The sequence below is a fragment of the Anopheles nili genome, chromosome X (genome assembly GCF_943737925.1).
Source record: "Anopheles nili chromosome X, idAnoNiliSN_F5_01, whole genome shotgun sequence".
In the NCBI taxonomy this organism is placed as follows: Eukaryota; Metazoa; Arthropoda; class Insecta; order Diptera; family Culicidae; genus Anopheles; species Anopheles nili.
In genome coordinates, this window is record NC_071293.1 from 9,123,696 (window position 1) to 9,195,784 (window position 72,089).

The 72,089-nt window shown below is 45.9% G+C and overlaps 2 protein-coding genes across 2 annotated transcripts in view; both read right to left on the bottom strand.

The window, feature by feature from the left end:
• LOC128728910 (nose resistant to fluoxetine protein 6-like) overlaps nucleotides 1–665 on the bottom strand; it is a 3,985-nt gene extending 3,320 nt beyond the window's left edge. Inside the window, exon 1 of the mRNA XM_053822559.1 lies at nucleotides 1–665. This exon is cut by the window's left edge and continues 862 nt beyond it. Coding sequence (XP_053678534.1) covers nucleotides 1–665 — 665 coding nt within the window.
• A 22,600-nt stretch (nucleotides 666–23,265) lies between these two features.
• LOC128729148 (eye-specific diacylglycerol kinase) lies at nucleotides 23,266–47,318 on the bottom strand. The gene is made up of 15 exons (XM_053822800.1): nucleotides 47,229–47,318; nucleotides 45,371–47,140; nucleotides 38,309–38,367; nucleotides 32,626–32,755; nucleotides 31,259–31,462; nucleotides 27,595–27,724; nucleotides 27,226–27,529; nucleotides 26,979–27,153; nucleotides 26,698–26,908; nucleotides 26,420–26,612; nucleotides 26,046–26,339; nucleotides 25,744–25,967; nucleotides 25,384–25,659; nucleotides 25,151–25,280; nucleotides 23,266–23,805 (listed from the first exon to the last, which is right to left on the bottom strand). Exons 1-15 carry the CDS (start codon nucleotides 47,316–47,318, stop codon nucleotides 23,754–23,756), a joined length of 4,242 nt encoding a protein of 1,413 aa, XP_053678775.1. The 3' UTR covers nucleotides 23,266–23,753.
• Between the last annotated feature and the right edge of the window lie 24,771 nt (nucleotides 47,319–72,089).

Below are 72,089 nucleotides of genomic sequence, written 5' to 3' on the forward strand. Positions count from 1 at the left end.
TCCGCCTCGTGCTTGGAGGAACCTTTCCCACCTTGGCGCTTCTTTCCACCCAGCTTTCGAGGTGCTCTACCTCCGTCATCTCTGTCGTCATCGTTCGTTGTCGTCATCGTTGCGCGCTCGTCAATGGCCGCCCGTTTTGCGCTAAGCAAACCGAACAGGTTAAAAATAGAGCTCGGTTCGGTTTGCTGCTCTTCAGCGTCGTCACCGCTCACCTCCTGCTGGGGGATGCGTACCCCGCGCCCACCCTTTACCGGACCCTCCATTGACCTTATCCGGCCTTTCACACCTCCACGTGCCCTCAGCAACCGCTCCTGTGTGGCCTTCCGAATGGCGGCTTGCTCTTGCGACTCTTCTTCACCATCATCGTCGTCATCATCATCGTCGTCGTCCTTTTCGTCTTCTTCTACCTCCTCCTCCTCCTCGTCCTCCTTATCCTCTTCTTCGTCGTCGTTGTCGCGCACTGACCACGATTTGCGGCCTGCAACCCCCCACACACCCTCAGACACCCTCGGACGTGGTCCAACGCCCCGCCGCACTACCGCCAACCGCTCGTCCTGAGCACCGTGCTCTCGCAGCCGGAATGCTTCTCCCTCACCGACCACCAGCAGCGCCACAACCAGAAGGATCCCGAGCCCGATCGCAACCGGGCGCCTCCACAGCGCCATCTTCCGCCTCACAGTCACACTAACTGACGCTCTATAGCATGACACCTTCACCCAAGCTGGACCTTCGGTAACCCGTTCGCTTCGTGCTGGTGTATTGATTGCCGCTGTGTTGATCGTTGCCTCTCGCTCGCACACTCTGTCTCACTGTCTCGTTCGTTGGCCCAGGCCCTTCGACTGACCGGGCGCGTGCGTGTCCAGCTGGGTGCGATGTATTCGTCCAACTGTGGGCCCCCATGGCGTGAATCGAGCTCGGTGAGCAGCAACTCCACCTGCCGGATTGGGTGTGTCCTAAAGGTTTCATCGGAGGTGTTGCTGAGATCGCAGAATTCGAGTGCGGTTGTTCGAAGCAACATGTGGTGAGGAAAGTTAAAAAAATTGTTTCAAATATTTCAGGTGTTTTTACGCAATCGTGAAGGACCTTCAGATATCTTTAAGGTCCATTCCTTGCAGGCAGATGTTCATTCTAGCAGCGGCTTTGTGGATCAGTACGCCAGGATGGAGATAACTCACTGGACATTCCAAAGCGCTCCCTCCGCCGGAATCGCCGGAACGATAAAACCATTCGGAGATAAAACCATTCGGTACACCCAATTCACACGGGCCGCGCATAATGGAGATATTCTTGCGTGGATCGCGCATGAAGCCGGCGCAGCGGGACAAATTTAAAACATCCTCACACACGAGCACGCGCAAATCCAACCCATGGAAGAAAGTGCCCCTGGTCACCGATATCGCTACAACACGCGGCCATGGCAGCAAGAGAGAAAAACCGAGAGAGAGAGAGAGAGACCGGCGTGTGTGAAGGTCCGGGAAAATGTGAGGAAAAACGCGCTGCGAAGGCCGGTACGGATAGTTTTGGGTGGTGATTATACAACCTCCCCCCGTTGCAGGCGGCTTGAATTTCGGACCGATTTGGTCGGCAAGAAAAAGGGTAACGCGAGCAACCCCCGAAACGTCTACGGGGGTGTTTTTTTTTTTTTTTGAAAAATGAAATTTTCCCCCTGCGTAAAAATAGACCCGCGAGCGAGTGGAAAGCGTCCGTGGCTCTCGGAGCGATCGAATATATTATTCGGTTTGGGAGCTGCTGGCGGAAAGGGCCCTCATGGGCGTAAGGGCGTGGGGGTCGTTTTTCGCGTGAAGAAGGACGAAGGGGGAGGTGTTTTGGATGGCGCCGGAGGGTGGAAGGCCGAAAGCGTAGCGGCCATAAATCCCCATTACTCGTCGGTACAAATAACGTCAATAAAATAATAATCATCAAGCCCTTAACGGTTATGAACGGTAATAGCCGATAAGGGGATAATGATGTAGCCGATCGATTCTCTGAACCGATAAGGATTTCCGGAGCGCAAGGATGTCATTGTGGAAAGATAAAGAGAGACGAGGCTGAGGGAGAGAGAGTGAGCGAGAATGAGGAAAATAGAATAGAGCTGCATTTTCTTCACGAGCATGAGAGCGGTGGAAAGTTGAATTGAGATAAAGGTGAAAAAGAGATAAAAACAAGACGAGAGAGAGAGAGAGAGAGAAAGTGAAAGAAAGAGAGAGAAAGTGAGAGAGAACGAGCAAAAGAAATAGAGAGAAAATTGAAGGAAAATTCGTGAGACATAAATGCAGCAGACATTTATTTGTAACGCTCGTATGTTTTGAACCATCAATTTGCACTCATTTGTGAACTTAGCAATAAAACGTGTAAAAATAGAAGAATACAATTTCATACATAGATACCTAAAAAACAACTGTTTTGAGAAGAAAGAGCTCCATTGTTTTTCTTCAATTTAAAATTGTTTGTGTAACTATTTAAATCGCTTGAAGGAGTCTTCCTCAACTGATGAATCTGGTAAATTATTTAGAAAAACATGATAATTTATTAAAAATAAAACCTACAAGTTGATCTCTGTCACGAAAATGATGTCTGTCAAAAATATAAAAGAGGTGAGTTGTACTTGAGGCCCCTTTAGCACTTCTGGCAAATGCTCTTTCTGTACCTCTTTAAGGAGGCAAGCAAGAAATAATGTGATCCTAAGAACTTTTCTCGCACAGCAGTTGTTCTCACGCACCATAATCGCATTCCTGATTAATGTTTCAACTGTTGCATCAGGCACGGAAGCACTAGCGAATACGAGACAGATAATAACACCCTGGAGAAATTGAATTGGGTTTGTTTCGTCCTCGGCGATCAGCTTTGCCGGCGGCACATGGCACAAGGATTTCTTAAAACTGTCAAATAAATTCATTCCAACGGTTGCTGTATGGTTCTTCGAAAGGGCATCACGAGAGGAATCATGGACCTGTAGAGGCTTGTTAGTGAGAAGTTTTTTTTTATCAAGAGAGACCGTTACTTGTTGGCTGCCATGTTGGATGTCAAACAATTACAAGTTAGCGTGAAGTTCGTGACCATTAGGGGATATTTATATCTGTATTCTAATGTGGTTGATAACTCTGTACATGTTCAAATTGCTGGGTATCTGATTTAAATACAATTCACGCCAGCTCGCCATCTTCATTTGTCACAAATTACAAATAACATTCCCTCTGGAAAACACGATAAATTTGAAGGTTTGCTGCAACACGCAATGCATACATTATACTAGCACAACTCCGAAAATATAACATTTTTTAGTGCTACAATTTCGTAAAGTTTCTGTTCAAAAATGCGAATTGAATGGCTTCGTTGAATTTGTGATGCGAATTCATACCTTCGTTTGCCGTCTACCGGGAATTTGAAGAATGCATTTGAATATTTTGAACCACTCTACAAACACGTTATATAACACATATTTTTTTTTATACAATTGATATCTGACTCTTTGAAAACATGATTAGGGCAAGGTTTCATCAATAAGACTACAGAATCCTATCGGGAATATAGTGTGCATGCTGTTTCATGGCGCAAAAGGTAGAATTCATCTTCGAGTGCACAATAGCTATGCCGTGATGAATCTGATCAGAAGTTAGGAAAACATTTTAATTGGATACCGCCCTTAATGAAGGGCGACATGGTTTTTTGCGCTTCATTCCCCGACGAACCATATTAAGTGGCCAGTCCACATGCCGACAGGAACTATTCTGTAAAAAAAACTGTAACACATCTCTAACGCGATGTGAACACTGTTGGGTTTCCGTTTTAGAAGCTTCCATTAGGGCGGCTTAACGTGCAGGTGCCGGATTTACAGATTTATGTCATTGGAAAGGCTCATGTCCGTGAAAGGGCTTTCGAATGCAAGCCAACACTTTGGCTTCACGTGGATGGAAATTTGTTGTGTCAGTAAGTCGTGCGGGTTTCGATTCCATTATTTTAAAAATCCGATTCAAAGCAATCCGATTCAAAGTATATATTCTAGAAATCACTTAAAAGCTACCAAAAATCTGTGGTGCGGTGCATTTTACCATCTGCATTAAATAAGCCTCAACAGATGCCTTTTAAAAATTCTTCCAACGAAGGGCTGTTGCATAACGTTTCTCCATTGTTCAACATTTATATTTAATGCACGGAACCCTATGAAAAAAGTATCCATTTCCAGCACGCCTCAAACAAACAGGTCAAAAGAAAAATTCGTTCATTTGAGGAGCTTATATTGGAGCGAATTGGTTTCGATAACTCAAATGTGTTGTCGCGTGATGATGGAATTTGTTATTGCAAGCTCAGAAGGGCCGACAGGGATGGCAGCTTTTACTATCGTTAAGCTTAATGATAGTTTGATAAACATTCAAAGTTTTCAATCAATATGTTTCTCTTTGAAACTTAATATGAAAAGACAAATATATCTCCTTCTCGTTCAAGTCCATAATTGCATCAAAAATTTAAACGATTCAAACGGATATTCAATTTCCAACTTGAAATAAAATAAAACATTCCACATTGCGATCAAAGGCAATTTTTTATCAAGCCACTGCCGAGCTTGCAACAGTCTAGTATTACAAATGATTGAAGCTACCCTTTGGAAAAGCAACGCGTTATGCAGACGAATATAAAAGTGGTAAAATATCGAATAACCTGTGCTAAAAAAATGAACGAGATGACATCGTGATTCGATGCATGTGCGCTCGTTGTTACGTTAAAGTAATTATCACGTACCAAAGTAATCAATTATTTGAATTTCAAAATAATTGATATTAAAAGCAAAATGGAGCATTAACAAATTAAGTTAATTTTCACTCTTGCTTTTATAGGGAAGTGCTGATATGATGCTGTAATAATCAACTGTTGAATTCTTATGTCATTTTTGGATCTTTCTTGCGTAATTGAAACAATAAAAAGGACTAATTTCACACGCTTTATTTTGTGTACACTTAGTCCCAATAATCGAACATGAAGAAAAAGTGTATTCTTGGACGAGATAAATCTACTAACCAGATGAGGTGATACCGATTAATGTGCTCTTTTGAATATTATAAGCGATTTTCTTCCAAAATACAAGAGAAAGAAAATTGATAGTCAAAATACTAACTTTACATCTACTTTGTAAGTGTTTCAACAAGCTTTGTACATCATGAATAAATCTATGTGAAAAACTAATTTATAACAATGTTATGTTAAAAAACGAATCGAGAAATTTTCTTTAATTATTAGTGAATAATTAACGCTATTAATCCGTAGAAAAAGTAAATGTGCTCGTTAAGGTTTCAAGTGGATACATACACACGAAAAATTATAAATACGAAAATTGTATGCTAAAGATGCTCTCCAAAAACAATTTGATTTGAAAAAATACAATAACATTTTAAAAACATGGTGTAAGAACTGGTCATCGGGAGTATGGTTGATATTGTTTCAATACTCTCTTTCAAGAGTCGAACTGTTCACAGAAATTCAATATGAGTATTGCAAATTGATTATTCCTTTTATAACAGAAAAGGACTCAATTTTTAAGAATTTTCAGATATGTAATTGAACCATGAGCAATGGCGCAATTTCGTTTAACCATTTCCAAGTTCTGTGGCAATGCACCAGGCAGCTGTATAACATAATTAGTCACTATACCGAATAACCATTGCTAGGAATCATCTTCTATATTATGCTTTCATCCTCATGGACTCAACCTTTTTTCTCAGCAATAAAAATCACTGGCTATAAAATGAATTCTTTTTAACAGCAAATGGATGTTCAAAATTGATGAATTAAATTATCTTCGGTCTTGCTGTTCGGATTGCAAAGGCTTCAATTGAATAATGCAACCATTTGGAAATGCATTTCAATTTTTACTATTGCACCGACAATCTCTACTTATTAACACGGTTCTCGAATGACATACTGGTTTGAATGATGAAATTGATTTTCGCATAAACGAACTTCATTGTTAATTGAGTATTAATAAATGCTTTTTTCACCATATCTCGAATAATAATTATTTCACTTGTTTTCTCTCTTGCTATTAGTCGACATGAACCGGTATCAAAAGACGTTTAGTTTAGAGAAAGTGCTGTATTTTGACAGCTGTAATTAAATAGCAATTACAACAGCAAAGATATTCATAGACACTCAAAATAGAATTAAATTATTAGGATCTTTTGCAAATGTTTTTGTTATTTTGTTGTTGTCTGGTATCATTCTTTATCGTTGTGAACAAAATGCTTCAGAACATCTACAACTGACAAAATCGTTTGTAATATGTCGTAGTGAGTTGATTACTAGCATTAGATCAAGTTAAGCAGGAATTATTATATTTTTCAGGATGAATACAACATAATAATATTTCGATTGATTGTTATCAATAAAATCTCATTGTAGCTCGACAAATCTTTTTTCTTCTTCATAGATGATCACTGATATTAAAATTTGATTTAAATTATTATTCATACTTAAACCGAAGGTATTTATAATGATTTATACTTCATTGAGAGAATAAATATTGTTGTACTATTGCTAAGTTTGTTATTAAATTTGAGAATGAAGGAAATTATATGTACTCACAAATGGAAAAATATCAATGAATACGATTTCTTGTTTAGAATATGTCGACCAACATCAATCTTTGATTCCGACAACTTCGTTTAATTTTTATGACATTCGTTTGAAATGACTAATTAATAATATCGTTTCTGAACATTTTCAATATCGTGGAAAACGTTTTTGAAACATAACCAGTTTGCTGAACATGTAAAATGAGACTGCTCGTTAGTATTTCGCAAAAGTTGATGAAATATGAATTTAATTGTTATATATTCTGACAATTGAGACCATGGATTGAACCGATGAATTCTTGTTATTCATCACTGCCTATAGCACAAAGTATAAAAAGTATTAATTACCAATCTCAAATATCTAGAAATTCTGCATTATTTTCACCATTGCACCATTCATCGCAAATCAATTAACTCTTTTATCGTAAATTTTGATTTAAGTCAATCTCCAAAATTGGATACATTTGAATGAACGAATTCTATAAACTTTTACAATTTCGGTTTACAAAAAAACCACGTGTCTTAACGCCTGGTAAAATTTAAATCTCTCTCCATCCTTACTTACCGTCTTGTTTCAACAATTTTCTCAATCATCTCGTACACCAAACGCTGTAAAACAAATTTGATTGCGTGCCCAATTTATCAGCATCATCAGTTTGCTTTATTTCTCTATTATGACATTCGGAAAACTACCAGCGGAATCAATTATCTGCAACTGTTGAGACACGGCAAGCCCGTTCGGTGCATGATTAAGGATGCTGATGAGAAAACTAACTGCACGCGTGTAACACTTGAAGTATTTTTTTTGCGTCTGTTTATCGTCTCCTGTTTTATATTCAATCAGGTGCTCCTTCTGCTGCTCCCATAAGTTTCATCCGTATCAATTGCCGTGCCGATCAGGTAGCCTACATTCGGGGTGCGGAAATGGTCCAGTGGCCTAGCCGTGGAACTTTTATTTAATTGATATGAATATGTGTACTGATAGTGGTGAAAAGAGTAAGCATTTTCACAAACGCGTATGTGCATCGATGCGTTGGACATACACATATACCTTATTTTCAATTTTTTGTAGAAAAAAAACATGGGTTATTCAAACATTCTTTCGGTAAAACATCAATTGCAATTTTAGATCTGTTTGTTGCCATACATCAACATTTTTTCCGGTGTGCTCTATTGTTTTGCTTTTATCTGCTTGTGATTAGTTTTTCAATTACTGGTATAGGTTCAAGTTTATTTTATTATTTTTATTTCCGGTACAATTACTTATTTCCGTGTGCAGCATTCGAAGTAATATTCTTAAAATTGATTCTTTTGCCCAAACGTTTTGATGCAAGTGGTTCGAAAACTTTTACAAAATATTGCAAAAACAAAACGAAAAACTGAGTACATCCCACTTATGTGTGTATGATTTCGTCGTTCACGACCGTTTCGACTGCTGAGCTAAATTTTGAATCTTTCATTAAAATGCACAGTTTTCATCTTGAATTCACAGATTGCACGTGAAATTGTCAAAGTGAGTGGACACGTTGTTCCAGTATTATTACCATTATTATTTAGTAGTAGTAGTAGTATTAGTTATTGTAGTAGTAGTAGTTGTTGTATTTTCGATAATGTGTTTGTTCATATAGTTTATCAAATGTTTTCAGTTTGTTTCATTATGCTTCTTGTTTTGCGGCGTAGGAGATGCGATGGTGCTTTGATGCAAAGAAATCTTGGCGGATCCCGCTGGCGGCTGCGTGCAGGAAGCGGTTCATTTTAGCTTGGTATAGGTCCTCGACCTCATTCCGTCCTCTAGGTCACAAAGTACGAGTTGTTGGGCGTATGCAAAAACTAAAGAAAGCAATAAAAATCGCGTCAAGGGGGAAAAAGCACGCTTAATTAAGTTCAGGATCAGCCCCTTCGCATGCGGCCAATTGAAACAGCTCTCAAGAGCGGATTAAAGGACTCAAGAAGGACGGTTTAAATAAAGAAAAACAAATGCCTGTCGCCTGTCAGTGTCAATCGAAGGCATCGCATACGTCAGTCCACGAAAATATCAAAAAAGGTAAAACGTTTGATGCAAGTGGTTAAAATTAAACCAGCTCCGGCAAGCGACACGGAACCGAGAAAATAAAAAGCCAATCAAAAGGGAGACATCGCTTTGAAATGCAATAGTCGTTGTCAAATTTGCAAACGACCCTTCACGCCAACGGTCATCCGCCCAAGCGCGCCCGCTGGTGGCGGACATTTTGTTTTACTCAACTGTTGCCGCTCCATTTCCGTTTCTCGCGTCTGGTCTGCCTATTTGCCGCATACGAGTCTGGCTTCCTGTTCCGTGTTACGTGCACAAGTCCTACTCGTTACGATTGGTTCTAAATATGTATATCATTTTTTTTTGGTTCGTTTAAATTCCATTTTATAAGAAACATCTTTACCAAATACATGTTTCGAAAGGCTTCGAGTACTTATTTTTCATTTCTTTTCAATTCTTTTTAAGGTGCTCAAAACGATGAAAAGTACGTTCGTGAGAGTGTTTCTGTTTTGTTTCGTTTCGCGAAACGGGATGAATTTCTTACAGTAAATATATCCAGTAGCAACGCACCGCCTATTAGCTGTACACCACCCGTGGTGTCTGTTCGCCATCTTGCTCTGCTGCTCCACCGAACACAATATGCCTTAAATCCTTGCCCTTTCTTATCAGCAACGTCGATTGCATGCCGACCGTTTGGTTCGAATATTCGTTTGCCTCTTTCTCGTACTCACGCGCCTTTGCTTGCCTTCCGTTTCTGCGGCGTTCGAGCAAAACGCACCCTTCGGTTCAGTCTAAACATTGTGGACCCGAACGCTACGATAAACAAAGCTGTGGGCAAGATGCCCAGCACCCTAGAGGGCTAGAACAAGCGTGAACGGAACGTTGGAGCGAGAAAAGTTAAAGGATCCTCAGGCTGGAATGTAAGCTCGCTGAAAGCTCTACGGGACGAGCACTACCCTCTTGATTCTATTTTATGTTCCATTTCTTTTTCCATTCTCTTTCTCTCTCTCTCTCTCTCTCTCTCTCTCTCTCTTCCTAACGCTCTTTATATCTTTCAGGTTAAGCTAACGATCTGGACCAAACTCTAACACACGGTGCACGGTAGTAAAATAGTTAGTGTGCTTATAACAATTTTAGACTTGCAATTATCAACAATCGTTGTATAGCGTGAAGAACGTAGGAAAATATATAAGTTCAACATGTTATTTTTTATAGATCTCTCTCTCTCTCTAGCTCTGCCTTCTATCCCATGCCCTACCTTCTCTCCCACAGTAGGCTTCCTCGCAACAATGCCTCATAGCCTAGCAGTAAGTATCACAAAAAATAATATGTATTCGGGAAGCGTAGCATGCGTTTTGCTGCACGAAAGGGCCACATATCGTTGCGGAAGGAAGTAGCGTTTTCCTTCTATTTTTTTTTTGCGATGGATATGCAACAATTGAGTAAAAATCACCATCGATCACGCAAATCGCTGTTCCTTGTTTTTCTGCTCTCTTTCCAGCGCTCTCTCTCTCTCTCTCTCTCTCGCTCTCTCTTTCTCTGTCAATTCCCGCCCAAGGATGCCATGGGTGTAAGGAAGCGCAGCGGCGCTCAAGACGAGGGTCGAAGCGTTTTAATTTTTTAGTGCGCTCTTTGGGCCAAGCCCTTTAGCAGTGACTGGGAAATGCCGAGTCACGCGCGCCCTTCGCGCTGTACGACGAGCCCTCACAAGGCTAACTTGGGCGCCGATGCCCTCCCCCCAAAGGGCAGTTACAAATACGACGATCGAGATGTGACCTGCTATAAATATATGCTACCTCTATTATTGTATCTATCCAAGTATAGAATAAAACAGTGACACAACTACAACAATTCTGCATCGACTACGAACGAAATGCTGAACGTGGGTATATGAAGAATTTTCTCTTGATTGTTTTCATATTCTTTTTTCTTTTCCTAGTAATCGGAGATGGAATTTGTTCGTCTGCCGTTTATTTTTTTTGTTGGTTGTTTTGATTTCTATTTTGTACGTGCAATATGTAGAAGTGCTCGATCATTTGCAAAAACGGGGTAAAAATTGGACACACGTACTCGTGTTAGTTGAGCCAAAGCCGGATTGTGGGTGTGGCTGTTAAGGGGGTCAATGGTATAGGTAACGCCCGCGTAGGTCATATACGTTCGCCTACACACCTTTGAGAAGCCGTTTCCTTCGCCCTCACCCCAGACACCGGCCATCCATTGGCTACCGGTGCGATGTAAAAGTGTTGATTTCTATGTTAATTTCATTATATATTTTTCATGTAAAAAATATTCAAAAAATGAACGTCATTTTCCATAAGATAAGGTTGCCAAACGTGCTGTTTGGTGCACCGTTAAAAGGGAGTGTGTGGGCGTTCATAGTTTTCCATATCCTTTCCCTTTGCGAGCCGCGGTTTTTTTTCCCCTGGGGCACTGGGCGAACAGGGTGGCGAGCTTTTCCACGCGAGCACCCAAGGCAGGAATGGTGACGCTTGTACATCCGCAAGCAGTTCGTATCAAATCCATGACAAAGTCGGTAGTAGCCAACAACGATCCCTACCCAATGGTGTAATTTTGTTTGCCGTTCAGGTTTTAGTGATGATTCCATAAGAAAGTGACACCGTTTACGCGTGTACTAACGTTTCGTAAATGGCATAGTATGCAGACACTGTCGATAGGTGTTACCGTAGCTAGTACAATCCTTGCTCTCTGCTCTTCTTCCTTCAACTGGCGCGTTTCACTCACTACTGAGCCCGATCTTCAGGGATTTAGCCCTGCACCACTGACATATCGACATAGTTATGTATTTTTTTCGTTTTAGTGTTTTTGGACCCATTACATTTAGAAACACATCAACATCCAAACCCACCAGCCGTTGGGTAGATGAGCTGTAAACATGACGAAGATTTCCTACTTCCTAGCCATCCACTCACGTTACTTCTCTTAAATCCGCTGCCTGCCGTAGTTAGTTGCTTTTTAGGTGTGATGTCTTTCGTCTTCCAAGTAATTAGCGACATCGTGAGTTTCTAGGAGTACGCGATCACTCTTGAACTCCGAAACACACCGGAAGAGATGTCTCACTATTGGCCTTTCAGCACTACGTTTTTCACTAGGACTACGGCGAGCAGAGTCCAACTCAAGTACGCTGGTGTTCGTAACGTACGCGAACCGAGCTAATATCTCCAGGGGCTTCCTTGTAAAGGTTCAACGTTCGTCAAAAGTCACGTCTGTACGCTAATTCCGGTCCCTGGGTGTTCGGGATTTTGCGGTAATAAACCACAGACCACCCTGCTCGGTTCTCTCTCTCTCTCTCTCTCTCTCATCCCTTTCGGCTTGCTGTCAATCCTAAACCTTTTGTTTCCATTAAAACATCCACTGTTAGCGCATATAGCGCGTACACACACACATAAAGCAATAGACATCTGACATGCCAGCGTGCTGGGAACATCGTTGGAAAAAAAGGGGACCTAGAAGGCTGAGCAAATCAGTTCTCCTTTACGAAACCATTGGGATCTCTTAGACCAGGAATATTTTGAAAATTATTAAAAATACAATATAGTAAGGTTCGTTTAAATTGTTTGAATCATCACATAGTTACACGTTGAAGGTTTGAAGGTTCAACCATTAGTTTGGAGTCGTTTTAACAGGTTTGCAGTCTCAGAACTTCGCAGCACATGCCGGGATGGTGAGTAAAGGTCGTTGGTGTGCATCGTGGGTGGTTTGATTTTTTTGTATTCGTGTGTGTGTCAGAGTGCCTATGTGTTCGTGTAGAAAGAGCCATGGCGACAAGCGTGCGATCGGACTAACAGGTCCGTTTCGGGACGATCCTCTAGACATCGGGAGAGGGTTTAGGACATTCAGAGATCTGTAGCCTTTGCATCAAATGGAAAATACCTAAATTTAACTGTTCCAAGAAGACAGGAAGAAAGCTTGGACTGATTATGGGTTGTAAACGCAAGGACAAAACGAGAAAAACCTGGAAAAGGACAACAGGGATGCAGATGTGTGGGGTTATGATGAGTGAGGCAATCAATCGGACCACGTCACCAGTCGCTGGAAATGGGGTGGTTCTACTGAGCGGCTTTCTATGTTGCTATTATTAAGACTAGAGAACCTCGAAACTCAGGTCCTCGGGCCGTAGAAGGCCGCTTGAGGTCCCGGTCTCTCGAGTTCTGCGTATGAGCTATCGCTTGTATTCCTCAAGTGAAGTATTCTACATATGTTCGTGGTTCCTGATGCCACCACGCCAGGTCTCGCCCGAAAGCGGTCGCTGGGTGGTGTATGCATGCTACTGTCAGGCAAGTTAGCATAAGATTTTTGTGGTAGTTTAGAATTCTTACGTCTGCTTCCATAATAAGGTGCGGCTACGATGAAAAACGGAAACCTCGCACGGTCGGCTATGTACACCAGGTGGCCGTCCCGGTCGTCCCTTGCACACTCTCATCCTCACATCCAATTCGCGTTCGTCCTGTCACCGTGCATACATGTACTCGCTTCCCTACTAAGACTAACTGGTTCAGTTTAATTAAACTTTACACATTTACGACATAAACTAGTGGACAGATACTTGGCAATCGATTGTCATTAGCGGTTCTTAGCTGTCTTCTCGCGACGTCAGTGTCCCGGGAGTGGGACGGGTTTTCTGAGACAAAAGAGGATATATCGGTAGAGGTTTTCTTTTTTTTTTCGTTTTTTGGAACGCGGGTGAGACGATCGAGAGTTTTCCGTTAAGCCCCGCGGGTACGCCGCGGGTAAAGGTACGTGGTTTAGGTCGATTTTGAGTCGCGTGCCCCAAACCCTAAGGGGGAGGTTCCGCGTGGCACGTCTGTTAGGCATTATTTGTATCGACTTGGTGTTATCGTTTACCGCATCATTGGCACGCGCGCGCACGCACACGCACGCGGGAGCGAGTGGGGAAGTGGGCGAAGGAGTATGGGAGGGGGTGGAGATCAAGGATCTTTCCCATTTTTTCCCCACCATCATTGGTGATCCTTGTTTTTTTTTTGGTTAGGACGGGAAAGGCGATATGCCACGCGCGCAACCGGATGCTTCTTACACGCTAAGACACTCAAAAACAGCGAAGGCACCAGGGGAAAAAGGGATGGGAGGCAAGAGAGAACGTGTTATATACATCCACACACACACACACACACACACACACACACACGCGCGCTCTCTCACACACGCATTCACATACACAATCATGGAGGCGGGCGCTGGGAATGGGCGGGTTGCAACACGTACTACTACCAACGCGATGGGAAGAAAGTGTACGAGCCGACGGTCGAGTCCTGTGCTCCCGTGTGGCCCCCCTTTTTGGTCCGACTAAGGCTAACAAAAGGGCACTAAGGGCAACGCATACGGGAGGCTGACGGCGAAACCAAGTCCATCTTTGGGTTGGGTCTGCAACATGGTTCGCTGGTTTGAGATAATTTTGGGATGGTCCGAATTGAGCCTGATCAGGGTCATGTCAGGGAGCTTGGGCTGCCGGATGGTGGGCCGGAGGTGCGAGAGGGCTAGGAGGGATGCGCCAATTCAGTTAGGGCAGCGAAGATCGAACCAAACAAACCCCGGAAATACAATGGCTAGTTTTATTTCAAACCATGCGCACGTGCTCGAAACTGGCCGCTGGACGTGTATTGCGTGAACGTGTTGTTGTGTGTGAATGTGCGTGCGTGTACATGGGTGTCAGTATTCCCTTGTTCGCCGAGTTTCGATTCTCCTGCTGCCGTTTTTTTTTTGCTTCGATTTTAAATTTAGTTGTAAAAAACATGCTATAAAATTTAGAATACCGCTAGAAGTCTCGCAATCGTGGATCACTTGGGGCAGGGAAGGTTCGATTTTTGCTTCATTTTGTTACTCGATTTAATTTGTCTCTCTCTCTCTCTCGCTCTCGCTCTCGCTCTCGTGATGACTGACGGTGTTTTCTTCTCCTTTTTTGTTTAGGAAAAATTTTGATACAATTTTGAATGCCGAAAATACGTTTGCATAAAAAGTCCAGGGGCACACAGACTTTCTATCAAATTATTTCCCATAATGCGTTCTCCCACACATACACCACTCACACACACACACGCTACTAGCCTTAGATCTAAGTGTGAATTCTAACTACTCGCAGTGACACGGAGAATGCGTACCGATTTTTTGTTTGTTGTTGCCGTAACCATCCACAGGATCGGAGGATTCGCTTTCCGCATCCTTAGCCCAGCGCGATCGGTGAATGAGCCATCGGTCGCCATTTTGTCGCAATATGGCGTCGAACACGCGATCGGACACTTTGGCGGCATAATCATACAGTCGGTGGCGTACGGTTCGAGATTTAATTCGTTCGATTGCTCGCTAAAACACATCGTGTGCCACCAGCTATCAAACAGCTGGTCCAGCTGGTGCGGCACGTGCACGAAGGATTGGCACGAAAACGGCACCATGCATTCACTCTCGCTCTCACGCTCTCTTTCGTGCTTGCTCGCTCGCACTCGTGCACTTTTGCGCTGCAACACATCAGACGCAACAGCGCGCATTTTCCCAAACACAGCCACGTCGGTGTGGAGACACACCACATTTAGACAACCTAACGAAGTGTGCGGATTCGGCGTTCGCTCGAACGTCCGCACAGCTAGCTACGCATGTACAGTCCACGTCCACTAACACACGTACAAACACACACACACACACACACACTTACGCACATGTAGATACGTCGACAAGAACACGACAGCCATCACTAGCCGGGTGTGAAATGCTGCATGCGGTATGTACATCCCTCCCAAGGGCAGCTCGAGCGCGTCCTTTTCGTTCGTCCTTTGGGGGACGTCCTGTAGAAGATCGCGCGCGTGATCGGCAGTTGGGGCAACCTTGGATTTTTTTTTATTTTATTTTTGCATGCGTCTAACACGGAACAGCGAAACACGTACGGTGATGGAGCCCGGAGTACAGCCAAGGGTGGGTTTGGTCGATTCTTGCAACCGCATCCCTCCCGCAAGGTGCGCAGGGGAAGGTTGGTGGTTGGGGGGAGGGGAGGGAGGGTTGTTGGGGGTGCTACTTGGTTGCAGGTACTTTGGACGAATGTACTCTCACTCTCGACCCGCTGCATCACACGGAGGCTGAGGTCGAGATTTTTGGAGCCGAAACGAGAGGTGGTTGGGAGGAGCGGGGGAGGAGGTTCCTCGGGGAAGTGATACCCCCCCCCCCCTCCCCCCTCACTTCCACACGATCGCATCTGGACTGGGGCGCACGAGGGCTGCTCCACGTTCCACTTAGCGTAATAATTGACATGATTCGTCTCGACTCATCCTCGAGGAGGCACGCTCCTGTCCGCCTAGCGATCTGTTCCGGGAGTTTCGGGCGTGGAGAGGAGAAGAGGGCGGGTTTGGGTTAGCAAAGGGTTGGGTAAAAAACCCGGAAGGAGCGAGCTGATGGTTCGGTAATGCCCAAGCGGTTCCAAAAGCAAGAATAAAGAGTTCGATTGGGAGCGCGAGGTTGCAAAAAAGGATGTTTGAGGAAAATGAAGCAAATGGCACTGGGGTGGAAAAAGAAAACCAAAAGTCCGCCTTGCGCGTAGTTTTGCTAACGCATCGTCATCAATCAATCTTTTCCTGGGTCGCAGAAAAGGGTGCGCTTTTCGAGGCGTTCAACAGATACTGAGTGGGAGAAAATGCTGGAAAACGTGATCCAATATAAATCCCATGACCATTATTGGTTTGCTGACGATGGAACTATAAATGCATTCTCAGCCAAGCAACGATGCCGTTAATTCCAGCAAGTCAAGTACTTTTTATATCTGGTGCTGTCAGGCGAGGAGATTGTTTCAGTGTCATGATTTGGGCGTTCGCAACAACGAATCCAGCATAATCAGCGTTGTTAACGTTAGCATACGAAGACGTCAAAATGACACGTAGAAATCATTGGGAATTTTAGCAACATGGCCACCGATGGCAACTTCGAGTAACTGCCTGCAATGTGGCTATTCGAAAGCTGTTTGTAACTGCTTGTGAGTTTTTAGATTCACTTCACGCTCAAATTCTTGATAGAAAATGATGATGATAGAAAAATGAGATTGAGCAAGCCAAAAGTAAGGTCGTTATTGTTATGAGATGTAGTGAGATTCACAGACTTTTATAGGCTTAGAGACAATACACCTCTCGATTAGATCAGTCCCGAAACAAGAGCCCAGAACCGAAACATCTTATCCGCCATGGCTCCCTCATCCACATTCGTCGAAGGTTAAGTGTGTAGGTGCACGATATAGAAGCATGTGTAAAAGTATGCAGCATTTTGAACACTGTTGCAAGTTTGACAGATCGTGTTGTTGGCGTGTATGCATGTTTCGTTGACTTGATTGATAAATTGATGAAATATCCTATCGAGACGAACAAAATGCGGCCTTTTTTTAAATCGTTTTTAAAAACTATGCTTTGACTAGAACTCGAACTATCAACGAGGAATTGTAATCTCGATGATCCCGCTCGCTCACATGTATAAGTATGTATATGCATTTATAAGTATATATCATCATCTAAGAAGAATTCATTAGCCCCATGTGCAGGGCGGCATTAAACCTAGCTTCAGTTCTCAGCCCGCGAAGGGTAACCTGGTGTGATACCGTCGATCGACCGCTGTCTCAGCCCGGATCCTGTTCTGATTCCGTTCGAAAAAGATCATCCCCACTCACGTCCTTCCCAGGCAGGTGATTGCCGGCGCGATATCCGTACGCTCTCGAGCGTTAGTCTGCAGCCCTCTACGCTGTTCTGACTCGCTGTCTTAGATACTTCGATCTGTCTGTTTTGTTCTCTCTACTCCTCAAAGCAGGTACCGGTGACTTAACGGTATCGCGCTACTACATCGTCCATGTTATGTTCTGGTAATAATGTGTACGTGTTGTGTAGTGTATATGTGTATGTGTTTTGAGGTCTATTCCGGAACTGGAATGATGGGAGGGGTGAGGAGTCGTCGGGAGAGGACAAAAAGCGGGTTCTTGGGACTAAGAAGGTATAGAGGAGTATATGAGTGTAGTGGACATTGGATGTGCATTGCGCTTGAAGAAACCTATACTATTTTTCATTATGGGTGCTAGATTTGAAGGCATGCTCCTAGTAGCTACATCCCATATGTCACAGTCGCTATTTCAATGATACTAGTAAAATATATTCGTTCCCCAGCATCTATGTGGAACGGGGTTGGTTAGCTCGATTTCTGTATGTTTATATGAATGCAAGGCGCCTCAAGGTAGCAGTGGTCGCTTATACATGCCCATTGGCCGTCGATCATGAGCCACATAAGGACATCGGTTCGTTGGACAATGTTGCGAAATAGATGACGTAGCCTCGAAGGAATATAAATATGTATATGGCCTAAATTCATCTGTACTCATGTACTGCAATATCCTTATAGCGCAGTTATTAGGTTATAGTCAATCACGTTCTAATTCGTTTTTTTCTTCGTCAATTACTTCTGGCTTATACTTTCATTCTTCTCTCCTCTCAGTTGCTCATCGCGCACTGGCCAGGATACGCAGACAAAATTGAGCAGATCTTCACATTTAGTAGCTTTGCATTCCAGCTCGACATAAATCGGTCGACCGTATCGCAATGGTACGCTTCGTAACGGTCACTGTGCTGCTGGTACGAGCTTCGCTGGTACGAGAGTGGCAGCTTTATATAAAAGAGGAACCTGTGGGTAGGCTACCCTCACCACTGCCTGCGCCTACATGACCACCCGCCCTAGATGTTGTTGCTTCGGAAGTCGATCAGCTGGAACTGCTCTTGATCTAGAGGCGGCGAGAAACAGGTATTTGGTCGTTGAAAGCTTGCACCAATACACCAACAAGCACAGAGTGGAATGCCCAAAACTACTAAAAACCCTACCATTACTCACTTTCCAGGTAGAACGCCAACTCGAAGTCGTCCGCGTTCGACGCCAGCATGCGCGCTGTCCGACCGTTGTTGTCCTGTATGTTGAGATTGGCACCACCGGCGACGAGCATATAGCAGATACTGCGCTGCCGTCCACCTGCCGCCTTGTGGAGCGCCGTCTGTCCCCTATAGGCCAGCAGTAGATGGTGAGGTCCGAGGAGTAGTACGGTCACGGAGCGTCGCATACTTACGATTCGTTGTCTATCATGTTGATGATGGAGCTGGGTGCGTAGGAAATGAGATACCGCACAATGTCCTTGTGGCCGCAGCGGGCACCGTGATGAAGAGCGGTTTGCCCAGTGGAGTCGATGGAAAGGAGAGAGTAGCCTTGCAGGTGGAGATCCTTTAGCTGCGTTCGCGATGGTAAGCGGGGTGGGACAAAAGAGAAAACAAAATGGCTCCTGTTAGTGACTGAACCTACTGTCGAGCTTTGATGAGGCTATAATCCCAGCTGGCTTGGAACGGTCTGGAGCGCACAATCGCCGGTTCGTTCCCGTTCTCGCCACATCAAAGACCGGATGCACTGGAGCCACGCGTACATACAACTGCAAACTCAGCATCTCAGCTAAGGCAGAAATAAAGGGACGTCACAAAAATAAAGCCAACCAAGCAGACCTGATTTCGGTTGCAGCAAACCGACCGGAAATCGCAGTGCTGGTCGACAAGACAACACCGGCATTACGAAGCCCCCGAAGTCCGCGAGAAAACAAAATGGCGATGGGAGTCACTGGAGCACGCAGCTACTCCAGCGCTTCTGCACTTACCATGACCAAATCACCTGTTTTTGCCGCTTTAATTACGGCGTCCGTTGTTTTCTCCAGCAAATTGCTAGAACATCCCAACCAAGTGGCAGACGAAGGAAAGTGTGCCGATAAGCCGAACGAATGGTGAGAGCAATGCAGCGAAACCGAAGCCCCGAAGCGATAGGCGTAAACGAGTTGGCCGAGGTGAAAGCGTGAATTCGGGTGAAATTGTACGCACAGCAGTTGGGCAGAAGAAGGCGAACAATCCGCATCAAGGTACGCATCCGTTCGCCGTAAAGTCGTGGAGTCCGATGATAGCGAACGAGTGGTGCGAACGTAGTGGTGTTAAAATGAAACAAAAACAAAACAATATTAACACAGTCTGTCAGATGGTCAACTACTACAAGCAAGCAAGCGATAACACGACGCCATAGCAGCGCCACTTATCCTAGCGGCATACGAAACCCCGGAAGTGGAGCTGTCAAACGCGAAAAGGACGACTACGGACCCGGTGACGTTGAACTGTTGTGATGCTGCATGCCGGGGGCTTGGAATCAGTAGAAAATTGGCTGTGACACGACCGTTGAGATTTGAACCATGTTGACAGGGCACAGAAATGGACCTGACCGACTGCAAGACACGCAGCGGAACAAGGAGAAATGGCCTGCGAGGGCTCGTTTGGGACTTAGATGTCCTCTACGTTGCTATACACTGTTGAACGTTTGACGTTGCTAATGGAATATCTGGAAATTTGTAGCAACAATCTCAAGGAGCTACCCAATCGCTGTACGATGCCAGCCAACGGTCGCAAACTAGTGGTAATAAATTGAATTATGCCGCTGCATACGAGAACAAAAGCCTTACTTCGCTAAAATCATCTTATAAGCTCTTATTTGCTAACCTGATTCTTACACAATCTATTATTATTTATTCAACGCGCTGCCGATTCCTTTCTAGCTCCTTAATATTCATCTCTTGTAGCCTACCCTTTTCTATCTTTTCATTATTCATCCTTTAACCTTTACCCATCCTCTCGGTGCTGCCCAAACCCTCACCCTCCCTTCCCGAATAACCCGCAAAGCCGCAATTTACAAGAACGGAACAATATGTGAAAGAGAAATGATTTTGTGCCTTGCAGTTTTAAAAGTGTTTGATAGAAATTTTTTGCTCGCTCAAATTTTGTCGGCAAGTTTGCGCCGATTTGACCAATTCAAATTGCAAAGTTCTAATTCAGCAAAACCGAATCGGAGAGGCTCTCTTTGACATTGGAGTACAGGAGGTTGGGTTTGATTTCAGGGTACATGCAACCGAATTGACAACCACGACACCGACGGTGGCTTTGCGGGGCAAAAAAGAACCATAAAAGCTCCCTTGCAGAACACAAATTTAATGAACAAACAAAACAGCACCAACACATAAAGTAATGCAGAGTAATAAGACACGTAAACACATGTTAACATCAAACACTGGTTGTAGCGGACACGAAACGAAACGTTGTTGGTGGTGTTAGTGCGTGTGAGGTGTGTAAAAAGATGGTTCAATTAACCTTTCGTCATATTTCGACGACGGCTGGAAGCGGCTCGCCGGAAGCCGGCGGCCGGAAGTGCCGCCTTGGCCAGCGGGGGGCTGTGCCCCGTGCACCTGTGTGGAGGAGGGAACCCGCGATGTGGAGGATGACCGTGGTGGGGGTGTCGGGCGGTAGGTTGAGCTTTTGACTATCGGTGGCAAGAGGACCTCTTCGAAATCGCTGCAATTCGAATGAAATGGTCAAAGGAACAACGGCCGAAAAAAAGCAGAGAAAGAGATAAAGAGAAAAAGAAAGAAAGAAAAAAAGAAAGAGAACTCCATAAGAATCGCCATTCGGGGGCGTCTGCCAAAGGGTTTGGGTGGTGTTTCTTGTTTTCGAGTTTTGAAATCGATTTATAGGTTAGGTTTTTCGCAGGCGAGTTTGTTCTAGCACCTATAACACTGAGTTTCCACCGAAGCACATCAATGCACACAGCGATGAAATGTACAAAACACGGACCATTGAAGTATCAATGGCACGGACGTAAATACGCAAACAACAAAAAAAGAAAATACGAAAATGAGAAAAGAGAGAACGAACAAAAAATGGTTGGAAATCGACAGAGCACAACAAAAAAACAGAAAACTCACGAGAAAGATTAGACGAAAAAAAAACGCATAACAACAGCACAGTGGCAAACAAAAAAAGGTGGTACATCGTATAACGGTATTATAAACTGCATCCGTTCGAGCCGGGATTTGTGGCCAGGCGCTCGATCGATCTAATTGCATGATAATGCCTTTGCATGGATTAATTTATTCATGGATTTTGGGGAGGTGTAGTTTTTAGAGTTTATGCAATAATTTCCAGTTTGATATGCCAATCATAACAAAACAAAATTCCACTAACCAATGGGGTGAGAGAGTGAGAGATATAGAGAAGCCAATCGAGCAGAGCGGATATTTTAGATCGATCCTAGCGTAACCGTTTCCGGCAGCGAACCGGAAGCTCGCCTTAGGATATTGTCGAGCATTCCGGGGCTTCTTCCCCTCCATGTAACGACGTGTGTCTCCGTTCCGTGATGCCGTCCGCAGCCGCTTTCTGAAATGTACATGCGATTCTTTATACAGGTTCCTGCCGATTGCTGGTTCAAGGTACGCGGGCGAGCTTCAGGGTCATCCGCGGTTTTTTGGAATCTTCCGATAGTATGCCCTGACATAATTAAAAAAGTTTTCCAATGTTCTATTAATTCTAATTGCCTCGATGGGAAATGTTAAGTGGCCGCGTTTTGGATAAATTGGACACGATAGAATTTGATTTATGTTTTAGAAGCTTTAGCAAACGAAAAGTTGACAAAACTAGGCCCGAAAGTATCAAATGAGCAACTATAAATATACAAGGATCTAAATAGTTGCTTTGAGTAGCTCGTACATTTTGTAAATATAATAATTCAAAATTTACAAAAACTTAAAATGAAAAAATATAGCCTATATTATAGAAATATAATTAATAGTTATAATTACAAAATTATAGAAATTATAATTTATAAGCGATAAATTTATATTTCTAAATCAAATTCTACATATTGCAAATCATTTGATGTTGTTTTCGGGGGTGATTAAAGCTCACCTGGTAATGTGTAAAATAAATTAGAAAAAGTCTCCATTAATTCTGAATCCCCATTTACAATTTATCCATCCAACTTGTCAAAAGATTTGAAGTAATTAAAAAAAACATTTCTAAAAAATAGTTGTTATTCGCAGCCGAAAAAAATTGACTAGCTGTCCCTTGAAAATATGATGTTTGTTAATAATATAATGAAACAAAGAAAATTGAACAAAAACGAATTCTTGTCTAAAGCGTGGTCTAAAAATATATCAGATAAATAGAAATAAAATAAAAAATGCCCATAAACAAAGATAATTTGTTAACGTTAATAATAAATTAAAAACATAAAATAAAACAAAAATTCAGGTATAGTTGCGTCATCCAATCATAGTTACTTATGTATTTATTATTCAACATTTATTATAAACTGTGCATTTACCGTGAAAAAAGAGCAAGTTCATTACCTACTGTTTCGTAAGCCGTTCTGATCAAACTTGGTTAACCATGTATTATCAATCTGTCTATACATTTAATTGTCGTTTTTTTTTTCGTTTTTATTTTTTTTTAACATTTTTCAGTTCTTAATTATTATCATGTGCAATATAAACTCAAGGTGCATCAATACACCAGAAAATCAAGAAACTGTTTGAGATTGAATGATTTGTAAGAGTATGTGTACCTATTTCATTAGTACATGCTTCGAGCGTAAAATAATATTTTAAACCCATCTGATGGATCGTGATTCGAAACTTGTAAAGCAAAACTATATAAATGTGCTGAGATTATCTTATTGCCAGAATCATTTTCTAAATGAAATTGAAAGTTTTTAATATCCTTAATCTTTTTATAAGGTGCAGCCTTGTCTTTCTAGCATGTACAGTCTTAAGTGAGAAATCATGTTTTTGAAAATACTTGCACTGCTCTAAGGAAGCCAACCATACATAATAAACAAAACATAGCGTAGCAAATAAAAATAAGTACAACATAAATAAGATAAATAATAATGGCCCGCGAAAACCACCAAACGACGGTTGGTTTGAAATCAATTTAAACATACAGTTGTAACCCTACAGCAATCAAAACCGTTACAGAAAGCGGAACGAAAACCATCGCGAGAAGATTCCAAAAAAACGCCAGCGCACCCGCGGCACATTAACTACGGCACGTGGGAGGAGCTTTTCGATTTCAAGATGGCCGCTCGTGAGCGTCACGAGTTTCTGGTGACCTTCAAGGCCGAGCGAGGATCAGCACTGCAAACACATACCATTGCACAGCGCACCGTCAACGGGTCAGAGGGGCCCAAGGCTCGGCTACGAGGAATCGGAGGCCTAGATCTAGCCTAGATCGTCTCGGCGACACGGTGCGGCTAGCCACCGGACAGTACGGACACACATCGCTAGCTAACAGATATAGTCACCTGAATCCGAAGGCATCCTCATTGAGCCCGAACAAGCGCTCGTGGAAGCTGCCGGACCGGAAGATAACCGTTGTCGTGTGAGAAGAAGGGTGTGGGGGCGTGGGGGTGGGGTAAGGTGGTAATGTAATGGGGTGGGATGATGTGAGTGGTGGGGGGGGGGGGGGTGGGTTGATGGGTGGAAGGCAGAAGAGGAATAGAATATAGTTTTCATTCGTTCGGTTTAATGTGCGCCGCCGGTCGATGCATAATCGAACAGCTAGCTGGCTGGTTGGCAAGCATAAACACGCACACACACACACACATACAGGTGCGCGTGAGCGCACACATATACACACAAGTTACACGAGATGAGGCAGGCAGGCAACATGTGTTCGAAGGCGATGGCGGACTCATGATTAGATTCCGGTGGAATACAGGCGAACCCAATTATCCGCACCTTGGCTTTCACCGCTTTCCGAGCCGGAGAAATTAGTGATGAGCGCGATGGATGATGGACGCACACAAACACAACATACACAGACACACACACACACACGGATGGATGCGCCCTTTGCCGCGCTGCTGGTGGGTGGAATGGGGTGAAAACGTCCGGTATGAAACATGGATGAATGGTTATGAGCAGGGATAACGGATGCTAGTACGGAGGCGCGATTATTTCTTTCGCATTACTGCAATCCGGTGACCTGCATGGAGGCGCCCGGTATGCCTCAGATGATGGTTAATGGAGGCGCCCAGTTGCGAGCGTGGGTGACGGTGGAGGCGCCCAGTTAATGGTATGCAAACAAAGTCTACCTCTATTTAGTGCGTAATTTTCACAAGAAATAAAGCATACGAGTTCCTGAGTTATCTGAGCTCGTATTAATTACTTTGACATTTGGATGAAAATTAATTTGTAGCGTGATTTCCGCCAAGGATGTTCTTCAAAATTTGAATAACATTAACAATGGCATAAAATGGTAATGAGTTACTGATAAAATGCAAAATTATTGTTGAATGCAACGTGATAAATATTAAATGACATGCACTTCCCTGAACGCACTCGACTAATGGGTTGAATAATGCCAAAAGTTCAACGAAACAATAACGACGGCACGGTATCCGCTTGACCTGCGAATGCTACGAACACGACCGTTCCGCATAATGCGTGTGATTTATGCAAACACATCCTCCCTCGCCCCCTTTTAGCAATGTTTGCGCTACCAGGTTTACTAGCATCCACCCTCCGTACGACAGCACAATGGAAGAATGCACGTGTGGCGGTGAACGATTGTGTTGGATGTAATATTTTGGGCATTCGTTTCACATGCGATCGAATGACATCGACACCACAGATGCGATGAAGCTGACGCAATGGAATGCTGACGGTGAGGAGAGAAACACATGCTCGGCGTACCTTTTGAAGTTGACCATCTGATCCAAGCTCTGCCCATTGCCGACGGAATCGTGCGTGACCGGTGTACCGGGGGCCCGCGATTGGGCCGCACCGTCCGCCTCCTGGAAGCTACCGTGCGATCCCTGCGAACCTGCGAACGCGGCAGGATGAAAAGCATGCAAAAAATAAACCAAAATCACCCGTTGGTTAGTGTTGGTTCGCTAGGCACCCTGCGCGGGAAGAGGAAAACGTACTCTTACGCGACGGAATGTCCCCGGCCGGTCCTGATAGGGACCGATCAAGCAGCTTGCCAGTGGCCTGTGGTGATGGTGGCGGGATACTTTCGCCCGATTCCACGCTGCCCACCGTTGGTCCCGGTGCACCCAATCGCCGGTGGTCGTCCTCGGGCGTTTGCGGGAGCGTTGGGCTTTCCTGATCCAGCACAAACACGCAGTCGGTCGCGATGTCGGTGATGAAGTGCAGGTTCTCTTGGGCGCGATCCACCCGGAAAAAGCGCTCGGCGGTGCAGGCTGGCCGTAGAGGTGAGCGAGAAGAAGATAAAACGAAAACAACAAATGATCAAAACCATCCACACACCGACAGGGAGGACTTACAGTCGATAAAGCACCAGTCTGGTGACAGCTTGGGGCTATCAGGTTGCTCACTGCAGTACTTGTTGATGAGTACGCGCACCTGCTCCAGGTCGGTAACGGGCACCTCGAGGTTGCCGAGCATCACCGCTGATTGTCGTAGCAGGTCCTTGTCGTAGTGGTGCTGCTCGTAGTCCGCCATCATGATCTTCAACAGGCTGATGTTGAGCGATTCCAGCTTCTCTTGCCTACCGGAAAGAACAACCGTCAGGTTACTTTGAGCTCGAAGTAGATTGAAGGTGAGTGCGAGTGCGAGTGCTACTTACGGTACGTTCGCCCGGCCAGGTTTCTTCTTGGCCAGCATCACAGCCTTGTTCAGCAGGGTGAGCTCGATGCTGGACGGTTTCAGCTTGCACGCTTCACCATCCACCTGCATCGGTATTGTCTTGGACGTGACGATGCGTGCGCTGCGACACTGGGTGATGCAGGTGCCATGACCACCGGCCTGCAACAGTGGCAGCTGGTACGTGGTCAAACCGACCACCTCAATCATGCCGTCATCGGTGGCTGGCTCAAACTGACCACCGGACTTATTCCACGGGTGTGTACCACCGCCGTAGCTAGAGAATCGGGACACGCCAAGAAGCGGGAGTTGAAACAAGCGTTCAAATCGGTTCGTGCATCACACGGCCCGGCTCACCTGGGAATGTTGAGAAATACTATCGCGTGCACCTTGTGCTCCTTCAGCTTTGGCGTCAGGTCTTTGCCGTCGCACTCGAGCGTCACGAACTCGGCCAAACCCTTCCACTTGCGCTTTAGCAGATCCTTACCGCCGGCTTGGCCGTAGAACATCTTGTTGCGGAGTCGCGAGTTGAACTTCTCCGGATGGGCCTCTGTTGGGAAGCGAGCGAGAATGCGAACAGTGAGTGAGTTGCGGGAATATGCGAGCCCTGGGGAAAGCCCTACACCTACACCTACCGCGAGCTTCGTGAAACTCGAGCGCAATGTGCGCATCGACACCGAGCGAGAAGTAGTTGTTGACCACGTTCAGCGGCAGATTGTCCTTGCCGTCGTCAGCGTCCGGTACGGAGGTGTTCGGTTCCACCTTCAGGTTCCAGCGGTCGAGCAGCACCGTATCCGAGTTGCCGATGTTCGCTAGGATCTTCCCGATCGGTTCGTCTGTGTATCCCTGCGGATGAGAGAAGCCCCGGAGTGTGCTTGAGTACTGTTTGAGATACTTTAGTCCTGGAAATACTTACACCACCCCATCCTAGGGCCCGAGCTAGATCGTTGCCGGTTCCAAGTGGTAACACACCGACGGCCGGTGGTGGCACGAAGTTAATCTGGTCAAGCACGGACAACACCCAACCGACGGTGCCATCACCTCCACACGCTAGGACACGCAGTTGTGGCACCTTCCGGAACAGCTCCAACCTGCGAGTTTAGGTCAATCAAGCTCAATCAGAAGCGGGATCTAAAAGGCTTAGAATAGGCCAACCAACTCACCCCATCCGTGGGCCACCCTGCGTCAGATCGAACACCTGGCGTGGGTTGAGCAGCCACTGGAACTTCTGCAGCAACTTCGACCCCTGGTTGCCTCCCGACTTTGGGTTGATGAACACCAACACCGGCGTGATGTTAGCCGTCGGGATTGGCTTGATGACGAACGTGCGTGGTTCCCGAGGTACTGACACCTTTTTTCCGGACTTTTTCTTCTTCTGCGGCGTCTTGCGGAGCGATGACTTGAAGTTGCCCTTGCGCGGTAACTTCACGATCCAAGATGGCGGCACGACGATGCTTCGGTGCGGACCTGTGTGTGAAGACACCGAACCAGTGTTAGATGACCGATGAGCTGTACGATCCGGGCGTACTTACCGAGCGTGCATTCTTCGCCAATGCGCTCAGGGCTGAAGCATGCTTCCTTGTTGTGATAGGACGCCTTACACCAGGCGCATGACAGCGCCACGATCTCCTTCGAGCTGAACGTCAGTTTGGCCTGCAGCGACTGCAAAAATAAGAGAAGAAAAAAAATCATTTGCAACCACGCATTGCACAATTCACGAAAACTTCTAAACAGCTCACGTCCGTTGGATGACTGACGTCTTTGAGATCACGGCGCTGTTTTCTTAAACTTGAGACCAGAGAGAGAGAGAGAGAGAGAGAGAGCTGGAAGCGCTAACGGAGTCGAACCACCCATCCCACTATCAAGGATACACCAACAGAACCGGAACGCATCGAATGTACATCGCCGCGCTAATTAGCATTCTTCCGACATTGCGAAGAAAATGTGCCATCAAACACCCACACATTCTGCCCCAAGCCGAGCGGTTTTGTGGCATCTTCGCAACCTCCTTAAGGCTGGATTGTACCAAGCATTCCGAACGACAACACACCCACCAGTTGCATCACCCCAGCCATTAGCACCACCAGACTCTTTGCGGCCCCGTGACAGTGGCACTGGTAAAGTTTCGCGAAGGCTCCACCAGCTGTAGGACAAACAATGTTAATTAATGCGCGCCAATTATACGGCTCGTCCTTCCCGGTGCATGCGAAAACAGCCGGGTAATGGGTGCGGACTCTTTTCCTTTTATTTTCTTCTTCTACATTTTCCCGTTTATATCCCGCAATCGCAGCCGGCAGAGCGGATGGGTAAAAATTGCCCTCTTAATCGCATTTCAATTCCAATCCGACTGTTATATCCTGTTGTGATTTACGGGACGGTTAATAAGCCCACCCTGTTGGCACCCTGTTAGCAATCGGCCACCCCTAGCTAGCTAGCGGGATTGCGTTGGAAGTATACAACGAATGCCCTGTTCACTCATTACCTTTCTCATGCCCGTCAGCATGCTAATGCAAATAGATTGCAAACAGTAATTGCTTCAGGTTTTGTTTTACAGCATCATATATACGCGGTTCCACTGAAACTGGTCTAATTGGCGCCATTAGCAGTGAATAGAACAAAAAAAAACTGACTAAACACGGAGCTAATAAACTTGACACGCTAATTACTCGATCGGAAATCAGACTCAACACTTGCCGGATCGTGGAACAACGTTTAGCTGAGCATATTTAGTGATGTAGATTATTTTTAGGATTTGTAGAGAGATAACAACGTTGAAGACAATAAGCTTAAAGTAGAAAAAAGGTTGATGTTTTAGACGAAGACTGAAAGCTGCTTCCTCAAAAACTGAGAGAGAAAAGGCAAACACAACTAAAGAAAAAGTGTTACTGCGACAGGTATTCTGACAGCAGCTGTGCAAATAAACAAAGCCGGATAAAAGGCTCTTTAGAAGCGCTAGAACGCATGTAAACTTACGGATCTTTTCGGTCATACCTATTCGCAGCACGAGCATGACAATACCACAGCAAATGCATGATTCGTTTACATTATGTATGGGCCGCGTTAGAAGCTTGTTTCATCGATCGAACAGCTGCCAGCTTCATCGCTTGCGAATTCAAAAACACGAGGTCCACAACCAAGAACTCATCGTTCGTCGACGACATCACAAGTGCTGCCATTTCGTTAGCCCCGCGAATGCCATCGAAACTGCACATTCTTCCGGAAGGGTTATAAAATAACAGAAATAGTTCCGATGCATCACTTTCGTTCAGGACACGCCGCAAAGTTCACCGTCAGGTTCTCGCCCACGGCTGGTGCATCGTGCACGTGCCCGCCATATGATAAGATGCAATCTGCGGGAAACTTACTCCCGGCTGCTGGTGCTCGAAAAAGCGAGCAAGTGTGCCCTTTTTCGTCCTGACGCGACGACACCAGCGGGCGGAGTTGTTCTCGCCTTTCGGTGAGCATTTCGGTGGAGCTTATTTTAGCATCGGTAATCAATGGCGACATTCGCTTCGGTGCGATATCACGCTCGTGCTTGGGAAAACGTGTACGCTGGCGAAGGGAAAACTTTCAATCAGCAGATTCGCTTTTCCAAACGCGTCCAAACCGTCCTGACCCATCTGTCAAGCGAGCGGATTGGTAGTGGGATTTGAATTAAAGATTTTATTACCCGCGCGAGCCGTTTGGCAAACTGCACAATCCAAGCGTTTCCGGGAAAGGATGTTTTTATCCTCAAAAAGACAAAAACAAAATACGCCCAAATTCCTCGAATAACAGCAAAAGCTGTGGAAAATTCGCAGACCTTTTCGAAAAGTTTGCGAGCAGATGTAAAATGAATTGGTTTTTTTTTTGTTTTTCCTACCCAACTTCTCAAATCGTCTTTTATCCCGCGAACAACCCGACGAAGCTCGCCAAAGTTAGTTTCGAGCCGTATTATGAATTACGGACGCATTATGAGGTAAAGTGAGTCTATTGAGATAATTCGGTTACTAAACTGGCTCGCGACGGAATATGTAAGGGTGTGCCAAAATCGAGGAAATCCACCCCTGTGTTAAGTAATTCCACGTGCTCCAAGGAAAGCGAGCCATCAGCTCATTATACCCACCGGAAGCGAGCCACCGAGGGAAAAGAAATAGAACCAACAGCTCCAAAACCGACCCCACCAAAATCGTCACCATGTACGCCGCAAGGGCCGGGCGTCTAAAGTGCTAAACGAAATGCAATTTCCTCACCCTGCGGGTTAAAAAAAAACGAACGCGAGCTCTTATTCGCCGCTGGGAGCGCGAGATGAAAAGCATGACGAAACAGAAGGAGAAAATGAGGAGAAGCAAAATGGAAAGCGAGCAAACGATGAGGCAAGGAAAAAAATGGCACACGCAAAGAAAACTGAAAACAGTGGCAAAACTAATTATCTGCATGTCTATTCCGTCTCGCGGAACCCAGAAAGGGCACTGGGTGGGCGAAAAAGGATGCTGGAGTGGGAGATGCAAGCCCTTAAAGCTCTGGGAAAACTCCACCGGAACCCGGGGATCGGATTACGACACACCTCCGGACTCCGACGCTCCGGAAGCTGACAAAATTGTTCATAAAGGGACTTATCTCCGGATCTGAACCGGAGCTTCCGGGAAGGGCTACACCTCGGTCGGTGTGCGTGCGTGTGCGTCTGCGTGTGTGTTTGCTGAATTAATCGCACGACACTGCCGAAAGGATGCCCGTGGTAGGGTGACGAGTGCAATTTTGCTAAAACATAATAAAATTCCAAGCTTCTGCGTTGCTTGATTGGTTTCTAGTTGGGGATTTGGTGAGTGTGTGTGTGATGGAAACGGATTTTCACCATCACCTGGGCTCTTGGTGGAAAAATCCAATTCCACTGTGGGTTAGAGATCCAATTGTGGGTTAGAGTTTTAAATCTTCGTAGCCTCTCCACTCGAAGCATTTGCGGTCCAGAATTAGCCAGAATAATTGTGCGTCCACGAATGCGGCCTCTTTCGTTCGAGCGAGCCCACAGCGAAGGGCGAACCCTTCAGCAATGTGCACCGATGGACGGTTAGCTGACGCACACATTTACGAGTTGCCGGGTGTGGTCACCCAAAAAGTTTATTGCATCGTTGATTCCGCTCGCGTATGAAGCGAGATGCAAAAAAAACACAATCCCGTCAGCCCTTTATTGAGCCTGTTCGTGCCCTTGAGCCTTACCTTGCCACACTGCTTGCATTTGCCCTTCTCGCTGCGTCGATGTACCCAGTGGTGAGTGGTTTTCGTCTGCTCACGGTACTGCCGCACGCCCACATCACGGAAGGTTGGTTTACACTGCAGCTGGCTGCGTTCCATCACGACCGAGATGCAGCTAGCGTGGGACACGATCTTACACGCCGAACACTTCATCCGCGGCCCGTGCCTCTGCTGTGGAATGGGAGAGCGAGAGAGAGAGAGAGAAAAGCATACGTGAAACATTAATTTGATTGCTGACGAGATGATGGGACGAAATCTGGGCACAAAGTCACTTCCGGAAAAATGGGCCAAACCGGGGGCAAAAGAAAATTCCGCTCGGATGTGGAAAAGGTACACGAGTTCTCGTTCGTCGAAAGTGCGACATGTTCGCATGGTGAGGATTTTGTGATGAAAATGCTCAAACAACGCGGCGATTTGAGGCCTGCTCGCGGCACCGCGAATTCGTAAAAGGCCATAAAAAACTGGAAACGCCAGCGAAGCAGACATGAACGAGACGATGTTTGGAGGAAAAAAAAAGCATACTATAGTAGACGGGTGTCCTTCAAACGTTCAGGATAATAAAACGAAAACTACCATCGGGGAATAATAAGAAAAAAAACCTTTCAATTTGCAAATATTGCACTTGCTTCTGGCGCGATGCGTTTCCGATTAGGTGGCGTTCAAATCGCGCACAAACGCGACATCTAATCGTCCTGGAAACTGGAAACCCCTACCGTAACCAAGCTGGACCGGCAACAGGATTCCCGCTGTCTGGGGATTAAAAAGCACTACGGACGCTTGCTGGCATCATCGCTCTGAGCGTTTGTTTTACTTTCATCCAGACAACGTTTGTGATTTGCTTTAGCATGCAATTTTTTGTATTGAAATACGCAGCTGCCGCTTTAGCTCGTGTTGCATTCGATTAATTAAGATAAAAGCCACGCAACAATGCAGAGCACAAGGCTACGATTGTTCACAGCTCCATTTCGTTGTCATTCTCCAGTAGTTAGCTAATAGCCGTAAAATGGCCAGCGAATATTAATAGTATTTTTAAAATAAAGCCATCTGGCTGATGGATTTATTAAAAAATGAAATCATAAAATCAAATATGTACCATCGACAGTCTCTTGTGCAACATTGTTGCGGCCCATTTAGTCAATTGCGAATCGTGAAAAAATAGTTCATCGGATATTTTCAACAAAATGAAAAGCATCTTTCAATAATAAGCGGCTTTGGAGAGGAGATAATCATAAAAAATTGAAAAAGAACTGAATTTCATATCAATCGAGACATTTTTAAACATAATAAAACAAACTTAGAGCTAAAATAACTTAATGTCTTTGAGTACTTACCGTGCAGTCGTTGTCACCGACGTAGCAACAATCACCGGACACCGACGTCGGCACCCATAGATGATCGCCAGAGACCGCATTTTCGCTCCAGTCTGGAGTGCATCGTATCTGGCGCCCGTGTGGATCGCCACTGTGGTGAAAGGGAGAGCGTAAGAGTGGAAAAGTGTGAGAGAAGGGTGAGAAAAAAAAAACATAATTACATCATCTGATGGCTTTTGCGTGAAACTAGTCCTATCGATAGAAGGACGTCATATATCGGTATAATCGGAACGTGATAACCCAGCTGGCTGTTGATGTCATGTCATTGGATTTTTTGTTCAGCTCCTGCTATCCTTCTCACCCCTCTTTGAACCTCGGCGATAGGACATCGAACGCGAATTCATTTTCATAATGTGACAAAGTACCAGCATCCAACCGTTGGGGTAGTGATGTTGACTTGCGACTAATAAACGTGACAGATGATGCCAACAACCCATAATTAGATGATGATAGCTGGAAACCGTGGAGTAAATCAGACACAAATTTGAAACAAATCCGGGATGAGTGTATTTGAAACAGCCGAACTACCCAATCACAAAAAAACCAGCTAAATCATGAGGGTGTAGAGATAATGCGCTTTAACTTGGGGAATCGAAGACGTCATGTTCGAATTTCTCTCAATAATTCGTCACATCGCGTTCAAATATTATCTTTTTGTAGCGAGTAGAATAACATTAATTTAACGGTTGCCCGAAGTACTAACTGATGTAAACGAGAGCAAAGAACTCTTTAATTTGACACCTAGAGAAATCTAAACGAAGGATATTCATACCCACCGCCAGCTTCCCAGTATACCTTCGCCACGTTTTGGTTCCCTGCTTCCGGTTTCTGTACCGGATTGCTCGTCTCCGCCCGGGCCATGAACTACTGCTCACGAAAGCCGAAGAGATACGTGGCGTATATCGACCACTGGCTGAGATCTTTCGCACACGCCAGCCATCCACAGTTCCAACAGAGCTACGACGGCACGGATAGCTGGAGCTGCGACCATACACGGCTATCGGATACTTTCTCCGAGGTGGTCTCACCTGCCCAGACGTCCAGCTACACCCTCTGCAGCAGGACATTTGAGCGAGTCGAGCACCAGTCCGATGAAACCAACGTCGGAGATGACGCCGTGAAGGTGTCCGCCAGGGAGGACGAGCTTGTAGGACACATGCCACGCACAGCAGAGATGCAGTTGATTGGAGAACCATGGTTAGGAGGAGTCATTCGTTGAAGCTCAACAATGGCACGGATCACGCGCGTGTAGTAATTCCTCCTCCAACTAGTAAGGTAGCTCCATTACCGAAGCATCTTTTAAGGTGTGTTTTTACGCACCAGGTGTACTATCTTTGTCTTTACACATCACAAATCCCACGCACACTGCTCGATGGTGGTTCGGTACGTAATTTGAAACCACAGGCAAAACTCACAATAAACGAACTGATAAATATTGGAAGCGCTCTGAAATCGTACAGCAACGAAAGTGCACTCAATGCAAATAAGATCCACTCAATCACGGAGCTTGTAAATGCACATTGATTGCTTCACACGTCAGCAGGATTAAATTTCACGAGTGCATTTCCTGTGGGACTCACAACCCTCATATGGGAAAGCTTATTCAGTGGCCGGGCGCATTGATTCATGCTCAAGGTGGTAAAACCCACACATCACGCGTGTTTCGATGTTGATATTTTGCAACAACTAAAAAATCTCGATTGCCCATTTTGATCCATTACCTTCCATTACGTGATAAATTTAATCAACGCTGATTGGTGTTACATTGTAGAATCAATTAAGGTATCATGGTTCCATCAAAACGAGCTTTACCACAACCGCTAGTTGCATTAGTAGCATATTTTTTGCTGTGAAAGAAATCTCGTACCAGCTCGACACCGTTACCGGTCAGTGGGGCTAATCATTGACAGCTTCGATTCATTACCGGCGGCCAGCGTGTGTGGTCGCGTTGCCGGGCGTGATTTTGAACAGTGATTGTGTAGTTCATGGGGCGTTGTGGGAAGGAGTCATACACAAAAGGTAAAGGATCACATTGGATTGCTTCTCACAGGAGGTAGAATTTAAATGTGAAATTAAACATTTCACATACAATTTTCAAACGAGCGTGCAGTTTTATCTGTTTCAGCTTACGTGTGGTGTATTCTGGCATTCCAAAATATCTTTTATTTTTTGTTTGTTTTTATACTCCAACTATTATTCACCAAACGTTGTTTTGGTCCTTATTTGAAGAATTTTAAGCTACATTAAACTAAAGTCCATAAATAACTAAATAACCCATTTGCAGTTCCTGTCAGTTGTTAGGTTTTGAGTTTTGATAGATCACAGTCCAAATTATACTCAATATATAATTACAATATATAATTCTACAATCACAGAGGAATATTTTTCACACGCCCAGGAACAATCACGCCACAACACTAGTAACCTTCAAACGCCGATAAAAAAAGCTATCGGCTTAGCTTGCTATTGGCTCGACGCTAATATGTAATAGTGGCGAAAAGAGATACTGGAACTGTATCAATACACTGAACTTGTGGGACTGCTAAACCGCGAACGTCTAGCATTTGGCTGAGAGAAAACATTATCGACAGATGGATTACAGGCCGGTGAACAAGTAAATGAGGACCAGTATTTAACACTTCTCCTTATGCACGGATCGATCGATGCCACGCATCATGCTTTATGATTGCACTAAGGCATCAAGGGTTTATGTTTGAAAAAACTAAAAAGCTATCTAAAAAATGTCATCCATTATGCCGCAGTTCTTGCCCTTAACGCAAGCAAGATGGATGTGCAAAATGTTGCTTCCTATGGAGTGTTGCGCGTGTGTTAAAACTTTTAAGAGCACACCTTTCAAGCAAGGTTTAATCTTTTTCGTGCTGCAACAAATTCCGGCCTCCCAAAATTCAACCTTCCCACATCACACGCGGCGTTCGTAACACCTTACTGGTTGATAGAGCTTATCCTGCTGATAACCCGCACGAGTACCGACTTCAGCACAAGACTCCGCGTGACTACTCGCGGTCGAGGTGCGCTTGAATGGAACATGTTTTGTGACAATAGTTTGGAGGTACCGGAAGTGGCAGGATAGCTATCTTCTCCCAGGGCCAACTCACCGGCCGGAGGATAAACAAACTCCCTACTCACGCGGCACGAATACGTGCTGCTTATCTTATCTGCGATTCGCTTATTCATTTGCCGTGCCGCGAAGTCGCACGGGTTGTCTATAAAAGTGACACAACAAACCGCTTATTTTGCCTGAAAATAGCACCGGATGAATTTGCACTCAACATCTGAATAGATTCATTTCAAAATACGCACTCAGCGTTTCCGGTTGCACCTCTCCGAGTGGTCATCTGGGGTAAAGTAGAGCATTAGCGCTACTTAAAGCGTTAGTAGCGTGGTATTGGTGCAGGAAAGATTTCTATACACGATTTGGATCTACCAGATGTAGATGAGTCAGAGCCATTGATGACTCAAAGCATTCTTTTTTATCTTTTGCTTATGAATTCTTGCGGTTACGGCGGCTCCAAACCATCACGGAGCACTATAGCAAGGTGAATTTGCACCAGATGCAATGCAATAAACAGACATTCCTGCGACAATAACTAACAGAAGGTACAGTGAAGTGACGCAGCGTAGATGCGACGATCTGATTTAGAGCTCGTTTTACAGGTAGCAAATGCAAATGAGTTAATATTAACTTCCATTGAAACTCGCTCGTTCATTTTCCGTTCCAATATGGAGCAAAATGTCACCCACTCAAACCCGACTTAAAACAACACAACACACATCCGCACGTTGAGTAGACGCAGGTTGTTCACACGACCCTTGCTCAGTGACGTTTTCTGACAATGCAGATGAAGGGGAACGGCCTGCATACAGGGACGTGGCAGAAAACAAATAGGGGAACACAGACGGCACTCTTAACGAACGCGTGAACGAACCAGAATGGGGATTTGCTCCGGACAACGACCGAGTGCGTGCTGTGTTTGACAGACGCGATGCGACACTAAACCACACAACGGGCGCAGATGCTCGATCGAGAACTCACGACCATTCACACTGGCACAGATGTACGGCGAGCAGCACACAATCGTGTTCGTCTCGTGCTTGGTAATATATCGGTCGCGATCTGTACTGATCGGTTAAGTTGACGTATTTGATCAGGGGCGCAGATGTGAATGATGTGTTTGCAAAGAGATGGAACCCGTTGCGTGTAGAATAGACGAATGCTGTCAGCTCTACTTGGACGCGGTGTGGCTCAAGACATTTATGTGAAATACAATTCACAGTTGTGATAATGAAGCTCAAATCCACTCAGATTTATAAACTCATCAGCTATTCATCTCGCACAGCTATTCAAAAATAGATAGACTACATAGCTCTGAGCTGTTGCTGAAAGTGTTCAATTGGCATCAGGGCATCAGGTACATCAAAGTAAGCTGTCAAATTTAAATTAAATTTTAATTTTTCATTAATTTGAATATAGTTTCCGTTCAAACATCTTTTCTTTTCCTTCTAATGGCTGAGTTATCATTCTTTTTCTTCCATTAAAAAAAACACCGTTCTGTTAAAATACACGAACACCTTAAAAACGATTGCCAGTACCTACTTGGTAACTATTCAGCTCCGAGGTGTTAACTACCTGATGCTACGATGACTATCGGATAATTCAGCGTGCAGCTAACTGTAACAAATTGATGTACAATCGTTTTCAAACATTTTGTCAGCTTGTTTTCGGCATTCGCACACAAAAACCAGTGTTACAGCTTCACCTTAACCAGCAACACATCAAGACTAGACCCGCCATATAAGCCAGAGTTAGAGCAAACGCTGGTGTCCCAGAAGCTGAAAAAATCATGCTAAGTAAACCCGGAAAAGTGTCTTATTTTTAAGCAGCAAACACTTCAGCGAAGCAGCACAACGAACGAAGTATAACGCGTAACGAGAGAGGGCTGTACACACGAAAACGTTGCTTCCGTTTCCGGTCGTTCTTTTCCGCCTTCTAACCTTCCACCTTCTACCAGGAGCAACCCTTCTCCTCTTAAGGCCATCCGACAAAAGGTTCCGCGTCTTCACCGGTAATCCTAGTACGTGAGAATGTTTCATGATTAGCGGAGACCTTACGACAGGCTCCTTTCACTTTAGCTTGCGTCCTTAACGCGTCTGCTGCACACTTGACCTCTCCTGCTTCCCGCCTGCTGGAGCATCAGGTCAGCAAGGTGGAGGGGTGCTGGTTGCTCGAACAAACGACATTTTGCTGTTTCTTATTTCTGCTTTCCAACCCCATCGCGAACTTCTTGCTCGTCTCCTGCATAGTCACTATACGCTCATTGCCTAGGGCGGTGCCTTCGGTAGCGTTTTCCCTCGAAGGGTTCACTCTATCCGGGTTTCCGCACCGATGGGCTCGTGTCCTGCGAACAAGGAAGCATCCTAGTCCCATTTCTCTCATTACAGTTCTCTCTCCCTCTCTCTCTCTCTCTCTCTTTCTTTTTCATTCACTTTCATTTTCATTTTTTTCATTAAATCTGCGCCCGGAGCTCGCTTTTCCAACGTTCTCTTTCTCACTTTGCTCCTCCATCTTGCTCAGGTTCGTGCATTCTCGTGCGGAGCAAGATTGCAAATGAAAATGGGTGTTTACACCCACAAGCATATACTATATATTATATTTATGCGGCGCGTGTACGTGTGTATTCCGCGCTTCCCAGGAGCACCCAGCCAAAGCACGTGGTCCGCACGCCGCCAGTTGCTGGACCGAACGCAATTAAGAATACGAGCCCTCTTCAGCGTCTCTGCATACCAACTTCGCTTCATCACGAGCTCTTGAACTTCGGAGCCACCGTCTCCGCGCTGCTCCCAGCATATCTTTCCGCCCTCAAACGCCCCACAAACCCCTATCATTCCGGTCCGAAAACCATCCCCCGGCAGGCGGCAAACTCTAAGTAATAGGAGTGCTCGCTAATTAAAGCGAAACTAGCAGATTCCAGTTTCCATTCCGTCCGGGGTTACAGCGATGGAACGCGCTCGTTCGCGTGTGTCTGCGTAAAAAGCGCGTGTGTGGGTGCGTGTGTACAGAGCCGACGCCATGGGATGGTTTTACCACTTTTGGCGCTTGAATTTTATCATTTCGGCGACATTTCGGTTTGGCTTAACGGTGTGAGCGCTTGGTTCTGGACGGAAAGCGAGAAACAGTGCTTCTGGCTGTCGCGGACACGAACCAGCACCGTCGGTGGGATGACGCGGGCGCTCAAAAAAAAAAAGAAAATACCCTCCGAGATGGGGACATTTTTAATTCAAGCTGATGAATTGTTAATGACAAGGCGCCAACCCCAAAAACGGAACCCATTTTCTGCACGTTCTGCATGGCATCCCATGGTCCGTCCCGGTCGCAATGAAAGCGAATCCTGGCCAACGCAAAGTGCCGTGTGGCAACCAAACGAGTCACAAAAAAAAGGCAGAGAGGGGAAAATTAATGTAAAATGAGTTTGGCAACATTCCGTGCCGTAACGGGAGGCGAAATGAGAATGTTTCTGCTGGCTTCGGAGACGCGACACGCTCACCTGGCCCGGTTAGCCCGTTCACCGTTAAAACCAATATTATGACGGTCACCATAATTAGATTCGTTTATGACGTTTCGCATCCCGAACCGGACCGAGCTAAGACAGCTCGGCACGCAACACGCGAAGCGGTGCCGAATCGAGCGTCGAGACAGCGTCGAGAGTTCCGCACGCAATGACAGTTCGACGGATGTACTGCTGTCAAATGTTTAGCGGAATTTCACCACCGACAATGTTGCAATGGGCGTGCTGGCACGGCATGGTAGCAGCGTCTCGTATGAGAGTTGTGGAGCAGATGAGATCGTGTTTAACATCCAACGCATCCGTGGCTACGGGAGAAGGTTTGCATTCGTTTCTCTGAAGCTGATAGCAATTAAATACACCTTAAAGAGGTCCTTCGAGAGCAGTGAAGATCACTGGGCTGGAAGCACGGTGTGATGGCTTTACGGGTTTAAATCGGAACATTTCGAGAGGACATTTTGTTCGTACCAGAGCGCGTCTTTTTACGATCCTCTAAACGTTAAAAAAAAAGCGCTCATCGTCAGCCCAACGCTACATCGCTACAGCGATGAGGGAAAACTACAAAACGAGCCATCGGACGCTCTAACTGCCTTTCGAACGCAACGCCACCGATCGCAAAGTCGGATGTCAATAAATTACACAACATCCGTGAAGCAGTTCATTAATTTATTGCCTGCTTCCGCCTTCCGGTGGGCCAACGCACTACGTGCCGTTCCGAAGGTAAACATCATTTTTGCCCCCCCCCAGCGAGCGGAAATTGTTAGATTATTTAATCACGCCGTCGCAGCAGAAGGCGTGCGGCTGGGTCTTCATCCTTACCCCCAAAAAGGGGCTAACAAAAACGCGAGGGCGTTGGCGTGCCGCCTCGCTTCGGTTATAGTTTTAATTGCTCTCTCGCACTCACCGGGGCCGCTTTCTTCTTCGATCATCACCCACCCACCGATCCGCCTCAATTCAAATGGCCAACCCGGACGGGCCGTGTCATGGCGACCGCGGGACGATCCGTCAGCTTCGGTAACGGTTTTTAGATTGTTTCCCTTCGCTCGTCGCAAAACTTTGCCCGCTCGCTTCACCACGCGGGCGGTCCCAAAAGCGACCAGCATTGGTGTTCGGTTCTTTGTTCGACGGCTGGCCGGAGCCTGGCAATTACTTTCGACACTCATCCGCCCACGTGCAGCCGCACATGTAAGATCCTGCCTTGAAGGAAGGCGCGCTGTGTTTCGCCCCGGCTCGGGGCGCAAAAACATTCCACAAATGCCGCCAAGTGTCGGTTATTCTGGGTTGACTTTTTTTTGTCTTTTCCCCTCACGATCTCCGCAGCCGAAAACAACGGCCACCAATGGCCGAACATCAGCCACCAACTGTCTTAGCGGCGTCCGGTGAAATTCCGGGCACGGTCGTGGACGAGACAAACCACAAAAGTATGACTTAGTGGAGGGAAGGCAGGCAGGGCCGGGGGGGGTGGTTAAGGGGGAGAAGAACGCCGGGAAAACTCGCTCCCGTACCGGCGCGAAACCGGCTGCTGGGAAAAGGAAAAGTTTTGCCAACCCCGAGCGCAGAATGACCAGAGAATCTAATCGAAAGATATAAAAGATCAAGCGGCGAGACGAGAATGAGGGGGCAGCAAGGGGCAACAGCAGGGGGGTGTGTGGTGGGTGCTCTTACAAATTTCTCCCCCTCCCCACGCCCTCTGGTGGTGGGTTGGGAAAACGGATTATAGTACATTTTCACCTCCACTGTTCGGTCGGGAGGGTACGCTCGAGAGTGACGTTCCATCGTTCATATCGCGCGTGGAAGCGGTCTGGAGGAACACGCTAGGGAAAAGGGGACTTTCTTTGGACCCTACTGAAACCTTATCCCGGGTCGGGATCAATATGAGCCGTTCCGGTATTTTTGAGGGAAATAAAAATGCTAAGAAAGAAACAACCACTAACTCCAATGAATGTCAGTACCGCCTGATGAACTAACTCTTTCGCAGCCGAGGAAAACTTCGGTTTCACGAAACCCCGTTTTCGCTTATTTGCCTGCTTACGGCAGCAGTATAAATCAAAATTATCACCGGTAATTGACGTTTCCATCGTGTAGACGTGTCTTGCCTGTAATCGCTTTAGCGCGATTGGTTTTCAAATTGTTTTGGCTTTTGGCGGATTATGTCGTGAATTACAACAGTTCAAGGACGAGCTCCCTCGGAGATTGTGTGCTTTTTTTTCCGTAGACGGTGAACTTTTCATGTGTTTTCCCAACCGTTAGCAGCTACTTCGTTGACACGTATCTGAAGAATGATAGCACTCTAAGATCAACGTCGTTGTGTTCCTCGTCACCTATGATCTTTGTGCTCGCTTTGAGTTGTTCAATTTTCTTTTTGTCTTCTATTTTCCTTCCCACGACCTTCAAAAAACATCCCGACTTCTGATGTCATCTCGATGACAACGTTTTGGTCAGAATAGCACTGCCCATAAAACATTCTCTGCGCTCCACAATTCGTAAGCGTTACACGCCTGGAACTTTAGTTTTGTCTGCTTTCAATTGCATACATGCAACCCTTTTTCGGTTATTTTCCCAATACCAATCCCTCACTGTGAGTTTCACCTCTCAAAATTGTTTTCGAGTCAGTGTTCGTCAGTTCTAAATTGGAGTGTCAGTTCTTAGGACAACAGAACACGAATCGTCCCTAGGACAAGGTATTTAAAATATAAGACGACGGTCAAATATCACGTAGAAAATTATTTTTTTAAATTGATTCTTGGATAAACAAAGTGTAAACTATTAGAACATTCAGTAGATTAAAACAATCAAGTATTAAACAATTAAAGTATAGCTAATTTCTCCTTTATGATCGTGGAATCCAGCCGCAATGTCATTTTCAATCCACTCTCGCTTGAACAATACCAGTTAGACGATTTGCACAAATTCCCGGATATTGAGCAACCAGCTATATTGAGTCTCGTCGAGCCGAAAGCGTAATGTACGTACATCGAGTCCAAAGCACATCGCTGGAACATCTACAGTATCCAAACGATTGCAGTTCCAGAACAGCCGTAAGGCATGCCGATCAAATGTCCATCATTCCCCGGGAGCTGTCATCAGCGCAATCAATGATGTCCGAATGTCCCTCTCTCTCTCTCTCTCTCTCTCTCTCTCTGGCGTGAAGTTTTGCTGACCCACGTCGAGGGCATTCATTACCAGTCCGTTGCATACGGTGGTGTGCTAGCGGAAATGGAACGCAAACCATTATACCGATCGGTCGGCGGAGGCAAGGAATATGGACTCGAACAGATGTAAACTCAAAATGTGAAATCGTACAGATGAGAAAAATATAATTGAAGAGAAACTCAACGGCTTGCCGACATTATGAAACGTGGTCGGGAGAGTTTAAATGGAAAAAATAATTCTCTTCAGTTAGTACACACATTAAGAAAAACTAGTCCTCATTGATCCTCGCTAGATCCTAATTAGCAAATAGTTCTTCGTTGTTTACATTCATAGATTTAAGGCTTTCGAAATTGACAGTTTGTGCCAATAAGCCAAAATTTCTACTGGAAAAGTCGGGATCATTGAAAAAAAAAAGCTAGCGACATACAAAATCTAATTAGGCATTCTTTCACCTCAGACATTTAAAGACCAAAATAAGGACATCGATTTATGATCCACAATGAAGTTATCTCTAGATATACTTGCTCGTTTCACACAAGAAAAAACAGACTTCACCTACACCTACACACCTCGTAAAGCCTCCGGACGCTCACGTTTTTCCATCGTCCCGGGAAAATGGGCTCTGCGTGAAAACGGCAGCACGTATTCGAATGCCATCCAGCGGCCTGCCCACCCTGGCCCAGCGCTAGGTACCTTGCTTCGCAAATTAAAAGCAAATGTTTGCCCATCGACGTGATTGCTGGATGAATGTGTGTCTCTTCACATTTTTCGTCTTACTTTTCGCTTATTTTCCCCGGCCCCTATTCGCAATGCGCGGGTGGCACCCGTGACGCGTGACGCTTTCCCTGCCGAAGGGTCCCAGAAATCAATGGACACGGTGTAAAGTAAACGACCAAATCACGCCAGCGTGCGAGCGGGAAGCTGTGTAGGTATTTCGAAATATGTATATAGAAATGAATTTGAGCAAAAAAATAAATACGAAACACGCTCACGAGCCTCGTAATGGATGGCTTCTTCGGTGGTTTGTCACCTTACGGGGCGTTGAAATGTCCACGCTAAGATTGTACCAACGAACAACCAACAGGAGGCCATCAAAGACAGCAGAACAACATTACCAGGCTGAGGGGGAAAAAAAGCAAAAGCCGGCACTCACTCGCAACCTGTCCCAGCACATGGCAGGGCATCGCTTTCTTGGATTGTCTTGCTTTGAAGCACCCTCTCGACGGCTCACCTTCACGAGCGAGCAAACTTCCAAGAACGACACGATTGATCTGGTCGAGAGTGCTGACAATTATGCAACGTGCTGCTTAGCGCCACGGTGCGACATATCGCTCAGGCTTTTGCGCCACCAGCAGCATTCGATTGATTGGGATAAATTTCCGGAACCGGGTGCTTCTAGAGGACGCATTTTAATTCCCACCATCGTACGCCACAACCGGTGTTCTGACGTATCGAGAAAAGGATTCCCGGGCGCTTGGTTTCTCATCAATATTCAATCGAGCGGTATTGAGCCCACGAGCCTCAAATATAATATCACCGGATCCATGCCGGACTCGAAACACAAAACGCAAAGAAAACGAATTTCGTTACCAACACGCAGAGTTTCGGTTTCTCGGACGTTCGCCACGTGGAGCGGCACCATTGTGCACGGCGGCCATTTTGTGTCTCGCCGCCATTCGCCCGTTCGCCACACTCATACACCGCACACCGCATCAAGTTTGGCAAGCGAGAAAACCCGAAAGTTTATCCGTCAGCCCGGGCGTCATGCGTCATGGTACGTCAATTGCATTCTAACCTCAGGATGACGCAGAGCAGCAGTCGGTGTTGTCGAACATGCTCTGCCCCCGGGGGTCGATCGGACGTACTCGCACATACCTGGTCTGGTCTGGGCAGTGCTACTTACAGTTCTTGAGGGGTGAGAGGACACGCGATCGGATTCCCACACGCACAGCCAAACCGTCACGTCATTGTACACTTACCTAGATGGGAGCGCGGGCAGCCGAGAGAAGCGGAAGAAATAAAAGAGAGAAAGAGGGAAAAAAAACACACACATTAGAATTAATCGCTATCCAAAAAAGGAAGCACAAACATGCGCAAGGTAAAGTAACGAAAACAACGTGAATATTTCATATAAAGCTGTCATGTTTCATTGCCTTATTGCGGTTGAATCACGATTATTGCTTTTTCTTTGGTTTTTTTTTCGATTTTAAGATCGCTGGAAAATAAAAAAAAAACACACACACACCACAGCACGGTGTGGCGGTGTATGGAAGGCTAAATAGAGCCACGGATTCCGTACCGGTGTGATTCAAGTCCACAAAAAGGGCCTTAGAATCGAACGACCGATTGCACCGTGCTCTCAGAAGGTGGAATTGGAATTGGAGGTTAGGAGGCTACAAATATTGAAATTTATGACGCACAAACCAAACCGGGTGGTCTAACACCGTGGCTGGTGCCTGGTGGATGCCTGAAATTAAGAAGAATAGATGGATGAATGGCAGTGAGTAAATGGCGCCTGTTGGAGAACCAGGCGTTTGTTAATAGGCTTCCACGAAGAGTGCTCATTTCACGCGGTTATTTGTATCCGAAGGAGGTCCGAGATGTGGTTTTCATCCGTTATCTCGCCTCTTCGGGTGCCTACCGGGAACGTTCCGAAAAGGCTTTAGATGTAAGGGATATCAGGGAAATGGAGGTGGTGGATTCCTGAAAAAAAAGGGAAACGACGCCACAGGGGAGCTCAACCGAGAAGCTCGAGGAAAACCCGAGGGTTTCTGTTATTTAAAGTGAACGCAACGCAGAACGCAAACAACAACAGGTTCGTTAAACAAAACAGGATGAAAACGTGCAGGCAAAATTCCAGAAGCCCCCCTAGGGGCCGAAAAGAAGCAAAGAAAGAAAGAAATACGAAGGAAAAAGCAAACCAAATCGTGTGCTCTGCTGTGGGCGTAGAAGCACTTGTTTTACCATCGAACAGCCGCCGCAAGATGGCCGCCAGTCGCACCGGAAGCAGGTACGGTCCCGGTGGCAGCTGTACCGGTACCAGAAGGACCTGCGAGTGCCAGCGCCTTATAGCGAGCCTGCTCCTCCGTCGGCAGCACAATATCAACCGACCGTGATCGAACTGCGCCGCCGCCGCCGCCGCCTGCGCTCGTGGGTACGGCCAGCAGGTGAAGGGTACCGGCCGGCGGCGGCTGTAACTCCTCCGTCTTAGCACCGGGCACCTTGGCGAAGCAGGAGTCGACAGAGGCGGCCCGGTCTCGCTTGAGGTCCGGCACCTGCAGATAGATGTCACGCACGAAATCCGCCGCCGGCGGCTGTCCCGTGCTGGGTACCGGAGGCGGCGACGCCAGCGGTGCACCGGCCGCCGCGAGCTGGCGGGGCCGAGGTGGCACGGGCGGTGCCGGCGGCTGATGGCACGGGTACGGCGGGAGCGGTGGTGGAGATGACGTCGACGACGATCCGAGTGGACCTAGCGAAGCGGCTCGGTCACGCTGCGGCCAGGGCGGCTGGCAGGTGAGTGGGGGGCTGGCGGTTGGCGGTGTTGTTGGGCGGCTGTCAGCGCCACCGGAAACGTTCTCCAGCGAACTGCCCGTTGGTTCGACAATAATGGCTTCCTGACGTGAGATGGAACGTCGCCGTGTGCGACTTGGCGGTGGTGGTGGTTCATCCGATTCAGCCGCCTGATCGGAGGCGGCCATTTCGACCGTCGATGTCGCCGTCGATGTCGACGTCGACGTCGACGTACATTCAGTCGCTCTGTCAGGCAGCATTAGTGCGATCTCACCATATCGCACACCGAGTGACGGATCGTCACCTCCGAACACACAACCACCTGGATCGTCAGAACGCTCGTCGTCTGGTTGCGTCGGTGAGAGTGTTAGTGTGATGAGACACGGCGAGGCTACAGGTGGCGATGTTAGCAGCGTAGCAGAACCACAGTCTACTCGCAACCGGCGGCGTGGTGACACTCGCTGAAACAACGTAGAGTAATCGTAGGCCGGTGCGTCAAGTCCAAGCGTTGCCTGCTGCTGGCGCTGCTTCCGGTTAAGCGTGTCTTCGTCAGGTTCGTCGATATCCGCCTCGACTACGTCAAGTACTGCGTCTCGTTCGTCCCGATCGTCGTCACCGTCCGCATCCTCATCGTCCTCGTCCTCATCATCCTCGTCATCGTCATCGTCGTAGTAGTATGCGTTGTCGTCGACGTCGTTGTCGCCATTGTCGTTGCCTCGTTGCGTAACCTCGTTGCCGCCCCTGCCATCACCAACACCTGCACCAAGCCCACCGCAACCCCCCTTCGCGCCACCCGCTCCACCGTCGTCGCCGTCACCGTCGCTGCCCGAAGAGCTCGAGGTGTAGTCAAGGTACGCCTGGTACTCCTCGCTGTCGTAGTACAGGCGCTGCTCCACACCAAACAGCCGCCGGTACTCCTCCAGGTACAGGCAGTGGATGCACGGTGGCGGCGTTTTCGAGCTGGACTTGCGTCGCTGGAAGCGCTTCGGCACGTCGAGGAAAGCCGCCGCCACCGCGCTGCCCTCGTCCGAGGCCGAACCTGCCAGGTCGAAGCTGCGCGACCGCTGGCCGGGCGTGGTCTGGGGCACCTGCAGCAGCAGATTCCCAACACCTGCGGTACCGGTACCAGGCGTTGGCGAGCGCTCAGTTGCTGCCGCCGTCGTCGACATCGACCGCTGCGGAAACGAGCGTTGCGCCTCTAGTTGTATTTCGTCGAACGATGCTGAGCGTACCTGTCGCGGGAGGCGGAAAACGGAAGAAGCGCGTTGAGTCTCCTGTACCTCTGCGAGATCCCGGTCACCTGAGAACCTAAGAACCTACCTGCTTCGGTACCTCGAGACTGCTTTGGGTTTTCATCTCCGCTCCCGTGGGCGTCCGGGATCTAGTGAAGGTGTTGCGCAAACGGTGCATGGTGTAGTCGGGGGTGCTGCTGTAGCGAACTGCTGCTGGCTGGTGGGTCCCCCGAGCCGGTGCGGCAACCGGTGACGACGAGGCTACGGCGTGCCCAGGGACCGCGGTCCTCTTGCCATCGCCGCACCAGACAGCACTGACCTTGGCTCGAGACCTGCTGGCTCGGCGCGTCTGAGAGGTGTCCCTGCTGGGCGCGAAAAGAAAAACAATTGCACACGTACACTAACAATCAATGGGTCTTAGTGGTGGGTGTTCTTCTCTCCTTTGTTCGTGGCTGGCTTTGTTCAGCTGAGTGTGACCTGGCTGAGGAGCTGAGCTAAGGGCGCATGCTGACCTGAGCGCTATGCTAGTTGCTCAGGATCTTCGCTTTAAATTCGCAAACATATACGATGCTTTGCAATAATGCATTCTCGGGATCAAGTGAATCTGACGGCAATGAGCAAAAATCACGGCGAACTGCAGTGAACATTGGTTACTGACGTGAAATATAGGGTTTGGTGATTGGGGTTTTTTTGAGAGTAAAAACCCTAACTCTATGTACTGCCCCCTAATCTCTAGAGCTGTGCCTAACGAATGAGCATTTTTTTCCCGAAACCTAAAGCCTAGAAGAAAGAACGTTCAGCCCTTCCATGCTATTTCGAATGAATTGAAAATATTGCACGGCATTCACTATACCCGGCCATGTTTCCTGTTGAGGTCAAATAAATTGGCATGACTAGACACCGAGCAACCCAGCAAGACCTCCGAACGCAAAATACACTGCCTCTCTCGCTCTCAATTACCGATAGTAGACTTTTGCAAACAGTAACCTAAAAACTTGCCTCAACAACCGCTCGTACGCCTGCCAGGCAACGAGCACTTTCACAGGCGGAACCTAGGAACCTGGGTGGACGGCTTTCATCCGACTCTCGGCGGCTTACGAGGAAATTCCATTCTTCATAATGCCGGCGAGGTACGAGCGGCCGTCGAAAAATACCTGACGTCGACATCGATCTCCTGCGGCGCACGGGAGGCCGTGTTTTTTTTTGCTTCTCCCGCACAAACGGCAAGCAAACCACATTTTAGGAGGAAAAAAAACGCGACGATAGCAAAAAGAACGCAAACCCCAACGAGCATTCCATCAGCTACGGAGAAATGAAAAACGGACCTACGCGCGACGCTCGGCACGAGATCCATGGGAGCGCTGCTTCATATAAAGCGTTGAAAAGCGAAACATAACACAGACTGCAGTGGAAGCAGCAATATTTCCCGTATTTCGGTTACCTTTTCAAGGAGTCTTATTTTGTTATAGGAAAAAGAATATTGCTTTCTGTACAATATTAAATATACATACATGCGTTTATTAGTAACCAGAAGAATGCATGCCTCAGTAACACACTGAGAATTTCTTTGTTTTGTAGCAGGTAAAAGATATTTGAGTAGATAGGGTTCCCAAGAAGCACAATTAAGCAATCTGCTGTCTCACGTCCAATTGCATTTTGCTCTTACTTCACGAAACAAGTTGCATACGGCTTCGGAATACGTTGATCAGACCGTATCTCACGTACAAACCCGCCTGAGTGAATACGGCCGACTGCCAATTGCTTGTAACTTTTCATCATCAAACGCAACATCGTGCGGTTCGTACCGACCGTGTTTGCATATCTTGGATGTTGTGTGCATAAACAGCACCACCCGGTGTCAGGACCGGGGCTTAAAGCACGGAAGCGTGAGAGGATACTCAGATCCATGGAAGATACCTCACAGGTGTCACGTGCGAACCTGCAAAGGCCTTTCGACAAATATGTGGCGAAATTCCTGGTAACTCGATTGCACAATCTACCACCAATGAGTATCCGGGCGACGGTTGGTTTTGATGCTATAAGGACACCTCACCTTTTCACACCAACCAGTTGTGAGTATGAAAAAAAAATGCATTCTACACCGCACGGAGACTTGTAAGTGTATCAGAGCGAAGCATATTGGTAAGCTCAGTTGCATTCGTCGGAAACATCTTCAAAGAAAGCAATCGATATTGCTAGAATGTAGCAATAACTTTTCATCTGGAGGGAAACTATCTAAATTTATCAAATGAGAAGGCTGAAGGCACACTCACTGAATCAATACTCAGCCACGGGGGCCAATCTTATGATGAGAGTAGAAATTAATATATGAACCACAGGCTTCGGTTTCTCGAAATTGTCAATTGAAAATATCGACTTTATTACTTTGAACTGGCAAAGTAAGCGGGTAATATAACCAGACCATGATGCGGATATGGCATTGAGGTTAATGAGTGCATTTAACCGGAAATTCAATAACTATTAATACGAGTGATTTTTCCTTTCGAGTCGCAAACGAGTGGTTGTTCGTGATCAGACCATTTATTTTTTGATCGTCGAACGAAAACATTTTTATTCTTCATCAAGCTAAGTTTCCTTGCCGACTTTGTGTACCTTTTCATGTAAGCTATCTTATTTATATCATTTTATTAACATGCTTTTTGCTAATGGACGAAAACGTTATTTTGTAATCGAATTGCTCGAAATTTAATTAACCAAAATTACGTAATCCAGTTCTGATAACTTTTTCATAAAAATCGCTGCTCTTATTGTGCATGTAAAAAAATGTTCAGCACAAAGAGTTAAAATTTTCTTACCTCAATACTTAAACAATACTCACTTTTGTTTATTATATAGTTATTTAATAAATTTTACTGTTTTCAGTTGAAATATTTGCTTTCTAGTATTAATCAAACGAAATCTCCAGCCGCCTAAAAGTCATACTCTTAGTCTTAAGACTATGCAAGGGCTGAACAATGCCTAAATAATCGTTAAGCCGTTCCGTGATTTACTAAACATATTTCAGCCAGCTTTGAAGTTTTACGGGCTAAAATAAATTCAACCCTCAACGACTTTCCTGCAGAAAGTGCTTCACAAACGAAAAACGGCACTCGAACGCTACCTAAACCGACCTCGTCCAGTGCCAAAATTCCAGTATCACAGCAGACCCACTTGAGTGTCTACACACCGGAAGCAAAACTGCATACGGTGCGTGTTCACCCGCGTTCAAGCCAAAGAAATTGCATATTATCTTAGCCACAGCACTCGAGACACAATCGTGGAGGCGAGCCAGCGGATCGGTGTTGAAAATTGCTTAACTTGCTACCACCCGACGTCGCAGAGTAGCGAGAAACGATTTCGACGGGCGGCGAAATGGCCCCATTTGGGCCGAATTACTGTCCGGTCTGGTGTTGACGACGTCACGATGTTCCCCAGAGCGAGGTGGCATCAAGCCAAACCTTCAACCATGGCTAATCGACTATGCTCCAACGCACCAGCATTCAACAAGTTCGCTCCTCGACCACACCAAGTCATGGTAAGCGAAAAAATCGACCGCTTCGTCCGACGACGCGGTAGGATGATCATCTGCAAATTTAGATGCCGTTGTTCCATGCTTGGCGATGCTGACCATCGAGATGTCACTGGTAGAGTGCAGAAGCTCCACATAGTGAGGGGATATTAAGCGCATCCAGCTCTCGAACGGAACACAGTCCAATTACGGAACGAAAAGCACAGCGTGGGGCAACATTAACAGGCACATAAACAGCTCGCTATCTAAACGTCACATTTTGCCAGTGAGCGTGAAAAAAATGGCGGAAACGAAGCAGCAAACACGCAGCATTCGACTCGAAGCTCAACCCATTCCAAGCGACTGTAGGAAGAAACGCTGAGGTCAGCTCGCCGTTTGGTTGGAGGGTTGAATCGCAAATAATATATTTCTCAGATCTCTGTCAACGCTCACGCACCGCATCTTTCGCACGCCGCCATCGAGTGGAAGGAATGGCATGCAAAGCGCTGCTAAAGCTAGCTAAACATCAGAGGCGCCGGTCTAGTGGACCAATCAGCGGAAAAATTGCCCCGGGTTATAATACCCGACGCGTGCAAGAGGAATGTAGCGAGCTAGGCGTGGGCAGGTGCACGGTTTGATGGTAACCGACTCTGTTTGCCTTTAGGTCGGGGGGTATTTCTAAATCGACGCATTGCCGAGGTGTCCCATCGAGCAAACCTCGAGCGGTATGAGGGTGTGTACTGGTTGCAAACATCAGAGAAGAATGCATATTGGCAACCATGGCGAATATAATTGCCCCCTTTTCCCAGAGAATATTTCTTTGTGTACCGCGGCTGTACGACTTGGGACAGTTTACAAAGACGGAAGTGCCTCGTGACGTCCGGGGATTTTCTTCGCCACAAGTAACGTGGGTAGTACCACTCATAACATAAACAGAGTATCCTCTACAAGCTTAATACCCCCGTGAAAATCATTTTTTTAGTTAATTTCTTCTGTGAAAAACATCATTGGAACAAATATAAACAGCTAACTGTCAAATTACACTTGTCAACCATTTTTGTAACAAAACAATGGTGATATTTCTTTTATAAAACATTTTGCTGTACCGTTTGAGAAGTCTTTCAAAAGCTTCACTCGATAATAACACAGCTAAGTAGCCGATTTTTGCTGCTTTTCACACTTTTGATATCGAACAGATTTTCACGTCACAAAATTCCATCTAAATTCCAAGCACACAAACCTTCCACCAAAGAAAGTAGAAAAAAACACCTCCACACATAACGGGGCGGCCGAGAAAGAAAAACCCACAATATTTGGCGTATAATTTCGTGAGCCGAAGTTTATCGGACCCCACTTCATTATTAACGACCACAAGGTTGCTCTCAGACATTCTCCCACGGATGCGTGTGTGGAGTGATAATTCCACGCCACAAGATAAACGTGGGGTTGTATTTTTTTATTTCGAAACGTACAACATTTTTTTTTCAAATGAACGTACAGAATCTTCAATCCGGTGTGGATTAGCGGACCAAATAAAGTTGGATGGAAAATCGCCCCCGTGTCCATTCTGCGACACGCTGGAAATAGAAGAAACTCGTGGACGACTCTTGAACCTGGCAGACTCGCTAGACGCGATAACGGACACCTGGATACATGCAGGTTTTACTCGATGCAGAAACACCGAAAAGCAATCAAGCAACACCTGCAACGGTGTTCTGGTTTTGGCCGAGATGCGGTTACGGCAGCTTACAGCACAAACAATGCAACTTCCCAACCAAGCGGGTGTTATCTCGTTGAAATGCAGATCTTCGGTTTTGGGTATTAGGGTCGCGAAACGCCGCCACGACGCGTGAGGATAACCAGGAGTAAAATCCTGGTGGGGATCTAATTAACTGCGGTGCGGTCGACCGTGTCTTTGCTGGTAGGGTTTTGGCCTGCGGGTAATAATGATGAAATTAGATATTGACACCGGAAGTCGCGTGGGGCTGATGACAACTCGGTCCGGAGGTTTGGGAACACGCTAATCCTGATAAGTATTTAGAACCGCGACGCATCGTATTTCAGAACAAGTGTGGTTTGAGCTTACTGAGCGAATGCATATTAAATGAATGCGCCTACTCATGAGCCCCAACAAAAACTCATCAGACGCGTAGTTAAATGCAAACACCATGCCTTATACAGAAAGATATTACCAAAATAGTCTTCTTTGCGAGACTACCCAGCGGGTAACTGAAACGCACCAGTAGAAGCTACACCAGCGCTGTAATCTCCACAAGCTCTACAAGTCATTTGCCTAAACTCGTACCGTGCCTGTTCCTTCAATTAAATACGAATCTGCCCCGACGGGGTCAGCTTGACAGCTAGAATAACGAGCAACAGGTTGCTTCAACGTGCCCCAATGGCAACATGAGCCTTCTTCCACACCTACCAGCATGGAGAACGAACAATAAAAAGCTAATGAGAGAAGGATACAAAAAAAAACGCCCTCAAACTGAGCTGAAATCGAGCTATTAAAAGCGTTGAACGTTTCCAGCAGGCCCCGTTTCCAGTGCCCTGAAGGCACACGACCGAACCGAGACCTTCACCGAACCGTGAGGGCAGAATTATTGGTACCGTTTTTAGAAGCAAGGCAACTGTGTGAAAGAAGAAAAAAAATGCCTTCAAGTCGCTTCCCACGCGAGCCCTGCCATCGTTGCGCTTCACGCATTGAGCAATTCAGTTTTCACATCCTCACGGTGCTGGCCTTCAGCACCAGCACCAGAGCCGTATCCTTGCGGTACCGACCGACGGTATCGATCGGGCCAGTGGTGCCGAATTCGCGGGAAAGCACGTGCGAAAAGTACTGCACGGGACGTACACAGCAATCGCAAACGCAGCCCGCGGGAGCACTGGTGAGAAGGCACCGGCTTTTATTTGACTGTATTGATTTATTTTTGCCCGGTTTCGGTGCGTTATGGGGGCGCGAGAAAAAAAAAACGCCGTCTTTAACGAATGGAATAAAACTAGGGCAAAGAAAAAATAAACCAAGCAAACGTTGGTATGGCGAACGGGCAATAGAGCTACGGGACGCTTCGGGAAGACTAAAATCGACGTCCAATGTCGACTCGGAAAGTCGACTTTTTTACCGACCGCACGATGTCGACTCCAGAAGTGGCTGTGGTCTTGGTCGCTGGTTGGTTTTTCGATAGGGACAGCAACGATGCCCTTTCTGGTACGACATTTTGACGATCCAGCCTCTTGAGAAGAAAACCCAAATGCCATCGTTACCGACACGGCGCGAGAGATGGAACGAACGAGAAGAAAAAAAAAACCGAAACGAAAACAATACGACCATTCTTCCGAACTTCAAACACGAATCTAAGATCCATTACGGCTTCTGAAAGAGCGGGCGAAAGAAACCACCGGAATTTGAAATTCAAAACATGATGTTTCCCGCTTTTTTACCCACACTGCGAGAGCCGCTGCTGTTCGTCTGCCAGCTGCAAACCGGTATCGTTCCCTTCGGAAGGGCCGACGAGCGGCAAGAGTAAGAAAGAAAACACCAACCAGACTCCGGATAATTTAAAACAAATTCTTCGTAATCCATTTCCCAAAACCAAACGGTGCTACCCACGCGCGAGCAGCGCGATGCACACTGGCATCACTAATAAATTGTTACTTCGCATTCGAAACGGAGAGCTCCCACCGCAAAAAGGATCCGAATTGGCGGTGACAAGGCGGTGGAATGTTGGTTTGTTTTTTGATGGTTTTTTATTTTGTTCCATACCGACAACTTGCCCAGAATGGTTATGAATATAGCTTGGAACGGTGATGTTGGATTTTCGCGAAATGGCGTTGGATCGGCACAAGAGTCGTAGAACGAGTGAGAAAGAAAGAGCGTAAGAGAGAGATAGAGTGAGAAGGGGAGTGCGAGAGTGTGAAGGAACAGGCGAGATGGCTTGAGAAAAGTTTACCAATCGGTATTAAATAAAATAGCTTCAGCCAGTGCCTCTCGCTGCCTGCTATAACCAGGCGTTGGCTCCCGTGAGGAAGATAGAAACACAGTGGAACGAGACTGAGGCTTTAAGGCGGCGTAATTCGATGAAAACTCAACACACTTTCCCACCACCAGCCGAATGCGAGTCGTCATTTTTAGCACTCGCTTCACAAACATCGGCAGTACAAGGTGATTTAGTGACGTGACTGAGTTCATCGCTCGGTATTCTTTTCAGAAAAGAATGTCTAAGCTTAGCTCAGCTATTCACGACGCAGCTACTGGTTCCGTTTGTGGAACCTTCATTAACACCTCGAGCTAGTGGTGCATGAGGAACTAAAAGACCGTAATACCTCCAAATCAGCCCACAATTTGTGCCGTTAACGTTCCGAAGCCTTCGGGTCTAATTGACGCAAATTTCCTAATCACCTAACAACGCGGAATGCTCTTGGAATGACAGAACCAATCCCAAAAAAAAAAGAACTCGGCCCAGTAATTAGAATCGCTTTCCATTAGGCGCTCCATTAGCGCTCTGCACTCGGATATCAATAGGTTCTTGCAGGGAAAGGCGGAACTTCTGGATATATTTTTCTCTGCACGCGTTTATGAACCATGCAGGATCAATGACAGGAACGGCTCACAAACAAACCATCTCAACTGCCTGCCCAAGAAGCCTGTGTCCAGGAAGCTGACGGATAGATGAACACCGCACGAATATGATTAACGGAAGCCAATTAAAACTTTCACCATTCACCAATCCGGTACAGCCGTCGAGGTCAGTATCGGTTCTGGTGCGACTTGTAGTTGCCCGGTACGCCTCACCAGAGGCTTACATTCCGGTGTTTCGCTGGGTGCTAAAAACGCCAAGATGCTAAAAGGAACTTACTGCGGGAATCTCTTGCGACCCAAAAAACGACTCTGACAAACTAAGTTCTGGGACCGATCAACCTGCGTGTGTCTTGGGCTTCTACCGCCAGTGCTAATGAGCATAGAAGAACGAATCCGGAATTACGGGCCCTTGGGAACTTCCGTAGAATGCAATCTTTACACACAGGTCCCGTACCAAAAGCGTCCAGAAGCGACTTTCTGCATTAACCCTCGTCATCGGTTTGACGTTTATTGCTTCAGGATGAATGCCGGTCAGGACGGGAGGCCCCAAATGTCCAGCCCATTCAAGGCGTCGTCGTTTGGTTAAACAGTTTTCAAAAAAAAATCGCAGCCTTTGTCAAACACACCAGGCGGGATCTCGGTGAGAAAACCATCTAGATGACCTCCTGGAAGAAGCCAGCCTAAACGAAAAGAGAGGTCGTGGTATAGAGAGCAGAAGAGAGAGCAAACAAGAAAGCTCGAGAAAAAAAAACGGAAATCTCGTTTAGCTTAAGGAACCCGGCCGAGCAAGATTTCATTCCGGCGAAACAAGCTACCGTATAAAAATAAGTACCGACACGCGCAGCGGGAGTTCGCCGAATGCCTTTGCGATACGGAAGCCAGAGCCCTTACCATTCGCTTTACGGAATCTCTGTTTTCGTATTCTTATCGCGCATCAATTAAACTGCACCTTCAAGGGTACCTTTGCTGGCTTGTTGGTGGAAAGGGTATCTCAGCGACGCATGGGACGCGATTTCAACCAATTTTGTCAGCTCAGTAAGGCTTGGGACACAACAGCACGTGCTAACCTTGGGCTAACCATTTCCTATCTAATAGCACGAATTTTCTCTGGATTTCTCGTGGATCGTCTTAGAGTGGATTTCTGAAACTACGCCTACAAAATCTTGAACATCAATTCGAACTTTTCTTGTTTTTGAAGTGAATCGTGTTAATCTGTTTTAAGCGTTTATAATTGCTGTAGCTTTAATGAGAGGTGTTTGTAATAATAACAGGCAGAGAGACCGCATGGAAGAGTTTTTAATATGATGCACAAGTAACCCCGTGAGTATGCCATCGCAAATTCTCCACGTATATTAAACTGAAAGAGTTTTAAATCTAAATGTTGCAGATTTGCTACATGCCGCTAAAGGGCATAGCATGAAACGCTCAAAAATATTGTGGTTGCGAGCATATTGTTGCGGCGTTGACAAACTTGGCAGCTTCTACAACTTGTACATTTAATTCTCTTCACCGATTGCAATGGGAGCATTGCACCGCATAGTGTCAACTGTCAAGTTGAACGTTGGTAAACAACGCTTTACGAGTAATGACATTTTGCTATTTTGTTTCTAGTTTTGTGCGGTTTTGCATTTTGCACTACTGACCAGCTTGAACAGGTTGTAAGGTGTTCGGTTATGTCGAGACTTAATAACGAATATCCGATCCATTGTAAAGGTGCAAGAAATTAAACAGGATACTGGAGTTCTTTGCTACAAGTTTGCTTCCTGAGCAGGTAGAGCTGAACTTTTGTGGTGAAGTGCAATGCACTTTGAAGGCTTGGCGTCATACATTGTAGAGCTACTTTGTAAGTAGTACGAACTTCTCGATGCTCGCGAAGCATAACATAATTCTTTGAAAACTATATTAAGACTAGCTTAGGGTAAAATTCAAGTCGATGATGTTTTCACAGTAGCTGCCAAACAATATTAAAAGAATCAAGAATAAGTATTCTGTTTGAAGAACATATCATGGTGGTTAGGAGTGACATTATTGAATAATTACAATTCAAATGCTAACATTCAATTGTCATTTAGTAACACCTCTGATAACCGGAGCTCAACCTTTCTTAAACCGGAAAACTCCCATTCGAATGCTATCATTCGAACAATATTCTCGCTTAGTAACACCTGCAGTAATCGGTTAACTTTTCTGAAGTCGGAAGAGCATTAAGACACCATTTAGTAATCCATCCTTTGCCGACACTGAAGCCGACGGCATCATCTTTTGCTACAGCTTCCTACGGCTGGAATAAAAAATTCAATTTATATTTCTTCGCGGCGTGTCACGAGGAATAATATTTCTGACTCGGAAGGAGATCGATGTTTATTTTTACAAAACTATCCCATTATCCCTGGTTGTTTACCAGCAGCGATACCAACGAGAACCTTCCCGGAAGCGCATTTGTCCAGCCATGCCAACAAGCGCTAACAGACGTAAGGTTTGCTCGGTTAGCTCCGTCACCAACAAAGTACTGACCATTCGTCCGGTGAATAGGTGAACGATGTTTTTCCACCGTCAATGGACTGCAGTAGTTCGTCGGAGGGATGCAACTTGGGAACGATGTTTAACAGCTCGGCTACAAAACCGGATGGTTGTTAAACATAAAGTTGGAGCAAAAAACAGTAGCGTTCCAGCAATACGGCTGTGTCGACGGTTTTGTGTAACATATGGCTTCGTGGTTTCATTTACAAAGTTTACCAACCAACGCTACGTTTATAAACCACCTCCAAAGCCCACAGAAGTGCCTTGTAGAACACTCATTACCCGATTATAAGTTTTAGAATGAGGTTTCTGGGAAATTTACACAATATGGTCAAGCAAACCTACCAAGAAAGCATAAAAGTTTCATTTGTAAGATTTTCACAGCCTGTACAAAGTGCTTTGAAATTTTTAAACAAAAACTTATTTTACATCAAATATCATCAAAGCTTTTTGTATCCTTCTACGTCTCAGAAGCTTTTATTATGCAGAGCCAAAAACATTGCTTGAAAAAATGATACGAAAAAAACAAAAATATTTGACTCTGCAGCATCGTTTGCAATTTGACTTTGTTTTGTTGGTTAGGATTTGAAATGCAAATAGGATTGTAAATTTTCATCACCAACACATTTATATGGTAACAGCGTCACATGACATAGATTCACTACAAAAACTAACCGAGTCAGCCCGGGATAAGGCTCTCAACGGGTATTGGGAGGAAATGCCAATCCAGAAACAATTATATAAAACTCAATACGGCCTGGCCGTCTCTAACTAAATAAAAATAAACTTTATATGGTTTATTCGGGAACAAAACTATTCGTGAAAATTTACCACAGTAAACATTTTATGTATTTGCAAATGGCATACGCTAACTTTTGTAAAACAACGAGTTGCTTGATACTGAAAATTGGAAAGTGAAGTTTATTTTGTTTAATTGCAATAATAGTTGGAACAATAAGAGCTGAAATGTTTTCTCCATTCCAATTATATGTAATTTTTAAAGTACTTATATGTAGAATTATTATTACTCTAGTTTCATGTATATTATTACTATCAGAATGCATCAATATTGACAACTTCATATCACGTGAAACATAATTCAAGTGGTTTAGATGTCATTTTTATGCATACATGATCAAATGTGCAAAATATAAATGCCTATGTTTCATATGAAAGGTGAATGTGAGTTTGTACATTAAACTGTAATTAATTATTTGGAAATAAGTTACAAGATGCAGAACAGTTAAATCTCTGGCAACTTGTTACTTATTCTTGAAATTATTCAGTGGATAGCATTTCCTTCGAACCAATATACTATATAGAACATAAATTAATATTGAACAAAGGAACATACCATTTCTTTTAGAGCTCAGTCAGTCGAATGTAAGAGATCATATTCCTGAAACATTAATCAATGTTTAATTCTCGTAACGTTGTTATACATAAAGCCATGGTAACAATAATTTACTCTCATTTTACCTTAATAATCAACAAATAAAATTTTCGTTAGACGCAGCTTAGCTTTGAAAAGTGCTGACAGACGAGAGAAAAACATAAATATTGCATGTTAGCCGTAAACTAAATCGTTGGTTAAAATTGCTTCAAGATAATCAACTTTCAAATGAGTTTAAACATTGAACGAAGCGACTCCAATTTTCTATTCCTGTTAAGGATAGAGCGCAACCGATGAAATGCCGTTCGCGGTAGTAAAAAGCACTAAAATTAAAACTCCTACTGTCTACGATTGTGCATTACATTTGACTTAAGCAAACAAACGTCATTATGCGGGAGATACGCTTCAGAAAAGGCAAAAAGCCGAAGCTAAAAGGTGTAAGTGCACATCTGCTCCAGCCACTTCTTCCGAACGCACCGTGCACCCGTACAAACCACTTCACCTTCGCTCGTACCGATAATGAAAAGTGGATCTGCTGGAATATCCCGTTTCACAGTATCCATGCAATAATTCATTTCATTGATCGTAATCCGATCAGCGAGCTCTCCGTCATGTAGCGATGCCGGTGACGTACCGCACTTCCTAACGTCAACACAGCTCGGACCTGATCGACATGCTCAGCGGATGGGAGAAAAACCACGGTCTTCTTTTACGATTAGTGCGAAACAGTGGAACACGATTGGAATGACAAGATTTATTTGCAAAGTCCTTTAAAAATAAAACCAACCACCATCAACCGGCTTCTTCAGCCGCCAGCACCTCCCCAAGGGCAGCATATTTGATTTCCTATAAAGCAGCAATAAGCTGAATATGCTTTTTAATCCGCTTTGCCGAGAATCCTTGCAGCTGGCGCGCGAAGAGCGACCCTCGCAAACCGTGCCCCACTTTACGCAACCATCGCAGCCGTGATTGCGGTAAGCGGCAAGCTGACCAACCGAGAGTGTGCCTTCGACACCGGCCGGTGTTGATGATAGTTTTATGGTTGCCGTTATCGACGAACGGAATGGTGATTGCGCTACGGCTCTTTTACGACGGCATGGGGCCAAAAAGGGCTCGACCATTTCGCGCGCGCAAGACGACGTGTTAAACGGGGATCGGTAATGGTTGCGGAAATGATATTGAGTTGGTGCCATCGCGGTTCGCAGGACCCATCGCGATTCCTTTTGACACGAGGGTGGCCTCAGATGCGAAACCAGAAGCGATCAAAACCGGGCCATTCTGCAGCTGCAGCTGGGTGTGGGCTTGGAGCGGTTGCAAGACACCAGCTTTTCCGGAAACAAACGCTCGCACACGTCATAATGGGTTGAGTTCGAAACCCATCATGAAATCGTTTTTCTTTGATGCGCGCTTTGAGGAATTTTATTTTTGCCTTGCACTTGCCCGTGCTGCTGTCTCGTAAAACACCGTTCATAAAACACCGCTCAGCGGCGATGGCGTTTCTTCCTTCTATGGCGGTGATGCAAGCTGGCAGCTGGCAGATGCTTCGATCGGTGTTGATAAGAGGTTGATGGTAGCAACAACAAAAAATACAGAAATAAACAAGCAAGTGATAGCAACCTGGACACGGCAGCACCCAAATGCTCGCGATTTAAAGTACTTTGTAAGACACGGGCCTCGCGGAAATGTCGCTTTTTATACCCGGAAGTTCTTGTCCCCATGGTACGCCTTTGATGACTTAGCTCCCCTGGCAGAGTACAAGCTTGTTTGCCTGAAACTGAAAGTCCACCCTTTCAGCTGGAAGGTACATCCACCGAGCCCGGCGATGAAGCTGGTCTAAAATTGTCCAATCCGCGCAATTCGCTTCCAATATCACTAATTGCAGTGCCTGTTGACTCCCGAGGGTCGCTTCCGGAAAATCTCAATAATCCAGTGACACGGTGAGTTGCCATGGTAGCGACTAAAATCCAGCAACCCGCGCAGGTGAATAATTGAGCCTAGATGTTAGGAGACCAGTGGAGGAACCGAAGCTACTTCACTGTTAAACGAAATGAATTCTTGTCAGTATAACGGGTGTGCTATACTAGGTGCAATTTGAACGAGCCGAACATACGTGCCGGAACCGTAAAATTGCACACTCGGCTTGAGAAGCTTGTTTGCAGAATTCTGAAGCAAACGTAGCCTCGGTTGGGCGTTTTCTTCGTCCTCTATATGCGGCACAACAACAAATGTGCCGTGTCAATTAAAAACAATAACAAGTACGCCATATTGAATGGCTTTTGCTCAGCTTAAAAACGTCAAAAAGATCGGCATGTTGCCTAAAAGAAACGTCCATTTTCCACCCGATTCAGCGTTCGAGATTGTTCATTTATTGCTCTGTCGGGAGAGTACATTGGATGCGCAATATTAGTAAACATTCATGATAGTTTCTGATAAGCAGTTCAAAATGAAGTTCGTCTGGGCTACCTGTTGCAGCGTATAGAACAATGAGGCCAACAGGTACTTTTCAAGTCATTTGGTTGTTTTGTTAACTATATCATGTTACACGTTTTTTACATCTTGAAGAACCTTGTACAAAAGTATTTTTATGCAAGTGAACTTATAGCCGTATAACATCAGTCAGACATTTGTAAAGGTATGCAGTAATGCGAATTTGTAAGCAAGTATTAAAGACCAACAGCATTAGTTGATATTGATTATACATTTTAATCACATAAAATAATGTCATTCAACTCATTTACATGTTTTTATGGAAAAATATGTAACGATAAAAATGACTTTAGGTTAAGTTGATTTTGTTTTCCCGATTTCAGCATATTGAAACGTAATCATAACATTATTTTGCTATACAATGGGAGAGAATGTAACCATAAAAATTGTTTTATCGTCCGTTCGTTATGCATTATAGTCTCATAAAATAAAATCACAGAATGAATATAATGTATTTTATATTCGAAGAGTGAATAAAGGAAATACGTGGTGAAAACACTATCACGGCAATTGGACGTGAAAAAATGCTCTTATATTAAGAAAAGCTGTGAAAAGGGAATGTTAAATATTAAAGGTTTGCAGAAATAGTACCTTATAAGATTGTGACGAGCTGTTGATTTATACATGATCAATTTGAATAGTGACGCCTTTCAGGAGTTATAAAAATTAAAGTACTAATTAATTAAATGGCAAAAAGATCAGGAGCAAATATTGGCCAATGCTATCGGACGAGAGCTTAAACATATTTTTTTATCCGAATTGTATGGAAATAGAACTGCATATTTACGGCAAAATACATATTTTGTACATATATATTGAACATATAAATATATTGATGTATTGAAAATATTTTTGTGTATTCCTTACATGTTTCAAATAACACTCCTAATACTAATGGTTACAGCACTTGTACACTCAAAAACATGTTTCAAAAGCATTGAGAAAATCTTACAAATAATTGAAAAATCACGAGAAACTTTTTGAGAGTTACCGCATCTCTTACGGACTCCCACAACGTTCCGGGCGCCTCCATCGATCGACGCTACCTAATATTTCTACACATTCAGTTCAAGAATTAAAAACCCACCCTCACAGGTGTCAAAAATAATATCAAACGTCCATTGTCACGGAATCAGACGTTTCAAATTAAATATCGAACGTCACAAACGACGAATCTTGAGCTTGACAGCAGACAAGGACAAGCATACCTTACGCAACAGCCACGGTAAGCCTCAAATGGGCGCATATATTGCTCCTGGGTTCCGAGCCCTTTTTCCGTGTGGCGGTGGGCTTACTTGAGCGGCTTCAAAGAGGACGTTTTTGCAATTAAACTACCCCCATTATTAGCAACCTGTTGACACCAGGTGCGCGGTGTGAGTGTGTGTGTGTGTGTGTGTGCGTGCCAAAAACCCCACATCGAGAGAGGGTACGAGGAAATGAATTTTTCATAACCTTTTCCAACGTACACGACCGGTTCCAGGTTTTGCCACTTGACAGGCGCACGCCACCAAGCATACCACAGCGCCTTTGATCTGTGGGGTGTCAATAGGGCCGGCAAAAAAAAAACAGGTAGCGAACCCAGCGGTGGCCCATCCCGGTTGACCGACCACCCAGTCGACTGAACGCGGGAAAGCGATATGTGATACTTTTGCAGCGGTTTTGGATTCTTGTTGTTAAATCTTAAACCAGCACAAGCACCGCACGCTGGCGCCAGCTGATCGGACCGGAAGCAGGTGGATATCGGGCGGATTTCACTAACGAAATTATCGCCGAAACAAGATTCCCCTAACCGAGCGGGAGGGGGGGGGGGTGGGGGGCGAGCAGGATGGCGGGGGGTCCAACGATTCCGGCTCCGGGTCGTCGAAGGTTCTCACTTACGCGTCCTTATTTTCTTTTTTTTGCCATTCTCGAGACGCATCCTTCGCACGGCCAGCAGACCGATCCTGCCGGATGCCATTATCCGCTTTTCCCTACCATCGTGGAAAACGTGTTGCCGTGGGAAAAGCAAAAAAAAAACAAGCAACGCAAACACTTCGCCCCTTAGCCGGGGTCTAATGATAATGCGCGGGCCGTTTTCCACGTAGGGTTTGGGGAGAATTTTCGGCACGCCTAACCGGTCGATGATGCGCTAATGGGGCTCTGAAAGGAAGGCCTGGTGATGGTCGAAAAGCATCACACATATACACGCACGCATACGCAGACGTGAAGGAAAGCTGCCGCAAGCTGAGCGAAAGACTTCTTGCGCCTTGTGTGCTAGGGAGGATTATGCTAAATGCACAACGCGAGATGTGGATAATGAGTGTGCTAACGATTCCGTTCCCGAACAGCCCTGACAAGGAAGCACGGGGTGCCCATTGCTGAACGAACACCCTCGTTCCGTTGGCCAGATGTGGATAATTTAATTAAGGTTCAAACCACGCTGAATTTTGGTCGGAACAAACGGTGGCTTCGGCTACCGTTGCAGGTGTACTATGCTTATGACGACTATGCCGTTGACAGGACAGGACTTTTTCTCCCAACGGCTGGATGCTGCCCGTGCTGGGTGTTTGTCCCAGGAAAATGGATTCATGAAAAGGGCACTGTGGAAAAAAAAACCGAGCAGCGGTCCGGTCCGTTCACATGTTCCATCCCTTTCTGCGCCAAAAACCACGGACAAGCGAGCTTTGCTCGAGTACACACGAGGGGCATTCATGCTCTCCACGGGTGTATCGGCTTTCCTTGGCCTCGAAACGTGCCCTTTGCTCTGGCGAAGGTTTTTGGCGCGTTCGGACACGCTAACGCAAGGGCGGAAGATTACAGTCCCCTTGAACGTGTGCTTCCAGTTCGGCGGGAATCCAATCAGCATCGATTACGTCAGAAACCCGAAACCGCACAATCCTTATTGAGTTCAAAATTGCTAACCACTCAATCTCGCCGGGTCGCACACGCGGCTACGGTACGGATTCTAACGTCCCATGTGCTGGAAAGTCAGAGCGGCCGAAATGGTTTGGTCGTTCGATTTGCTGCCGGAAGAATCGTAAGATCAAGGCGAGTTTATTTCGCAACACTTTTTTTCGAGAGTCTGCAATACCGGTTTATTCATTTTTATTGAAGGGATTAAATGCATATGTAATGGATGCTTTCTCTTTCTCTCTCTCTCTCTCTCTCTCTCTCTCTCTCTCGTTTTTGTGGGTAGTTCATGAATGAAGTCCATATAAGTATACAGGTATGAATATACGAATAGTGTATGAAAATATATGACAAATAAGTAAAGACGGATTTAATATGAACGGATGTGACAGGAGGCGACGATCTATTGTACTGCATTTCTGTGAAACTACCAAAAACCGCAGCGTGTTGATTATTTTCTCCTCTTGCTTCGATATAACTACACCCACGTCAAGCGCGTCACTAATTACAAGTTCCGAAAATTGACAGATGTCAAACCGCTTACGGCCATAATAGACCACCAAATGTTCTCCAGCTTTCCAGGTGATGGTGGATCACAACGCACGAAACACCCACGCTTACAAACGTTCACCACGAAACGGTTCATAATTACGCCGGGAAATTGTTCCGCCTGGTTCTAGTTAACCCGATTATGGGATACAAATGGATCGAACCTTATCGACAGCCGCATGCACCATTTTGGGCAAAATCGAAACTCAAATCCACCCAACTGACCGTTGCATGGCTTCGGTTTACATGCGCTAAAAGCCTGTGCATAGTTTCGCATTTCACAGTGAGCATTGCCGGTGGTACATTATTGTTTCGTATTACAGTATGTTTTATGTTACAGCGTGCAAAACAAAGCGTCAAAATTTGATAACATTTCTGGTGCCAAACTAATCAGCGAAAATCATAACTCGCTGGAATTACGGACTATTCATTAAGTAAAACTCCATGATAATCATTTCCATGAGGAGTCCACTTCCATCATTGTTCCGTAATTGCTATCAGAACTAGCGTGTTGGTTCGATAAAAGAGAAAATGATGTAAACGTGGCACAATACTCGAAGCCCTTCAGGTAACGTTCCACGGAACGTTTGATTTAATAATGGCTTTATAATTTGTGCTCTTGTTTGAGCGCTTTCACGCATGTTTCATTTATCCCCCCATTGATTTATTATTTGCAACCAACTTTTAGATCAAGCTTCATGTTTTTTGCATCATAATTATTATGCATTTCGGTTGAATCGAATAAAAATGGATCATTTTCATTCGCATGGGTTTTCCTTTGGAAAGGATTTGCATGCGTTAATTACATATGCATCCTGCCTCCTGAGTCCTGATGCCGAGTGCTAGTTAGTGGCGCTTGCAGAGGATTATTTCGGAGAGATTTGCACAAAAAATCTGTTATTGAACAGCAACATTTATTTTAGAATCCCATCCCAATTCATATTTATGAATATTAAGTTTTTCCATAAAAATCACTAACACAATTGGAAGCATTTAAAATGTTATAGCATTTATATGTCAAGTCAGAGTAGCAGTAATGGTAACAGAAACGTATCGAACATCATCTTTTCAAAGAAGAATTTTGTTTGCTAACAGGACTCGAAATGCGTGTCCTCTGTCGGTTATCACAAACCAAGCGATTTAACCATTGAACATCGGAATCTTATAAAGATAGGCGTTACATCAACGTACACATTCGCTAGCACCGTTGGAAAAACGAGCAGAGAGAAAATATTAAGCCAGAAATTCCATCATCCCGATTCACCAAAGCGCAACGACAACAACAACAAAAAAACCTAGTAAAACCGAGACAGGAAGCGCGCCGTTCGGTGCCACCATTTCCGTGCGTCACGCAAATCACGCATTAAAGCCTCTCTCGTCCTAAACCCTCCACCAGCGGCACCACGATGGAAATAGCAGAACCGCGGCGAATAAACACGGTACGTCACGTGCTGCATTGAACGCTCCAGAAATGGTTCACCTGGCGCACGTCCGCACTGGGGACTTCCGCCTACGTGCGGCTCTTTTCTCACCTAGCAACTGGGAATCGGGTTCCTTTTCGCCACATCCTTTCGCTTGTTCTCTTCCACACACACACACACACACGCACACACATGCCCGTGTGCTTCCTTCCAAGGCGTCTTGCGGTCGTTACACTCGCAGGCCCACGCAAAAAGCACCAACGAATTGCGTTGAAAGGCAGCCAGGGTTTTGGCGGGACTGGGGCTAAAATCTAACAAGAAGCAAGCAGCGCAAACACGAAGCGCGCATGTGGCAACAAAACCGTGACGGCAATATTTGTAAAACATATCAATTTTACATTTGCAATGGGCCGAAACACCGGAACCTGGCCCGAAGCTGATCAGACCTCTGGGGATGAGCTAGGGATGATGGGGGCGGGGGGGGGGGGGGGTGAGAAAAAAGGACTACCCTACCTCCCGGCGACGAGTGGCGAGAATATTAGAGACGGAGAGTGCGCCCCATAAATTTCCCGTTTAATGCTACAGCACCCCGCCTTCCCAACACCTCAAACGACGTCCTGATTGGGCTAATGAGAATCTAAATGCTCAGCGCAGCTCATCCACCCGCCCGTTTGCAAACCCCGGTACGCTTGCCAACAGGGGTAGCTGCTCGAAAATGAAGACGTTATCTCGAGCAAATTACGGCGCGGAACTAGGTTAACATGAGTACCGGCACCCGTGGGGAACCACCACAAAATGGGTCTAATTTATCGGCCGCGCGCGTACACTTTTCGTCGCCCGAAACTGAGCAAAGCTTCAAGGTTTCGGCCCGTCCGTGGAGCACCTGCGACATGCCACATCCGGCACGGAACGTCGAGTCCTTTTCCGCCCCACAACCGGGCTGGTGAGTGCAACGGTCCACCGAAATGCGGCGCGGCGTTGACTTGGCGTCCCGTTGACGTAAGGCGGTTGACAGGCGAGCACTTGACAGCGGGACTTGAGCAGCGCTGGTCTAAATTTATCACGGCGCTCACACGGGGCGCTCGTGTCGTCGCCGGCACCACGCACCGCGTGATTTATGCAAAGCGAATCAGCGAACGCCCTTATTACCGTCGCCATGTTTTCACGTTAATATTTTTCGATTGAGTTACGTGCATGCATGGCGCCTTCCTTGCAGACGCTCGCGCTCGGGAAGAAGGTTTTGCGGGAAGGCGCTTGATTATTTTTTCATAATTTACGCACTGTTCGATCGTTTATGGTGTACGGTGTCATGCGGAGAAGGGTGTTGAAAATTTATAACGACCCATTGCTTGTGAGACCGAATTTCTTATGAACGTGTACGCATGAAGTTTGCTATTTTCAGGTTATTGAATACATGCTGTGCAGTTTTTTTAATCCATTCATATTTCATATTTTATCGACAATAAGCCGTGCTTAACGGACAATCCAAAATGCTGACAATAAATACATACGAAACCGAATCACCAAAGCAGCGAAATGTCCGCTGCAGGAACCAGTGTGCAGGTTGCCGCATCAAAACAAACATTGATACGCTGATCGATCGCAGATCAAATGTCTATTTCTTTGGCGAGTGTTTTTTTTTCTCCCTTTTTTTTTCAACCGAACCAATTCAAGCACTTCCCGCTCATGCCACATGCCGAACGCCAGGGCGCACGATGGGCCTCGCGTGTCACGGTCTTCCCTCGCTCGTTAAACACAAACAAGACTCTAAAAATAAACCTCTCGAACAAAACACAAACAGCAACCGGCAGCGCTCCGGCGCGCGCCATTCTCGCTGGCACACGCGGTTTGCCGTTATCAATTAATTGAAAATTGTGAAACAATACCGACCCGAGCGATTCCCCACACAGCCTGAGGGTCTCCTTCCGTTTCGTAGCCCTTTTTGCAACGGGTTTTTGCGTGTGTTTGCGTTGCTCGACAATTGCAGCTCGCCCGACGTGGGATGAACGACGCGTTCCGTTTGGCCGTTGCTTCGGTGTTGACCAAACCCAACCAACCAGACACCCAGGGGTCTCCCGTTGAGCTGGAGGCGTCTATTTATCTTGTCGCACGGAAACGAGCATATTTGAGCTGCATGCTGGCGTGCAGTCGCAGTTTGTGCCCTGTTGGGATTAGTTTTGATACCGATCGGTTGAGCTGTCATCCGCAAGGGGCGCGCGCTACATCGCGATTAGTGCGATCAAACTGTCACCGTGGAATAGCGCGCTAAATGACGTTTGTCGCTTGTGGTGTATTGCAAATTTTGTCGTTTTCAATTTATTAGTATCAGCCGGGGATTTGTCACAGACTGCGATTAGCATTGGAACCCACGATTTCCGGTTGTTAAACCCTAGCTCTAACCTGCCAATGCATACTAAAACCAATGAATGGTTGGAAACCCGCTTCTGGGTCGTTTATTCGCACGTGACATCGAATTTCAATACTGCATGTTAAAAGTAGAAACAGTAGAATAGTAGAATAGAAACAGTAGAATAACTCGCACTTTCCAATCTCTTACTTAGTATTCGGATTTTATTTCTAAACTAGATTAGATCTTCAGCAAAAGTTGTGACTCGCTGTAACGTTACTTTAGTTAACGTTAACTTGAATAGTTGTAAGCCTTTCATCTCAAAAAGCGTAATATCAACTGGTTAACTCAGCTTTTAACAAATTGATCCAATAAAGAGGAAACATTATTGTTGGTAGAAAGGAGAGTGTTTAGAAAAATGATAAAGGAAGAAAGTAGAGTAGACCACAATTAATGTGGATAACTAATCAATGTGTTGTCATTGAAAAAAATATTGCATTGTGTGCGCTTTCTTTTTTAAATGAAGTGCACTTTCTTGATCATTCTGATAAGTCGACAGCGGAACAAATCTCACCAACGGAGTGCGCTTCCACCCCTTGGAAATAAAAAAAAACCCTCAATGTCACAGCTTTAGCAAGTATTATCCCAGATTGTCAGCACTCGCGTTTCAACCAGAACGGGAGAGAGCACTTTCATCAGCAGATTTCCACCGTATATAGTTCACTCCTTGGCTTCCAATTAATGTAATCAACTTCCAGCGAGACAAGACGCTAAGCTGGCAAAACGATGCTATCAAAATTTAATTACTTCAATGAAAAAACGAATTTTATACCTTACTTTCATTCCTGCAGACTGCCAGCTGGCCCATCTGGCGAAATAGGGCTTTTTTTCGTATTGCAGCTCAACCAACCTGCGCTGCTCTCGCCACCGTAGAATCAGTAGGGCGTTACATCTCGGACGCATTGATTAGCAAACGTGCCCATAAATGGACACGAGGAACGGCAAGCGATCCCGGAAAGAGCTAATCCGATTTCCGTCCACTCGATTTCGATGAACGAGAAATGTTCTGATGTCGAACCCTTCACATCCGGCGCTGGTCTTAGCGCAACGATGAGGCGGTCGTACCTTTGCCAGTTCACAAAACCGACTGCATAAAGTGCACTATCTCTCAACCGAGCTCGGAATCAAGTTAAACTCGCATGTTGAAAACCAACTCCAGGTCCATCTGGCTCGCTTCGAAGCGTATACGAAGGGTTAAAATCCACGAGGACACGGCAGGACCACATCGTACGTATAGAATCGTTTTCCCCAAACGACGTTGGGTGTGAGAAAGTGATGCTTTCTTCCGGGGAGAGGTTTCGCTAGTAACGCCACATACAAAGCACCGCTCGGGTGAAATGCGCCAAGAGCTGATGGGTTTCGGTGTTTAATGCTTAATCGTATTTGGAAAATTACTCCCCTAGCTTACGGTCGAGCGTGACTCGGTGGTCCATGTGTCAAGCCGGTGAGTTTGACAGCTCCCGGAATGGATACTGTCAGTGAAGGTGTACTAAAACCGTGCCGTCGGCTGTCATCGACACCTACAGGAGCTGAGGAAGGATATGAAACCGAGCGAGTTGAGAACCCGTAAACGGATCCTCTGCTAAGCTGCGTGTTGGAAGGATAATTTTTTGTACTCCTTTCAGGTGTGAATATGCAATCGAACAAGCCTTGAGTACACAATCCGACGAATCGCAGCTGGGTGTCAATCAACTATTTTCATTTTCATATTCATATTCGCTGATAGCAAGACATCGCCACCGTTCAGGGCGTGGAAGCACCCGCAGGAAGCACACTGCAGCTAGCAGAAGCATCCTCATTTCGCGAGTCGCGTGACAACAATTTGGCGTATCGGTGTTCGAAACAAAAAAAATCTCTAAGGTTTCACCACGGTTCACCAAAGCCATCAATCATGCACAATGTAGGACGATCTCGCCGTCATCACGCATCAACGTGCGCCTGCCAGCGGTCTCCAGGGGGGATATTACTCCATCTCAATAAAAAAAGGACCAAGCTTGAATCCTTACGGGCAGGTTTTGGCACACCCCGGGTACGCCAGTCTAATGAAGCCCGTAAACCCGCACCAGACACACGGGATTGGCTAAATTAACTCGAAATGGGCCTCGACTTGCGAGCCGGAGCAGCGAACCGTTGGCGTTTTTCCCAAAGCCAAACGACTGCTCAGCTTTCCGGCCTTTCGGGTTTCCGGAAAATGTCGACCGGAATGTGCTAGCAGGATTGCGCTCACGCGTACCAGACATGCTCGCACCCTACGGAAGGGCCACACGAGCTGACCCGATACCGCGACGGGCTTGGAAAATTCTTTCCGAGCATTTCAAAAACGCGCAAAGGTTTTCGGGACACACCGTTTGGAGCCTTCGGGGCGAAATGCCGGAGCACCCTTGTGGGTCTCATTTCCCTTCGCGCTACACACACACACACACACGCGTGCGCGCACACGAGCTGCGAAAACTGGCAAAAGTGAGCGGTGGGTGGCGAAAAAGGGATTAGGGCCGGGTGGATGGGCGAACGCGAGCGGTTGTGTGCATTTGGCATAAACGGACGAATCGGTCTCGCCCGTTTTATGATTCCGTTTGATCTTGCGAACGAATATTTTAATTTCCCGCCCTTCCCTCAACCTGCACGAAAACGTAAAAAAAAGAAACGTGGAAAAAGAAGAAAACGCGTATGCCAAAATCCACGCAGCCACCCGCGGACGCGTGGGGCTGGAAAATCCGATGACGCCGATGGTGCGCGCCAGAGCACGGAGATGACTCCCGCAATAAAGCCCTCAAAACGCTGCTGGAAATGGGAGTGAAAAAAATGGTGAGGGGAAAATGGTGAAAAAGAAAAAAGAAAAGAACGAGGAAGAGAATTTCCCAGCGCTGTGTGTGGCTTTCTAGCACCCGTTTCAGGAGAAAAAAAAAACGCGAGCGCCGCCAAGATCGAGCCCGTGTCCCTTTTTAGGGGCGACCCTTACACCGAACGTTCGCCTCCCAGGAGGGTGGTTGAGCGTGAAGGATGCGCGTTTCTCGCCCACTACCTTAGAAGGAACGCCACCGCCCGGGACCGTAATCTTGTTCACACGGTTCGCGGGCTAGATTTCCCCAAGCAGGATGATAAATATGACAAGGAGACGACAGAGCACGAAGGCTGGCGCGATTGCAGATAATTCTAGCGCCTCGCAGCTTATGCTTTGCCCGTTGACGGTGGC

Coding starts and splice junctions, on each gene's coding strand:
- LOC128729148 (XM_053822800.1), bottom strand. CDS start 47,318: ATGCACCGTTTGCGCAACACCTTCACTAGATCCCGGACGCCCACGGGA. Junction 27,154..27,225: donor CAGGGTGGCCCACGGATGGG/GTGAGTTGGTTG, acceptor CTAAACTCGCAG/GTTGGAGCTGTTCCGGAAGG. Junction 26,340..26,419: donor GTATTTCTCAACATTCCCAG/GTGAGCCGGGCC, acceptor CCGATTCTCTAG/CTACGGCGGTGGTACACACC.